The sequence below is a fragment of the Mixophyes fleayi genome, chromosome 5 (genome assembly GCF_038048845.1).
Source record: "Mixophyes fleayi isolate aMixFle1 chromosome 5, aMixFle1.hap1, whole genome shotgun sequence".
NCBI lineage: Eukaryota > Metazoa > Chordata > Amphibia > Anura > Limnodynastidae > Mixophyes > Mixophyes fleayi.
In genome coordinates this window covers 56,251,262-56,323,350 of record NC_134406.1, presented here as the reverse complement: position 1 = coordinate 56,323,350, position 72,089 = coordinate 56,251,262, and the positions used below count along the sequence as shown (strand labels likewise).

The 72,089-nt window shown below is 41.2% G+C and overlaps 2 protein-coding genes across 2 annotated transcripts; both read right to left on the bottom strand.

The window, feature by feature from the left end:
• Window positions 1-13,282: 13,282 nt before the first annotated feature.
• On the bottom strand, window positions 13,283-20,918 carry LOC142159447 (nucleoporin NUP42-like). Its single transcript, XM_075214350.1, has 6 exons — window positions 20,632-20,918; window positions 19,993-20,245; window positions 16,654-16,742; window positions 15,981-16,057; window positions 15,158-15,236; window positions 13,283-13,629 (listed from the first exon to the last, which is right to left on the bottom strand). Exons 1-6 carry the CDS (start codon window positions 20,909-20,911, stop codon window positions 13,283-13,285), a joined length of 1,125 nt encoding a protein of 374 aa, XP_075070451.1. The 5' UTR covers window positions 20,912-20,918.
• Window positions 20,919-53,418: 32,500 nt separating this feature from the next.
• On the bottom strand, window positions 53,419-63,975 carry LOC142158340 (nucleoporin NUP42-like). The gene is made up of 7 exons (XM_075212223.1): window positions 63,742-63,975; window positions 61,962-62,199; window positions 58,874-58,968; window positions 58,223-58,299; window positions 57,092-57,178; window positions 55,932-56,010; window positions 53,419-54,258 (listed from the first exon to the last, which is right to left on the bottom strand). Exons 1-7 carry the CDS (start codon window positions 63,863-63,865, stop codon window positions 53,570-53,572), a joined length of 1,389 nt encoding a protein of 462 aa, XP_075068324.1. The 5' UTR covers window positions 63,866-63,975; the 3' UTR covers window positions 53,419-53,569.
• Window positions 63,976-72,089: the final 8,114 nt, after the last annotated feature.

Here is a 72,089-nt window from a genome sequence, read left to right as displayed (position 1 = left end):
TCTTACCAATATAGTAATTTTAACTCGCTCCTGGCGAGTTATGGCGATAGCCTTAAAATTAACCCATGGATCTCTCGACCTGCACCCACCCCACCTGCTCCAGAAAGTCTGCAGGCCCTGATATGACACGAAGCTTACATCATACTCCGCAGTGTTAACAGGGTGGATGCAGGCAAAGAGATCCGCTGGGACAAACTTAAATGACTCTAGGAAAACTTTTTAAAAATCTGGTCTGTTAGGGGGGTCTTTCCCCATATATTATAGTTGTACAACGTTGCGACGCCTGAAAGGCTGAGCCGCCGTTGGGCCAGGCCCTATATTCTAGGTATTCATACTGGGCCTTAAACCTAAGTTAGATACTGCACCCGCATATGACATCAGCCCTGGGTGAATACTTGGCCCCGGGAGAGGACTCTTAGGACTTGTATTTGGCCCCAGGAGGGAACTTGGATCTACCTGGCCTGACCCCGGGAGAGAACTTGTACTTGGCCCCGGGAGAGGATCTTTTGACCTCATAATCGAGCCCTGGACAACAATATCTCCCTGTACCCTAAGACTGCTACCCCCCCACAAATTTTGACGCGATGAAGGGCCTGCCTCTTCTGAGGCTGTCATACAGACTCCAGAACTGCTCACTAGTACATCACCACCAACCAACATGTTAGGCATAGTCTTAGACGCACTTTCTATTAAAGCAGCCGCTTTCCTGGCTCTGTCTGTTATGCATAAGGGACCATATGTAGTATCAATGATTTTGGCCTGAGTCGGGCTGAGTTCACTCCTCAAATTACCCCCCCCCCCTGCTCCTTATGCTCAATCGCAACCACCCTCTCATCTGTACACACCGAGACAGCATTTTTAACTACTCCAACCGTATTAGTAGCATTAGCATTATCGGTAACATTAACATTATCTGCGACATTAGCATTATCAGCAATATTAGCATTGTCAGTAACATTAATAGTTACGTTAGCATTATCAGTAACATCAACATTATCTGCGACATTAGCATTATCAGCAATTTTAGCATTGTCAGTAACATTGATAACTACGCCAGAATTGTCAATAATATTAGCATTATCAGTAACGCAAGCATTACCAGTGACATTAGCATTGTCAGTAATATTAGCATTATCAGCTACATTAGCACAATCAATAATATTAGCATTATCAGTAGCATTAGCATTGTCAGCAACGGATGTACTGATCGGGATCGCTGGGTCAGGCCGACAGCGAGACTGCGCCACGGAGGACAGCACAGCTGCTGTGTCACAGGCTACCACCCTGGTACTCCCTGGATCAGACCCCGCCTCAGCTGCTGCCACATTACTGCTAGGTATTGCTTTTATTACATTAATCTTAACATTCTTTGAGTCCGAAGGGATCATGGAGCTTACCGGTCTCTGGGCCGATTCGTCACTTCCGGTATCTTCCGGAAAAGCCGCGGGCGGCTGGGAATACAATACGGTCACCCCTACAGAAGCCCACACTGTACACCCACCGGGGACACCTTCGGTTCCTACCTGGCCCTTCACCGACCTTTGCTCACCCTCCAACACACGGATCTCGCTGTAGAGACCGCCATCTTCGGTTACCTCCTGCGACCCGGCCGCCATGTTTGGAGGCAGCGGCGCTGAGTCTTCTAGGAGCGTTGCCTGTTTAATCACTTTTAATTTAACCAGCAATTCTTCCTTTTCTTTCAGGGTTTCGGCTAGCTCTTCAATCTCCGTCGAGTACATCGCTCTGTCGCGGCTAAAAGCGCGATTCCTTTTCTTTCTCTTTTTAGTGATAAGTCTGTCAAGACCGCTGATTTCCAGTTCCAGCATCTTGATTTGAGCACCAATCTCCATCTCATCTGGCTCACTGTCCTCCGAATCGGGCAGACACACTGTTGCCGGATCCACCGCCATATTAGGCCCGTCCTCAACCTCACCCGATCCCAACTCCTGTTGCATCACAGAGTCAGATGCCTGGATCTCCCGGGCCCCTCCAGACCCCATCCTGGGTCCCGTACGGGAGGATCCTCCCCTAGCCTGTTGTATCAGCAAAGGCTGCAGGGTTTCCAGGTCCACACACGGCTGCATGTTCAACCCCGCTGACAGTTTCACCCCGGGCCCCAGTTGCCTCACTGGAGTCAGGGTACACATCTCCACCTCCTGCCCCCCCGTATTAGACTTCATACGGGATAGCTTAGGCCTGGTAAGTTCACTAGGCCCTGGGTGTACGTCCATCTCCTTCATCATACTTAGGGAAAACACATCCACAGATCCCGGGGAAACCCCTTCAGTTGGAGGGACCAGATCCGTGGCCCGGTTGATATCAGGCCGGCTGGTAGTATTATTCTCCATACATAACTCCATAGGCCCAGAAGCCTGGGGGCTCTCCTCCACTCCCCCCCCAGGATCCTCCATCAAGGCTGGGCTAGGCACAGAACTTTACCCTGCAGGCTTCTGGAAGTCAGAGCTAAAACAAAACACCTCCTCTCTCTGTCCTGCTCAGTCCTGTGCTCTGTCCTGCTCAGTCCAGTGGTGCTGTCCTGTACTCTGTCCTGCTCAGTCCAGTGGTGGTGTCGTCCTGTGCTCTGTCCTGCTCAGTCCAGTGGTGCTGTCCTGTGCTCTGTCCTGTTCAGTCCAGTGGTGGTGCTGCCATAATTCCAGTGGTGCTGTCCTGTGTCCAGTCCAGTGGTACTGCTATATAACAAAGTTCACTGATCCTGCAGTATAAGTCCATTGGTACTGCTATATAACAAAATTCACTGATCCTGCAGTATAAGTCCAGTGGTACTGCTATATAACAAAGTTTACTGACCCTGCAGTATAAGTCCATTGGTACTGCTATATAACAAAGTTCACTGATCCTGCAGTATAAGTCCATTGGTACTGCTATATAACAAAGTTCACTGATCCTGCAGTATAAGTCCATTGGTACTGCTATATAACAAAGTTCACTGATCCTGCAGTATAAGTCCATTGGTACTGCTATATAACAAAGTTTACTGATCCTGCAGTATAAGTCCAGTGGTACTGCTATATAACAAAGTTCACTTATCCTGCAGTATAAGTCCATTGGTACTGCTATATAACAAAGTTCACTGATCCTGCAGTATAAGTCCAGTGGTACTACTATATAACAAAGTTCACTGATCCTGCAGTATAAGTCCATTGGTACTGCTATATAACAAAGTTCACTGATCCTGCAGTATAAGTCCATTGGTACTGCTATATAACAAAGTTCACTGATCCTGCAGTATAAGTCCAGTGGTACTGCTATATAACAAAGTTCACTGATCCTGCAGTATAAGTCCATTGGTACTGCTATCTAACTCCAGTCCAGTGGTACTGTCCTGTGCCGCATATAATTTTTAAAGCCTTTGCCGGGTGTGTGTGGTTTAGGGGTACGCTCTCTTGTGCTGCATATAATGGAGTACAAAAATTTGGAGGATAAAGTAGGGAAAGATCAAGAACCACTTCCTCCTAATGCTGAAGCTGCTGCCACTAGTCATGACATAGACGATGAAATGCCATCAAAGTCGTCTGCCAAGGCCGATGCCCAATGTCATAGTAGAGGGCATGTAAAATCCATAAACCCAAAGTTCACTAAAATTAGCAAATAAAGAAAATTAAAATCATCTGAGGAGAAACGTAAACTTGCCAATATGCCATTTACGACACGGAGTGGCAAGGAACGGCTTAGGCCCTGGCCTGTGTTCATGACTAGTGGTTCAGCTTCACCCAAAGATCTACGCCCTCCTCCTCCCCCCCCCTAGAAAATTTAAGAGAGTTAAGCTGTCATCAACAACACAGCAAACAACTCTGCCTTCTAAAGACATGGTATCACAAATCCCCAAGGCGAGTCCAAGGGTGTTGGTGGTTGCGAAGCCTGACCTCCCCATCACTGTATGGGAAGAGGTGGCTTCTTCCACCATTTGCAGCACGCCCTCTACATATGCTGGAAGGATCACCCACAGTGCAGTTACAGATTTGGATAATGAATGTGTCAATGTTGTACACCAGGAGGAGGATATTGATGTAGCTGGCGCTGAGGAGGGACTTGAAGAGGAGGATGCTGATGTGGTTTGCTTAAATGAGGCACCAGGGGGGGAAACAGTTGTTGTCCATGGGATGAAAAAGCCCATCGTCATGCCTGGCCAGAAGACCAATAAATCCACCTCTTCGGTCTGGAATTATTTCTATCCCAATCCGGACAACAAATGTATTGCCATATGTAGCTTATGTAAAGCTGCAATAAGCAGGGGTAAGGATCTTGGCCACCTAGGGACATCCTCCCTTATACGTCACCTGAAGACCCTTCATAATTCTGTGTTTAGTTCAGGAACTCTGGCTAGGACCATCAGCAGTCCAGGGACACCTAAATCCCTTGGTGCCGTTGTATCCACACCAGCAACACCCTCCTCGTCAATTTCCTCCTCAATAACGATGGGGGGGGGGGGGGGGGGACAGGAGAACATATGGACCAGGGGATTGTTTGAAGGGGTAATGGAAGTTTTTTTTGCAGCTATAGTCATGGCCAAAAGTTTTGAGAATGACACAAATATTATTTTTCACAAAGTCTGCTGCCTCAGTTTTTATGATGGCAAATTGCATATACTCCAGGATGTCATGAAGAGTCATCAGATGAATTACAATTAATTTCAAAGTCCCACTTTGCCATGACAATGAACTTTATCCCAAAAACAAAATTTCCACTGCATTTCAGCCCTGCCACAAAAGGACGAGCTGTCATCAGGTCAGTGATTCTCTTGTTAACACAGGTTGCGTGATCGGGCCACCACCAGTGCAGAGCTTGCTCAGGAATGGCAGCAGGCAGGTGTGAGTGCATCTGCATGCACAGTGAGGTGAACACTTTTGGAGTATGGCCTGGTGTCCAGAAGGCCAGCAAATAAGCCACTTCTCTCCAAGAAAAACATCAGGGACAGACTGATATTCTGCAAAAGGTACAGGGATTGGACTGCTGAGAACTGGGGTAAAGTAATTTTCTCTGATGAATCCCCTTTCAGATTGTTTGGGGCATCTGGAAAAACGCTTGTACGGAGAAGGAAAGGTGAGCGCTACCATTAGTCTTGTGTTATGCTAACAGTAAAGCATCCTGCGACCATTCATGTGTGGGGTTGCTTCTCAGCCAAGGGAGTGGGCTCACTCACAATTTTGCCTAAGAACACAGCCATGAATAAATAAGGGTATTAAAACATCCTCATTGATTAGGCAAGAATTGGCGGCCATCGGTCAGTATGTGGCCCAGAAGTCATTGACAGCATGTCAGGTCAAATTGCAGAGGTCTTCAAAAAGAAGGGTCAACACTGCAAATATTGACTCTTTGCATAAACTTAATGTAATTGTCAATGAAAGCCTTTGATACTTATGAAATGCTTGTAATTTTCCTTCAGTATACCATAGCAACATCTGATAAAAAGGTCTAAAAATACTGAAGCAGCAAACTCTGTGAAAACCAATACTTGTGTCATTCTCAAAACTTTTGGCCATGACTGTAGATTCAAGCAATCCCCTGGTTCACATCTTCTCCTGCTCAATATCAATGCCATTAACTACTAATTAGATGAGTTTGTTATCTCTGGAATACAGATTAGACCCCTTAAAACAATCTGCTGGCCTGTGTCTCCTCCTGCTCAATCTTCAGGCCATTAATTATTAATTAGAGGAGTTAACAAACCTACATAAACACAGACACTCTGAGGAAGTCAGACCAATTGTTCGTCACATTTAAGGACTCACATTTGGAATATTCAGCATCTAAAAGATTAATCACTTAATGGATTCCATCATGTAAAAAGAAGACTTATCAGCAGAGAGCAGTATCAGAACCCTCAATGGTTAAGGCTCTTTCAACCAAGACGGGAGCAGCATCTTAGGCAGCCGTAGCTAATGCATTAGCTGAAAATTGTTTGCACACTTGCACTTTTTTCAAATAAATCACAATTTCCTCTAAAACACATGTTGAAACTAAAAAAAAAACTATTTGGTCTCCACAATTCTTTCTGTTATTATTCCAGAACTTTTGTTTTTATTTTGAATTTAATACTGTAACATCCTTTTAAAACACAACATGAAAAGAGATGGCAATGACACAATTATTGACACCCTAGATATAATATTTTGGCAGCACAGCCTTAGGTCAAAATAGCTGCAATCAACAGTTTTCTATAGCCATGGATGAGCTTTCTGCGCCTCTCTACTGGCAGTTTGGTCCACTCTTCTTGTGCAGAATGCTCCAGTTATCCCAGTTTTGAAGGGTGTCTTCTCCCAAATGCTGTTTTCAGATCGTTTCACAGGTGTTCTATGAGATGTAGATCTGGACTCATTACTGACCACTTCAGAACAGTCCAACATCTTGTATTGAGCCATTCATGGGTGCATTTTGAAGTGTGCTTGAGGTCAATATCCTGGATCTATCAGGGCCCTCTTAAGAACCTCTTGGGCCCCCGGGCACAGCAGGGCCCCTATATATACAACAAAATTTAAAAATGATTATATATATGGGCCCTGCAGCCCAGGGGGGCCCGTCGGAGGAAGGAAAAAAAAAAAACCTGAAAAAAAAGAAGAAAATACCTTCCTCCGACTGGCCCCCCTGGGCTGCAGGGCCCCCGGGCACCTGCCCATTGTGCCCAATGGGTAAGACGGCCCTGGGATCTATATCGAGCTCCAACATTAGCTGGTAATTTCCAGATTTCATTATGCCACATTGATGGCACCCAGGCCTCTGGCAGTTCAGCAACCCCAAAACATCACTGAACCTCCTCCATGTTTGAATGTGAATGCATCATTTTGCTTTCTGTAAACAAAAGAATGATGTACTTCACCCAAAAAACTCTAATTTGGCGTCATCTGTCCACAGGACATTCTCCCAGAATGAATTTGGTTTGTTTAGGTGTGATTTGGCAAATTCCCTTTTGGTATTCTTATGTCTCTATCTCAGCAGTGGGGTCCTCCTTGACCTCCATATAACTCCCTTTCATTGAGCTAGCGATTGTTGATGCGAGTTGAAACTGTCTTACCTTGTGTCTGATGGTCTTGAATCTGTTTGGTGATTAAGGATTTCAGCGTGGAATAATCTAAGACTTAATATTTTTATTTTGCTTTTTGTGCTATTATACTGCAAACCTAAAACAATACATATGTGGATACCTGAATATTTTTTAATGTCAACAATTTGTTTAAAGAAATGGTGCATTATTAGCAAAAAACTACAAGGGTGCCAACATTTTGGCCACAACTGTAGATGGGATAATTACCAAATCAATGAATTCACATGTGCATGATTAAAGAAATTCCCGAAACATGACCTCTTGGGCTATTTGAAGACCAAAACTGAGGTCAAATCACATTAGGGGGTAAATGTATCAAGCTGAGAGTTTTCCGGCGGGTTTGAAAAACCAATCAAATTCTAGCTGTCATTTATTTAGTACATTCTACAAAATGATAGCTAGAATCTGATTGGTTGCTATAGGCAACATCTCCACTTTTCAAACCCGCTGGAAAACTCTCAGCTTGATACATTTACCCCTAGGGGTGGGGAAACATTACTAAACATAAGAACATTTTCTACAACAGACCAGCACTAACACTTGGTGAAAGGTAAGTGACTCAAGATAATTAGGACTATTAACATAATGTATATTTAGATTGGAATTTAGCTCCTTTTTAATCACAGAGATCGGCAATCCCTGGATTAAAGAGACCTCCAGTATATAGGGATTCTTTTTTAAGAATATGATTTATATATCAATGAGATGTGTTGTATGTTTCATTTATGAGAGCAGAAGAGGGGACATTATTGCATTATAGAACAAGGGTAATATTATAGTAGTTACAATTAGACATAAGTGTATCTAAAGGATTAAATAAAACATGTGACATATGGATAGGATAGTACATATTGTAATCAGTTATAGCTTGGTGTTTTCAGCATTGTTTTTAAAGCTTACAGAAAACTTTTTCCCACAATTTTGATACAGAAAATATAAGCTGGTTAGGTAATAAGTGTTTATGTGAATTGTCTATCAGCCTTTCGGAGAGAATCAGTGTAAGACTTTAAAACTGTTAGGTGACCTTTCACCTCTACCCATATTGATCCTATGTGTGATATTAAGTTTTAGATATAAATAAATTTTTGGATTGTCTGCCATATATGAGAATATTGTGCACCTATAGACAATTACAGATACATGTATATTCTCAGGTCCTCTGCAGTACACAAAGATAGAATTGACGCGTTTTGTGCCCTTAAAGTACGCATAAAAATGCTATCACTAAAATTGTGGACGTGCGTGTGTATTTTGGGTCACACGTATCTTATATGCGTCCAATTCAAAACACAGTTATAGTTCTACATCAGACATACACATGTGTTCTTATGCCTAATGATAGCATAGAAATGTGGCTTGACAGTGTTATCTTTAAATGCAATAGTTGCATTACCCTATTTGTATGCAATATAACGTAATGAAGTGTCATACACCAGAGGGAATAGTGTCTTGACAATGTTGTAATGTAATGTAATGAAATACAAACACACTCACATCCATCGCTTACCAATTTATAAATCCAATGGAATTCTCCTTTCCTGCAGTAGTCCAAATGGAAATAACAAAGAAACCTGAATACACAGCTGGAAAATGACATAATATAGCTGTAACATTACAGCCAGTCATAGGTGGCTAGATAGTGCTGCTGGTGTCATCCTCATCACTATTATGTATCTCATTACTAGGCCTGTACCCACAAAAATTACATCTCCTAAGAAGAGTATATGGGGTGCATGAAAGTCTCGTTAAGTGGGATCTCAGGTATGTGCGCATAGTTATTAGACTCATTTTCTTTCCTCGGTATGTGCTCCATTCACTGAGGGGTGGTTTAAGCACTAGAAATGGCATGGCATGGCTAAATACTAATTAACCATTGACATATGATTAATTAGAACCTGGCTTTCCTCATGTCTCCAGTGCACTACCACTGTATTTTACTAGGTGCTATTACTACTGCCGAGAGAATTACTGCTTTCCTCATTGCACTATATTCTTTCCCTGAACAGGCCCCAGCATTATTGGGGGAAACGCGTTGGTATTTATACTTACATTTACCACTACCTATGGACTTACATCTACTGTGGCACCAGAGGTGATTACATCATCTATTTGGAACACTCTACAGATCGCGCATGTAACTGCATGCAGTGAAAGTAAGTGAAAGCTAGAAGCCATCTGAAGCCGAACTTGTAACTGCGTTTGTGCAAGCTCAGGCTGTACACAGAGTCTAACTTTCTTAGTATTGAACCTAGGATTTAATTTACCACCCGGATTATGGGGAGGTAACTAAAGGACCATAACTGGAAGAAATGGTTTTTCTCCGAAGGCTACACTTTCCCACAGCGGGGATCGGGAAACGGGAGTTGGAGCTGTTTTCTATATAATGGGTTCAGTGACTCATATTGAAAGTTCCTTTGACTATTCTAATGGAAGTTTGTGGTGGCATTTGTCTTTTGAATTCCGTAGACATACCATTGGTGCACATTTTAATATATTACTGAACCATTGTCCTATTGGTAAGGACCATTTCTCGCTTCATATGAACTTTGCTTTTGGCCAGGATTAACCATATAGGGTGATCACCTTTTGAATGTATGTATGTTATTTTGATGTTGATGATTTTATTATAGAGAATATTCATATTACTATTTTTATCAACCTATAAATACCATTTGCATCCATAACTATAATTTGCATTATTGTGTCTCTTGCGCCTTGGGGATATTGGATTTTGTTTGTATTTATTTAGGGGTTTTCTGGAATTCACTTTCTTGCTTTTCCCGTATGGCAGCATTTTATCTAACATTGCACAGAGCTGCGCTGATCGTTTATCCACTTCTACTGCTGTCCAGATCACATAATATTACTGCTGGTAATATATGAAGCTTTTATTTTACAGTCAGTAGATCCATTGTCACCATAACACACATGATCTATAACTTATTTTTACTATACCTTGTGCCATACTAGGCATTATGTATCCTCTTTGGTCATTTACATTTTCACACTGTGTTTATTAATGCATTAATTGTGCATCACTTTATGCTTAGAGCTTACACCAACTAGGTTTTTGTTTAAGATGCATATGACATGCATACTGTTCCCTGACATGTATTTTTATTAAATGTTCAAAACACCAATAAAGTGTCAGTGCATATGAGGCCTCATCCATGCAGGGATCTCGCAATGTAAAAAAAATTAAACTAATAAAGGTTATGAGCCTTGTGTACAGATTCCTAAGTTATGTTTCATTAAACGTTTCACTCTACAACTCTATTTACTTCAATGTTTTCAACCTCCGTGATCAAAGTGCTGTACACACCTTTGGGATACACGAGGGATAACTGGATTCTGGAAAGTAAATATACATAAAAAAAAAGTTTAGACCAATGTGTTTATACAGAAATTGTTTCTTAGATAGGAAATGTGAAGATGCAGCTAATTAGACACGTTACCATTGTGATTTCACACTTTATATACAGTTTCCGCTTTTGCTTGTGCTTAGAGCCAGCTGAAACCACACAGTGTGGCTGTCACCAGATATATTCTGCACATGGTTCAGTGTGGTACAAGAGGGAAACTTAGAAACCGCATGATACATTCAGAGCCGGATTAACCTAACGGTCTTTGTGGGCTATAACCAAGAGGCCTCGGACAGCTGGGGGCTCTAAGAAATATTTTTATGTATTACTGCCGGCGATTAGGTCGGGGGCAGCCTCCCATTCATTCTAGGCAGGCGCAGCTAACAGCAAATCTGATGCTGGTAGCTGCCCTGCTGTCAGTGCGGCCGCGGTGCACATTGCGCTGCTAGAGAGAAGGTCTTGTGAAACTATGACTCATAGTCACGCGAGATTTCCTCACTAAGCAGCACGTTGCCCACCATGCCCGCACGGACAGCAATACAAGAAGAGGAGCCTGCCTGCAGCAAGAGAAGAGGACCAGGTAAGTGCTGTATATATATCGGGGGCCTCACAGTACCCTTAGCTCGGGGGCCTCCATTGCCTTAATCTGGCCCTAGTCACATTTAAGAAAACATAAGAATTCCACAATACATAGGTCTTCCATCATTGCACTATGCAAAGGAAGATGCCAACTTGTACATATCTTAAAAGAAATTAAATTATGTTCTGTGTTTGTAAAGCAATTTTGTGACTAGCATTAAGTGTTACAGGACACTTACATACGTCTGTACTGGTACTGAATACTTTCAATGTTCAGCACTCATTTTGCAGTCTTGGGACCCACAAGAAGAGAGGAATCGCAATCATGTGATTATATTATCTCCCTTTGGTGAGTTATTATACTATCTGTTAATCTCTGGGAATCTAAACTGTTGCTCTCGATATGTGTCATATATGCTGCAAGTCACTGTGCACTTTGTATGGAGTTACACGAGGATATGGACACATGCATACACAGTACACATAATCAGAATCTTAAAAGCACAAAAAGTGAATATTTGGCTACTAAACAGCCAGGTCCATTGCTGAAGGGACATGAGAACTCTTTATTACATGTGTCACTTGTGTTTAAAATGTTTTTATTACATTTGTCGTAGTTCGCATGGAAATTCTCTTCCCCACAAAAGTGCAACTAGAAGGGGGCAAAATGGGCTCCATTAAAAGTATAACCAATCTCTGCCATCACAAAGGTGTTGGAATAATAAAGACCTTGTGCAGGCCGTGCTCCCTTCTGCAGAGCTGGGAACACCTCATCTTGTTAATCTTCTCCAGCACTTATCTTACACTGTACAAAGAACGTCGTGGACCCACCAAATCTCCCATCAGACAGTGAAACCTTTGCACCTTCCACATACACTGCCACATTAACATTTGCATAAAAGTAGGCGTGTGTCATCACAAAGTAGCATTTGCACTGTGCTTTTGCAAATAAGCCTTAGGGGTAGATTCAGTTCAACGCGATGTGTCTCCCCATAGAAGTGTGAGGAAAAATGAGCGGAGATTCCCTACTGTAATTACCACATCACCGGTAATTCAATTCCCCCCTTAGTGTTGCATAAATTCAGATGACAGAAGAAAACCCAGAAAATAAAGAACTGAAGATGTTCCTTGCCACATCCATCTAAACATCTTGGGTGTGGGTGGGAGTGCCAGTAGAGCAACAAAAGCCTTATATTTTGCAGAACTAGAGTAATATAAAAATATTCATGTCAATGACAATAATCTGGAATCCTTCAGTTGAAATATACCCCAGACATAGTATAAGTCTTACCACAAGAAAATTAGGCCTGTTGTATGGAATTACCGATAACTAAATAACAGTAAAAAAAACACATGACAGGAAGAGCAGCCAATTCATCATATGACTGAATCCAGAAGAAGTCAGATAAGATGCATTATATATATATCGCTTTCGAAACTGCTGTATCACTCTTATAGGACATCTAGTGAAGTGTCTATAGTGCACAACAGTAATAGTGTATTGTTTGTATGAGCTATGGGCAACTACTTCTGTGCTCTTTACCCTGCGTAATACTTTATCACACAGAAAGCCTTCACACTCCTTCACCTACATTCATATTCCAGCTCCTGATAAGTTCTTTCATTCCAATGATCACCCCCTCCATTGCCTGACACCGGCTAACACAACATCCAGCTTTTTAGACGACTACTGAGATCTATCCAGACCCGTCCCAGAAAGGAGAGAATTACAGTGTAGGGATTTCATTGGTGGAAATACAAGTCCTTTTTCCCAGTCACTAAAAATCCCCAAATTATGTACCTGATATTATGTACATACCGGCTATTTAGCTGCAAGTTTATCTACTGATTTTTTTTTACTGACAACTAGAACAGAGATACTCTCACTACAAGGAAATAAAAAGAACTTAATTAGTCAAACTTGTGAAACTATTATTTACAATATTCTTATTTAGAGACCCACAAACTTCAGTACATCCAATATAAAAGCAAAATATCTAAAAATAGGCAAAATATTGCCAAAATTATAAGATACGCCCAAAAACTCCTGGTGCAAAACTTTATAGGTTATACAATTTATCTATGTGTAAAACTGTTTTGGGAGCTTCTCTCTCAACTTCGTGTTCAAGTTTGAAACTGCACCTACATTGCATGAAAAAGGTTCAATTTACACACTGTATTACAACTGTTGAGTAAAAATGTAACATTTATTTTGATTGGAGGTTTAGGTAAAATTGGTAATTAATCAATTAAAAGTTCTGCAGATGAGGCAGCAAATATATCATTCCCAGTTTAAATTTCTTGCATACAAATTGCATGAGGTCTTCGGCAGAGACACTGACAGTCCCTCAAAACCAGAAGGTGAACTAGAAGATGCTCCCATGCTTTGAGCAGTAGGTGTTGAACCAAACCCTGAGAAAGCTGATGTCCCAACACCTGAAGATGACGTTTTTGCAAAAGAAAATGAAGCTGGTGTCATTGTTTTGCCAAAGTCCAACGTGGGCTTAGTACCGAATGCTGCTGCACTGGGAACACTAGAGCTGGTCTCTGCATTTGGTGCAGTGTTCACGGAGTCTGGTTTGAAGCTGAAGGCTGCAGCTGACGGTACTGCACTGTTGGTAGGAAAGTCTGCAGGAAAAGAAGAGTTATTACTATTAGAAATAAACAAATTCTATATTTTACACTATACAATAAAACATTGGTGCATTTTAATTAGTTTAAAAAAACCAAAACGTGTAAAATATAAAAATTTTTTTAGCTCCAAACAGAAGGTTTTGCAAGTTACAGAAATACAAAAACAATGTCCTACATAACTTGTGCTAAAAACTCCTCCCAACACCAAAAATGACAGTCTGATAAATTCCCTGAATCAGTTACCACCTATGTCCTTTACTAAATATATTTACAGATAGGGCCATAGCTAGGGCACAAACTCTGGGGGGTGGGGACGCTGGCTCAGATGTGAGTGAGGAGTGACTCAGCCGCAGTGAGTACTGACTATGACAGTCAGTGTAGCTCTGAGACACTCAAGTCACTTACATTATCCGAGTGCCTCAGGGCGCCTAAATATAGGGGTCAGCGTCTGGCAGCCACCTGTGTATATAATATTTGTCTCCCCCATCCCTACAGCCATCGCTGTGCTTCTGGTGGCTAGTTCCTCTCCCAGGACATTATTATATGTGCTGCGGATCAGAGCTCAGTTTATCTCCTTCCTTCTCTCCTCCTGTCCCACGACAGAAACTAAAATGAGCTGGTGAGGGAAGGACTTTTTTTTTTTTTTTTTACATGTTATGTGGGTTCTATTAATATATTGTTGGGGTAGGAGCTAATATTGCACTGTGGGGCCTATTAAAGGTTAGGGCTCATCAGGAGAAATCTGATGCTGTGATATTGGGGCTGTTTGGGGGAATATGGATATTTATTAAATGGGAATGCTATTATTTTAATGTCGTGGATGTCGTTCGATTGGGAATAGATCTGTTTATTAAATTGGAATGCTATTTATTTCATTTTGGGGCTGAAGGAGGGAAAGGAGGCCTATTAATTAAACATAAACACTTCATTTACTGTCGGGCTGGTTGGGGGAAGGAGGCCTAATTATTAAACTTGGGTGCTATTGATTTAATTTCAGGCAGGTTGGCGGAGGGAGGACTAGAGCATTCACTCATTGCCCGGCTTTCCAGGATTTGAATAGTACCTATCCCTTTCCAAAACAGAGCTCCAACAATCCACAATCCGGGCAAGCAGAAACGGAGCTTAATGCACTTTGCAGCAGCAGGGACTCAAAGGGGTCAGCCTGGCAGAGAGATCAATAAAAAGTCACAAGAAAATGGACATGATCTGGGGAGGGAGGTGGTTGATGGGCAGCATAGCACTTAGTATGCGCCCAAAAAAGGTTGGCCGCTTCTCCGGCACCACACCACTTCAAGACGGGATTTACTGTCACTGACAAAGATCTGGGGGCGCCAGTGTTCTCTCTCATCCAGGAAACTAAAATGTGTAGTTACAGCTCTAGCTACAGATATTATTTCTCTACAGTAATGAATCCAAACATGCTGTTTGGAAGATTAACACCTCTTTAAATAGCAGAAACCAGTTTTTTTAATTGAAGAAGAAAGTGTTTTGTACACAATGTACGATAGCTGTGAAAACTTACTGGAAGAACCAAAGTCAGATTTCTGCAGTCCTCCAAACGTTGGTGTTGGGTCAGTAGATGGCCTGGTGAGCTCCTTAAGCTGAGGAACAGAAGTACAGACTATATTGTATTTTAAGCAAAACAAAGTTATAAAGTACTTAACAAGTAGATCTGTTTTTAATAAATCAGCAAGTAAAACATGAGCTCAATCGTATTTAAAACTGAAATATATGCAGGTATATATCCACAGTTATTAGTAGCCATCATATATAAGCTAACTTGTGTTTTAGGTTTAGTTCTGTGGTGCACAACTGTTTTGGTTAGAAGGCCACATTGGGAGATTGTAGTTATTTGAAGGGGCTGAAATAAAACTTAACTTTAAAAATGCAAAATATGTAGAATTTACTACAGTAAAAGGGGAACTGATAGGTGTGCATTTCAAGCCTTCATCACTAGGCTCAGACAACTACTGTCCGGAGTTTCTATGCTGCATCAGACACTTCATGCTGGCGCGGGGGGCAGGCACAGAGAGCAGCACAGAGAGTTGTCAAAGCTGAAGTGTTGGGAACTGGTAACAGTCACCAGTACGTCAGAGAGTCTCAGTGAAATTGAGGACTGGTGCGGATATGAAATAAGTGGTAGGACATAAGATGATGCTCACACAATAGGAATTTAAAAAAAAATAAAGAATGCTTGGGTGGGATTATCCTTTTAACTAAAGGGGTGCAAAATAATAAAACATACAATGACAGCCACCCTGGCTAAGCCACACTTCTGTTTGGATCAATTATTGCTTTGAATTGCCATTACACACATTTAGAACAGTATTTTTGGTTTTACTTACATAGTTTTGAATATTCCCTTCTTTCTGAGACGTGGTACATTCCAGATGCATCTCTTCAGACGCGATGTCTGTAAAACCTATGAAAAACACAATATAACAAGCTAATTTATCAAACGGACCATATAATAGAAATATAATTCCCTCCACATATATATAACCTTCCGGAAATGTTGTGTTCTAAAAGGAGAACAGAGGTTTCCCTAAGACTTGGTAACCCTAGAGACATCTTGTTGATCCTATAGATTATAAGCTCTCACAAGCAGGGTCCTCTCTAACCTCTGTCTAATGACAACACTTTCTTTCTCAACGTTGCATGTCCTGGTCCTGTTTCTGTGTATGAACTTGCTTGTGTATGATTTGTTGTATTCACTATCCGGTGCTGCAGATTTTTATGGCACCTTATACATAAATTCTGATAATAAACAATGTAGTAGTGTTTGAGGAACTGAAAATTTCCATAATAATAATAATAATGATATTAATATATAGCCAATTAGTCAAATCTAATAGCTAACACAAATGTTAAAGGCGCAAAAAAAGACATGCTTCTATTGGCATCAATAGCAATTATATATAAAAGTTAGACAACTATATTTTTTTAACCTGGAAGGTCCCCAGATAGATAGACAACATATGACTTGAATAAAACTTTGCTTTACTTTAGTATGATTACCTGATGAATGACATGTTTTCTTTAAGACTGCATGAACAGAGAACTGCCCAGAAGATTTTCGGATGTCCAAATCTAGGAAGATTTCATCTCTATGTGGAGAGAATAAAGACTGGTTAGCACGTATTTTACCCAATTTAACATCTAAGGGACTCAGTTGTAAAAAATGACAGGTCCTGCAGAACTTAGAGCCCTGTGGATTCCCGGCACAAAGCAATCAGGACTGCGGTGCGGCTTCCTTACCCAGAATAAATGCTCTCCCCTGATCGTTCGCTCCTGTAACCTAATTCTCGCTGTTAACTAGTGACCCTCACCTGTAAACAGGCTTGGAGCCCTACAGCTGCCACACCACAGGGAATAGCAAAGCTCCCAACACTAACAGCAGGAGTCCCAGACATACAGCGCACCCAACTGCACCACAAGAGAGACGATCTCAGTCTGTTTCAGGCCCCAACAACTGTACCTGCAGACTTCCTCATCCACTTGGTACCAGGATCTTCAATGACACATATAACAAGTGAGCACCTGTAACGGCCTAGTCTCACCTTGCTTTATCTCTGCTTACCATTAAGCTTGGCTTCATGACATTTATGTTCACCCAACAGTCAATTATGAAGGGTCCCAGAAATAGTTAAGTAGGACCCCAAATATTTTAAATGAAGGGTTCTGGAACCCACAAAATTGTGAACTGAAAATGTCAATTTGAAACCATTATATTTTGTACAAGTTCTCATGTCTAACCAACAAGCCTTATGTCAGTAGACAGTAAAGTGCCAGCTTTACTTCTGCCAACGTCAGCTCCTCGCGCCTGTACATGTACCAGCTTTACTCTCCGCAGGAAGAAGGAACCCTGACACATGCAACAAGAAGAAATGAAAAACAAGTGGTCTCTGATAAGGGACTAAGATCTTCCTGATATAACTGCAAGAAATATGAAACAGATTAGATTCCTCTATAGCAAATAAACAAAATGTAGTCTATTGTTATAAAGGATATAGTAACCCTCTCAGTATGACTATTGTATATCTCAACCACATTAAGTATATGATGTTTAAAAAATGGTCAATGTGAATTTATTTTATTCTACTTGGACAGCACTGATAATTATCTCTATGGTGACAATGGCTCTATAATAATATTCCTTCTCATTGCAGCTTGGAACAAACAGACAGACAGACAGGAATCAGCTGGCACAGATTTCCAGCATGTTTAGCAATGTCACATGTTTATAGGTTATAACAATGAGTGCGCAGTCAACCACTGAAAATAGAGAAGTCACTGTAAAGGTTTCATTGTGGGACAGTGTAAGTGACCCAATTAGTAGTCATGTGTCTAACAAGGATAAATTGCATCAGACATAGAACCATATGCACAACAGACCGTTTATTTTCTATTAACCATGCTCTCTACTGAAATCACCGGGATATTCCTTGCTACATGCATTGCTGTTCTCTACCCAATTTTCCACCCATTTTCCCAGCAAAACTACCTGTATCTGTTAGTAATAATAGAATGGGATCCAGGTGGAAAAATCTCAAGTAGTGCACAGTACAAAAGTATCAAAATCCAACTTAGTAGCACTTTAGAACCACCACATCCATTAAATTAAATGTTTCTATTTTTATTATATAATACTGCTCATTTTTGCTTCATTCGTAATTAAAATTAATCATGAGACCAAGGAGACATCATGGCGTCTTTATTACACGTGGCACTTTTGTGTATTTGAAGATTTTTTTACATTGAGCAGATGGTGTAACATGCACCTCATTAGAAGTATAGCACAAGACCTGATCTCAACCAGCTCAGAGCTGGTGTAGAAGTAAAGTTATTTTGCGGAGTGGAAATGGCTGGGTGTCTTATTGCAAAGAACACACTAAAAAAACACACCCTCCCCACCCCTTTATTTTATTTCAATAACTTCGCTCCCCAAAATGAAATGTTTTGCATGCTCTGCAACACTGTCCCAACATGAGCGCCTACATTGCACTTAGCAAGGAAAGCTCTCACTTGGCCAAACTCCTGTTTCTACGCAAACATCTTGCTACACAAACCCATGTACTCTGGGATATCTACTGCACCACCAGAAACGAGTTAACGCTGCAGCTTGGCTAATTTGCAGATCATCAATGAAAGGGTCTCTACAGGAGCTCTTTACATCACTTAGTTCTCCCTTGGGGATACTGTTTGCTCTATTAACTCAATGGGGGACATTCAAGGAGCCGTGTTACTGCCAAAAGTATTTTATAGGACTCTAAAATGTGACAAGTCATTGGGGGAGATTTACTGATGATTCCAGGTCACATGCAATTTTTCTCTCCAAGTCGTTGAATTTACTATCCCGCAGTTTTGAGGCTGCCAACTCAAATTTCTAAGATAGTGGCAGTTTTTATAAACCGACCTTTAGTATATTTCCTCCATTGAGCCCAAACGAGAAAAGCTTTATAGAACTACAACACTACAACATAAGGACATTTTGTGTCGATAGACCATTATGTGTTCCTTAAAATTACATTTATGCATAAAGTGTACACAATTCTCATGTTCCTTTATGGCAACCTGTGACTCTTCAGCTTTTAGACAAGTTCCAGCATATCCATGACACACATCTGTTAAGCTGGGTACACACCAATGCAATTATGGTGCAGATCACACGATTCACGACCATTTGGTGAGATATTTCACGAGTCTGTACGCCCCCACGATCATGTTTTATCTTACCAAACCACATCGTATCTGTTGACCTGGTTTTGTAAACTTCATGATCAATGATGGAACGATGTTGGGCAAATGTGGGAGTGTGTACGCACTCACGACCGGCAGATCTCTGTAGAGTGTGTACAGAGTCAGGATCTTATCAGCAGATGGTTATGAGAGAAGATCAGATTACAGATCTGAAGGTAAACCGTGTAGGTGTGTACACATGAATTGGTATGCTCATCGGGAATTTCAATCGTTGGTGAAACCGTTGCAGAAATTGTATCTGAAGTAAGATTGCATAGGTGTATACCCAGCTTTACACCCCATGCAAGGTTGTACGTTATTTTGTTATCCATTAATATCAGTTCTTATTGGTGTGACAAAAAAACATAAAAATGGAATTGGTAAGTAGGATACTGTAAACAAAGTCATCTTATACTGACAAACATATTTTTTATTATTTCTCAAAGTAAGCAGCGGTCATGTTATTTAGTTAAAGGTACAGAACAGTGCACCCTCTTACAACATAACATCCTAAAAAGGTTGAGTGTGTTCAGGTGAAGTTTCACACACATGTCTCCATAGACATTACACAGTACCACAAAATATAGGGAAACTAGATTAAAAGCTTTCAATACTCACAAGAGGCTTTCATCACTGTCTGACTCAATATCCTCATCATAATCCTGGAACACAGAATATTCTGCTGAATAGTACTGGGATGAGAACAATCCTGAAGAAGAGTTTGGTTTAAAGTTTCTGCTTCTATCACCAGAACCAGAAAAGGACCCAAATGAAGTCTTGTCATTATCTCTGTTGGTCCACGTTGTTGACTTGAAGAAACTTGAAGTCTGCACATATCTCTGGCCTGGTGCAGTCCATGTCGTTGAGCCAGCTTAAAAACAATTGTATAATAAAGTGCACATGTAAATACTTGCTCAACATACACCATCAAACAAGAAATATACACGTGTAATTCAACCACCATGGTCACAATTTAGAGGTAAATTCAGAATGATACAAGTTACCACTAGTAGGGTCAATATTTGTAAATATTGTGTAGAGTGGCAACATTGATGATTATAAGAGGTGAGCCAGTGAAAAGTTGGCTGAGTGATCCTGAGAATTACACATTTGCCAAGATAAACTTGGATACTTATGAGAGATCTTGGCTTCATTAGTTAATTCAGATGCATTCTGCATGCCTACATCGTTATTAGGTATCACACTGTAGTTCCCCCAAACCCGACACTGCCCTCCTCTGGTATGATCGCACTATACCTGTGTGGTGTGGCTGCTGCTGGTACCGGTTCTGGGCATGTTGCCGTCCATCTCTCGGGTGCTCGTTCCAGCATTTATCTCCAAAACGGCAGCGGCCCTGTAAAAAGAACTTACATATCGCATGTTGCTGTCCATCTCTCGGGTGCTCGTTCCAACATTTATCTCCAAAACGGCAGCGACCCTGTAAAAAGAACTTACATATCGCCATAACTCCGTTTTCATGTAACTGCGCTACACAAATATTTGAAACTAAATACACATTGTGACGTAGAAGCTGCATAACTGCCACCCGCGTTCCGTTGTCAGCAACGACCCTCATACTGTTCACTGTCTGCCCGTGTGACACTATGCCCGGGAGGAGATGGTTATTGGTATAAAAATTTCGTCCTGTAGGGGGCGCACTTTGATAAGAAAGTGTGTAAATGTCACAGCAGCCACTGGTCTGATTGTCGGATTTGTTAAAAAAAAAGAAAACTCTGGCATGTAAATTGCTCTGCGTTATGGAATGACAGGTGTCCCTTTACATTTTTGAACTTCAATTTGTCATTGGTTACCTTACAAAGGCTAACACATTGGCTGTTAAGCCTACTGCTTAATAAATGCCCTAATGTAGCTTATTTTATTTTTTGTGTATTAACCTCCTGTGTACATCTGACACTTGCTCCTTAGGACTGGAGAGGTGGAATGGGGGAGGAAAGATGTGGTCTAACTAGGCCAAGTACAGTTCACACATATGCGGCTAAGGCTGACCAGCATGGAAACATATTATATATATATCGAATTTTCGCACGGGAGTCGCGGGGGGTGCCGTGACTTTCGCAGGGGGTATGCCGATTTTCGCACGGGGGTGCCGCGATTCTCGCGGGGGGGGGGGGGGGGGGGGGGGGCGGGCGGGCGGGCGGGCAGGGTTTTCACCAGTGTGAAAGAACCAGGGGGGAGCTGGTGCTGGAATGGAAAAGGGTGAGAACCATGGAGGAAGGGGGTGCTAGAAGAGGGTGAGAGCCAGGGGGGAAGGTAGAGGGTGAGAACCATGGAGGAAGGGGTGCTGGAAGAGGGTAAGAACAAGGGGGGAAGGAAGAGGGTGAGAACCATGGAGGAAGGGGGTGCTGGAAGAGGGTGAGAGCAAGGGGGGAAGGAAGAGGGTGAGAACCATGGAGGAAGAGGGTGCTGGAAGAGGGTGAGAGCCAGGTGGGAAGGGGTTGCTGGAAGAGGGGTGAGAGCCAGGAGGGAAGGGGGTACTGGAATAGGGGTGAGAGCCAGGAGTGAAGGGGGTGCTGGAATAGGGGTGAGAGAGCCAGAGGTAAAGGGGGTGCAGGAAGAGGGGTGATAGCCAGGGGGGAAGGTATAGGGTGAGAACCATGGTCTAAGGGGGTGCTGGAAGAGGGTGAGAGCCAGGTGGGAAGGGGTTGCTGGAAGAGGGGTGAGAGCCAGGAGGGAAGGGGGTACTGGAATAGGGGTGAGAGAGCCAGAGGTAAAGGGGGTGCTGGAAGAGGGGTGAGAGCCAGGAGGGAAGGGGGTGCTGGAATAGGGGTGAGAGAGCCAGAGGTAAAGGGGGTGCAGGAAGAGGGGTGATAGCCAGGGGGGAAGGGGGTGCAGGGAGTAAAGTGAGAGGGACAAAGGAGAAGATGTTGCAGGGGCATAGGTAAAAGAAAGTGTAAAGGGAGAGACATCTTAAGAATGGGAATGTCAGGCAAGCAGCCTTCATAAAACACAAGTAGTAATGAAGAATGGGAATGCACAGAGGGGGCTAGAAAAAGAAAATAAAATAAAATAAAAAATCAAGCCTTCATACTCCATTCACTTATATTTTCCATACCCCCACTTCTTAATTTCCACTTTGACCACTGCCCTCGGTCCCTGCTCCCGACAGGCTGTGTGAGCTGACAGCTGCAGATCCCTCATTGCCCAGCGTGCCCAGTAGGAATACAGAACACAGGATGCCATAATCAGGTAAGTTCATATATTTTCTCATGTGCAATGTGTTTTAACCATCCTTTGTTGAACTGGGGGCACTACTGTGTATCCAATGATGTTTAAAACACTATGGGGGGTATTCAATTGTTAGCGTTAACGAAAAAAACGAGCGTTCAAAAAATCGCCGCTCTGAAATTCCGCGAGTAAACTACCGTATTAACGCTTTTCGAGCGCAATATTACTGTATAAACGGTAATATTTTTTGAACGCTCGTTTTTTTCCGTTAACGCTAACAATTGAATACCCCCCTATGCATTGCTCATTATTGCGCTGTAATTTTCTTGCATATTTATCTGTACAGAGACTTTTAATTAAGAGGAAAAAACACTGCTTGTCATAAATTTTATCTGTGATTGTGTCAATATATCTATTTTTGTTTGCATTGTAAATGGTGTATTAAGCTGCTCCTGGGACTCACACTCTAGTATCTGATATGCTGTACCATTTTTTATTTGTAAATGAGTTTTTTGTCTGGGCAATACTGTATGGCATAATGTTATTTGGGGGCACTATTGTGGCATAATACTGTATGGTATATGATTTGTGGGCACTACTGCATGGCTAAATATGAATTGAGGGTAATATTATGTGGCATAATATGACCTGGGGGCACTTCGGTGTGGCATAATATGAACTTCTGCCAAAGGCAAGTCTCTCATTGTTGAATATGACGGGGGCCCAAAGAAGTTGCTGTACTGGGTCCCAAAATTCCTCTTTTCAGCCCTGCCTGTGAGTCAAGGGGGTAGATGTCTCCAGGTAAATAATCTAAATGTTTCCTATCTAATCAAACTGATGGATCACATCCAATTATCTCTCACCCACCTCCTCTATCCCCCTTAATTAATATACTGTGTTATTTAAAATGAATAGAAAGGACGCATAACCAGTTACAGTAGTATAAAAAAATATTTTTCTCTGACATTTTTCTGTAGTTGGAAATACTTTTAATGCAGCCGCGTGGGTTTAAATGATCATTCAATAGTTATGTTTTTTCTGATATATTTGTTAGAGTTTTATTTCATGTGGAATGATTCATGAAAATTCTGCCATTACTATTTAATTGAGGGAAAAGGATACCTGTTACCTATATGTGTGTAAGTATTCGGTTGTTGCTATTTTGTGGGAGATTTGAAAAAAGCAAAACATTGGTTTCCTACAGTGGCGCCTGTATAATTGGTGGTATTGCTGCAGTATGGGGTGGCGTGGTGGTGGCAATGTTGTAGTGTGTTTGGTGCTTAGTATTGCTAATAAGTATGATAGGGTATTGCTATAATGTGGGGGGTGATGCTGGTTGCTGTAATGTGGGCGGTGATGCTGGTTGCTGGAATGTGGGGGTGATGCTGGTTGCTGTAATGTGTGTGTGGGGGTGGGGGGGGGAGGGGGGTAATGCTGGTTGCTGTAATGTGGGGGATGATGCTGATTGCTGTAATGTGTGTGTGGGGGTGGGGGGGAAGGGGGGTAATGCTGGTTGCTGTGATGTGGGTGGGTATCGATGTAGTAGGAGTGTGTGTGGGGGGTTATTTATTACTGTAATTTGGGTACTAATAATATAATGTCATGGTATTTATTGATGTAATAATGTAATATGGGTGCTAATAATTTAATGTTGAGGGTCATTTGGAGAAATAAATCCCCCCCCCACACACACACACTCATACTACATCATGTTGTACTGCACCAGCAACGCACACTGCGCCAGCATCAGTGTGCAACAATATAGTGCATGGAGCCCACAAGAGGTGGGCCTGTGTGCTTTAAATGCCAGGGCTGATTTTTAGTCCCAGTTTAGTTTCAACCTTTAGAAGTGATGCAGAGAAACCAAATTCCAAAGAAGAAAAGAAACCAAAGGGAAATGCCAAGGCTAAAAACTTATATAGTCCAAAGACCATAGGGGTCTCCTATATGTAACAGGATTGTACTCACATGGAGGGCCGGACTGGGACTAAAAATCAGCCCTGGCATTTAAGGTACACAGGCCCACCCAAATTCCAGCAGGAAAGAAAACGTGCCGCCGCACAGCAGCGGCGCCGAACAGGGCGTGACCTCATTGTGTTTTGGGTGTGGCCAGCATGGGGCATTGATACATACATTATAAAGATACATTACATTTATCATTTTAGACAAATACACAGGCACTACTGTTAGAAGCACACAGCTTTGTGTTCACAAGCAGTACGTTGTGAAGCGGGACATACCTCCCAACTGTCCTTGCAGTCGGACCAAATCCTGACTAAGGGAGACATTCACCCAAATTCAGGACTGCCCCATCAGATTCAGGACAGTTGGCAGACTGTCCTGCTTTCTCCTACCTGTCTTGGTCACTTTCACCACTTGTAGCAGCTGGTTTCTTTAGCTCAGTCTTGATCCTGGAATATTGGATGCCCTATTTTGAAAAAAAAATGGGTACATGAGATTTAGAAAACTCCCCGGTGTTAAAACAATAGCACTCACGTTTTATAATTAGGCCTCCCTCCAGTCCCCACAATAATAATATTCACATTTAATAAGTAGACCTATTTCCCTCCAACCAGCCCCAACATTAAATTAACAGTATACCCATTTACTCAAAACATATTTCCCTCCCTCCAAACAGTCCCAGCAATAAATTAAATGGCATTAAAGTTTAATAAATATAGCCATTTTCCACAACCATCCCCGACAATAAATAATTCATATTCATATTTAATAAATAGCCCTCCTACCCAAAATCAGCCCCTTATTTAACTGATAGCCCTAAACCACCCCAGCACTAAATTAAAGTCTCCTTCACCTCACCTTAAATAATTAGCCCCCACCTACACTCCACCATTAAATAGCATACCTCCCACACTATATTAAGATCCTCCCTTCCCTCACATATTATATGAAAATACTGCACGCGCGCACACAAACGCACACTATATGAATATGGCCAAAAACACACTATTAGCCACACTATTACCCACACAGACACGCTATTACCCACACAGATACGCTATTAGCCACACACTATTTGCCACACAGCCACACTTTTAGCCACACAGACACGCTATTAGCCACACACACTATTAGCCACACAATTTGCCACACAGACACACTATTAGCCACACACACTATTTGCCACACAGCCACACTATTAGCCACACAGACACGCTATTAGCCACACACACAATTTACTACACAGACACACTATTAGCCACACACACTATTTGCCACACAAACACACTATTAGCCACACAATTACAAACACTATTTGCTATACAGCCACACTAATAGCCCCAAACACACTATTTTCCACACAGACACACTAATAGCCCCACACACACTATTTGCCACACAAACACACTATTAGCACACAATAGCCACACAGCCACAAACACTATTTGCTACACAGTCACACTAATAGCCCCAACACACACTATTTTCCACACAGACATATTACACAAACACACACAGACACTTATCTTACTTCCAGCAGCAGCACTCAGCGCGCTGCCTGGCAGAAGGAGAATCAGTGACAGCCGCCTATGCGAGCAATTACATGGGACAGCACCACGTGACAGGTGCCGTTCCATGTGATTTCTCACATAGGCGGCTGTTACGGATTCTCCATCCGCCGAGCAGCGCGCAGATTGTTGCTGCTCGGCGGACATGGGGACCGGCCCCTCTGGCCATCGGCCCTTCTGACATTTGCCAGAAGTGCCAGATGGCCAGTCCGGCCCTGCTCACATGAACATTCATGAAACAAAGGTCGTAAGAAAATGTCAGCAGCTTCCAGATGGCTCAGAAATGCCACTTACTTTTTGTCTCCAAAGTATCTAAAATGTTTCCAAGTGGTGAAGTGGTGTGCATATAGGACATATAATATGGAAAGAATACAGGGATATAATGTAATACCCTTTATTTATAATACAAACCAATTTCACATAAAAACTATTCAAATCCACTCATATAATACAAATAGTACACTTTCTGCTGGGGAATAGCAATTATTCCTACCAGAGTAACAAAATCCTGCAGGTAAGTACTCGTCCACCTCCTCGTGTTGGTATAATGGATATCTCCCTTGTAAGGTCCTTGGTGCTCCCCAAATTCCACCAACGCGTTTTGACCTTGCTTTTATGGTCGTCATCAAGGCTCACATGCCTACTTGAGCCCGAGCCCCCTATATCCAAGGTAGCAGTGTACCCTAAATGGGAAATGGAATTAAAGCAAGTATAAAAATCCAGTTTTCTTTTTTACGATCCCTACCACCCAAATATTTACTACGTCCCCTCACCCCGTTTGAGAACCCTTGCAAACACCACCCCATGGATAAGTGTATGATATCACAACTTTATAATATCTTCATTGAATCCACTCTCCACCTGCAGCTCTCACATGAGGTTGACTGGGAGAGGGATCTTGCACCCCCCCCAGATGAGGAAGCCTGGGAGGACATGAGACTGGGCATAGCCAAAAGCTCCATATCGACCAGACTAAAAGAAACATCCTATAAAATTTATTATCACTGGCATTATACCCCTACCCGACTTGACTTCACGTGATGTTCCCCTCCTCGTCGCCTGACTGTTGGCGGGGTTGTGGCCACAGGGGATCAATGCTACACATCTGGTGGACTTGTCCAGTTATCTATTTTTTCTGGGACACGATCCATGGCTTTATCAACACTCTATTTGAGGTTCCTGTCGTGAAGGACCCTTGGATTTTTCTCCTTTGTTACCCCCCCCAGAACTTGATACATTTTATAGAAAACTGACTGCACACATCCTCACGGCTGCCAAATCCCTTATAGCCCTTCATTGGAAATGCAGCTCTTCTCCATCTCTCTTTGCCCTTAAAAAGCAAATTTGGCATGTGGCAGCCATAGAGGTCACGCTTTTAACCAAGTTTGGGCTCCTTGGCAGTTCGCAGAACGCTCGTTCCCCTCTGACCCTTAACGACCTTGTCATGACCCATGTGCGGAGATCAGGACTCTGCTCCTGTTCCGCCAACCTTTGACCTTCTTACATATACATACTACCTTCTTTCCGATCACACCCCTGCATCAACCTTTGTGGGCTTCCCCTCTCTTTCCCTTCTAATTTTCCTTCATCCCTCCCCCCGATTTTACTTTATGTAGTATTATTATTATTATTATTATTATTATTATTTTTTATTTATAGGGCGCCACTAGGTATCAGAAACACGAAACAGGGTGAGACAGCACGGTACAGTTAACAAAAAGCACAGTAACTCAGAAGCTCAATGTACAGCTAGATGAGAGGTGAGAGTCCCCAGCGGGGTAGAGAGGGGGGGTAGAAGGGCAGGAGGACCTCACGGAAGAGACATGGAGCTGGAGAGCAGAGTTAAGGTGGTGGAGAACAGAAGGCGAGGAGGCCCTGCTCAAAGGAGCGTACAATTTAAGGGGAGGGTAGGACGGACAGAGATGCAATGGTGGGAGGAGAGAATGGGGAGAACGGAGGCAGAGACGGAGAGGGGGGGAGAGGAGAATGAAAAGGAGGGAGGTAAGAGTGGGACAGAAGTGGGAGAGGGGTATAGGGGAGACTGGGAGGAGGTTAATTAGGTGGGGGACTGGAGGGCTTTAAGGAAGAGGTGGGTTTTTAAGGCCCGTTTGAAGCTGGACAAGTTGGGGGAAGTTCTGATGGAGCGGAGGAGCTGGTTTCAGTGGGAGGGGGGCAGCGCGGGAGAAGTCTTGGATGCGAGCATGGGAGGAGGTAATCAGGGGGTAAGAGAGGCGGCGCTCGTTAGCCGAACGCAGAGGACGGGATGGAGCGTGAATGGAGATTAGGTTGGAGATGTAGGGAGCAGTGGAGTTGGAGAGGGCCTTGAAAGTAAGAGTGAGGAGCTTGAACACGATTCTGTAGGGGATGGGGAGCCAGAGGAGGGATTGGTAGAGGGGGGAGACAGAAGAGGAGCGGCGAGAAAGGAAAATGAGCCAAGCGGCAGCATTGAGTACGGAGCGAAGGGGAGCGAGATGAGAGCGGGGGAGGCCAGTAAGGAGGAGGTTACAGTAGTCCAAGCGGGAGATAATAAGAGAGTGGACAAGAGCTTTAGTGGCATCTTGGGAGAGGAAGGGCCGAATGCATGCGATGTTGCGCAGCTGGAAGCAGCAAGACTTAGCAAGAGAGAGGATATGAGGGGCAAAGGAGAGAGAGGAGTCCAGGGTGACGCCGAGGCAGCGAAGTTGAGAGACGGGAAATAGAGGAGTTGAGATCGGTGATAGAAAGGTCAGAAGGGGAGGGGGAGTGAGTGGGGGGAAAGACAATAAGTTCGATTTTAGTGAGATTAAGTTTGAGGAATCTAGAGGACATCCAGGAGGAGATGGCGGAGAGGCAGGCGGACACCCTGGAGAGGAGGGAGGGAGAGAGATCGGGAGAGGAAAGGTAGAGTTGGGTGTCATCCGCATAAAGGTGGTACTTGAGACCAAAGGAGCTGATGAGTTCACCCAGGGAAGAGGTGTAAAGAGAGAACAGTAGGGGTCCGAGAACAGAGCCTTGGGGGACCCCTACTGGAAGGCAGGAGGGGGAGATAGATCCAGAGGTGGTGACGGAGAAGGTACGGTCAGCAAGGTAAGAGGTGAGCCAGGACAGGGCAGAGCCGGAGAGGCCAAAGGATTGAAGGGTGTGGAGCAAGAGCGGGTGGTCAACGGTGTCGAAGGCCGCTGAGAGATCCAAGAGAATGAGAAGGGAGAAGTGGCCCCTAGCTTTGGCAGAGAGGAGATCTTATTGTCTCTTATACTTAAACAATAGCAAAAATAATGAAAATATGGTCAATTTATGTCTCAAGTTAATGTTAATGTCCTTCTATGTATACATTGTAAACTCTATACGTTGTATTGTATATGCCTTTTATTGTCTGACCATTCAAAATAAAGAATTTATTTTAAAAAAAAATCCAGTTTTCTATATCAAAGTAAATGTCACCAAACCTTTTGTCACTCACCAGACTGTGAGTGCTTCTTCCCGTGTGTTTAGGAACCGTGGCCGTCCACCATCCTGAGGGTCTGCGCATGCGCAGCCCTTTCAAACCTTCAGTACCTGTTCCCTTTAGTTAATTGGCTGATCAGGCAACACTCCCTATTTAAAGCACCTGAGTTCCATATCTCGTTGCCTGATCTTGGAGTCTCATTCCCCATGAGCCTCTGAAGGTGTTCCTGTGTTTCCTCGTGTATTCAGCGCTGCTGATTCCTGTGGTTTCCAGACCACTTCAACTCTCCTGTGGTTACCAGACCACTTCAACTCTCCTGTGGTTTCCAGACCACTTCAACTCTCCTGTGTTTCATCGTGACTGTTTAGCTGATTCCTATCCGCTGCCTCCGTGCACTACAGTCTTCAGACCACTTCAACTCTCCTGTGTTTCATCGTGACTGTTTAGCTGATTCCTATCCGCTGCCTCCGTGCACTACAGTCTTCAGCTCACTTCAACTCTCCTGTGTTTCATCGTGACTGTATTAGCTGATTCCTATCCGCTGCCTCCGTGCACTACAGTCTTCAGCTCACCTCAACTCTCCTGTGTTTCCTCGTGACTGCACCTGCTGATTTCTACCCGCTACCTCCGTGTACCTGCAGAGTCCTGCTGGCTGCTACTCCTCAGTTCTACTCGTGTCTGCAGCAGCTGATCCGCTCTCCGTGCTTCTCAGTGTTCCTGCCAGTGTCTACTCGCCAGTCTGCATCGGATCTACGCCTCGCTGCTTTCATCTCGTCTAGACCATCGCTACTCTTCAGGGTTCCCCAGGAGTCCAGTTCTACATACTACTGCTTCCTGAGTATTTGTTGCTATCCCTGTTGGTCTACCTACCTGTGCGCTGCACCTACTTGATTACCGCTTCACCCTCCAGGGACTTCGCATCCTGCCGGCCTCCAGCCGTTCAGGTATCTCTGCACTCCTGTCTGACAGCCTGCTCCTGAACCACGGTATGCATACTTCTCATTGACTGTGCTGGTGTATTGCATATCTTGCTGGACTGAGTTGTTCTCCTCTGGAGCTTACTCTCCGCTGAGACTATTGCCATCATTGACTGTGTTATCTTTTGCCCGGATAGTTCCTGTGACTTTGTATTATTGTGCAGTGCTGTTCAGTCATTACTATATTGTGCATGTCATCATGGATCAAGTTCAGGGTGCCCGTGTATCCTCTGTATTGCAGTCTCTCCCCGTGCTCCTCCTCACATATATATTCTCAGTGGTACAACTTGCTAGAGGCAGACCACTGATCCCTGTTTCCTGTGTCACCTGTTCCAGTGTCCTCTCACATAGCAGTGGTACAACTTGCTAACGCAGACCACTGACTCCCCGGATACCTCCACCTGGATTCCATTCCTTCACCTAGACAGCGGTACAACTTGCTAAACGCAGACCGCTGACTCTCATCACCTCCTCGTTGCTGTTGGACATTCCTCCTCACTATAGCAGTGGTACAACTTGCTACCGCAGACCACTGACTACCCTCACGTTTCCTTTGTCCATTCAGTTCCTCGTGTACTACTACATATATATTACCAGTGCTGCTAGTCATAGACTTTCACGAGCATCTCTATCATCTGCTGTCTCCTGTTCCGTGATCACCCCACTCCTAGAGTACCATATTACCATCTATACTGCTCTGGTAAGCCCATCACCTGGTGATCCCTGGGTAAAGACTCCTAGTGCCCGTGACACCTTTCTTGTGTTTATGATCTAGTTGTTTGTACAGTAATGGCCAAAAGTTTTGAGAATGACACAAGTATTGGTTTTAAAAAAGTTTGCTGCTTCAGTGGTTTTAGACTTTCTTGTTAGATGTTGCTATGATATAATGAAATAAAATTACAAGTATTTCATAAGTGTCAAAGGCTTTTATTGACAATTACATTAAGTTTTAATATTTGCAGTGTTGACCCTCCTTTTTAAAGACCCCTGCAATTCGCCCTGGCATGCTGTCAATCAACTTCTGGGCCACATACTGACTGACGGCCGCCTGTTCTTGCCTAATGAATGTTTGGAGTTTGTCAGAATTTGTGTATGTTTGTTTGTCGACCCGCCTCTTGAGTATTGACCACAAGTTCTCAATGGGAGTAAGATCTGGGGAGTTTCCTGGCCATAGACCCAAAATTTCAATGTTTTCATCCCCGAGCCACTTATTTATCACTTTTGCTTTTGGCAAGGTGCTCCATCATGCTGGAAAAGGCATTGTTCGGCACCAAACTGTTCTTAGATGGTTTGGAGAAGTTGCTCTTGGAGGATGTTTTGGTACCATTCTTTATTCATGACTGTGTTCGTAGGCAAAATTTTGAGTGAGCCCAGTCCCTTGTCTGAGAAGCAACCCCACACATGAATGGTCTCAGAATGCATGACACAGGACTGATGGTAGCACTCACCTTTCCTTCTCCAGACAAGTGTTTTTCAAGATGACCCAAACAAACTGAAAGGGGATTTATCAGAGAAAATAACTTTACCCCAGTCCTCAGCAGTACCTTTTACAGAATATCAGTCTGTCCCTGATGTTTTTTCTGAAGAGAAGTGGCTTCTTTCCTGGCCTTCTTGACACCAGGCCATTCTCCAAAAGTCTTCGCCTCACTGTGAGTGCACATGCACTCACACCTGCCTGCTGCCATTCCTGAGCAAGCTCTGCATTGGTGGTTCCCCAATTCCGCAACTGAATCAACTTTAGGAGAAGGTCCTGGTGCTTGCTCTATGTTCTTGGGCACCCTGACGCCTTCTTCACAACTATTGAACCTCTCTCCTTGAAGTTCTTGATGATCCGATAAATTGTTGATTTAGGTGCAACCTTACTAGCAGCAATATCGTTGCCTGTGAAACCCTTTTTGTGCAAAGCAATGATGACTGCACATGTTTCCTTGCAGATAACCATGGTTTACAGGGGGAAGAACAATGATTTCAAGCAGTGCAGTAGAAATGTTGTTTTGGAATCAAGTTTATTGTCATGGCAAAGAGGGACTTTGAAATTAATTGCAATTCATCTGATGACTCTTCATGCAATTCTAGAGTATATTCAATTTGCCATCATAACAACTGAGGCAGCAGACTTTGTGCAAAATAGTATTTGTGTTATTCTCAAAACTTTTGGCCATGACTGTATGCATCTATGGGTTTATGTACGCCTGGCATAAACTTAGCACATATGCTACAGGTGCAGAGCTGGATGCATCTTGTGATGTGTGCAACTCAGCATATGGTGTAAATGCGCTATTTGTAGGGATGGCTGTTTGAGTGTAATCTACGTCCAATATGTGTCCAATTCAGCATCAGGCCCTATATATAATAAATCGACCTGTAGTAAAACAGTGTGTCATTAGAGGCATTACTTACATGCAGCAAGTTCATCAAGCAATAGAGACAATTGTTTATGTATTTAGTATTCATAAAATAAATGTTTCATCTGGTCACTCATAGGGGTGATCGGGCTCGGATTTCAGTAATTAGAACACCCCCGAACAGTGCCGATCCGAGCCTAATCCGAGCACTGTTTGGGTATTCCCGCCGATTGCAAAACTTTAAAACGAGGCAAAACGTTCTTAATCCCGCCGTCGGATCTCGCGAGATCCGGATTCATATTAGTCCCCGCTTGCCGCCGCCATCTTCACTCGGGCATTGATCAGGGAAGAGGGAGGGTGTGTTAGTGGTGTACTCTGTTCTGCTCATTCCAGTGGTGCTGTGCTGTGCTCTGTCCTGCTCAGTCCAGTGGTGGTGTCCTGTGCTCTGTCCTGCTCAGTCCAGTGGTGCTGTCCTGTACTCTGTCCTGCTCAGTCCAGTGGTGGTGTCCTGTGCTCTGTCCTGCTCAGTCCAGTGGTGCTGTCCTGTGCTCTGTCCTGCTCAGTCCAGTGGTGCTGTCCTGTGCTCTGTCCTGTGTCCAGTCCAGTGGTACTGCTATATAACAAAGTTCACTGATCCTGCAGTATAAGTCCATTGGTACTGCTATATAACAAAGTTTACTGATCCTGCAGTATAAGTCCATTGGTACTGCTATCTAACTCCAGTCCAGTGGTACTGTCCTGTGCCGGATATAATTTTTAAAGCCTTTGCCGGGAGTACAAAAATTTGGAGGATAAAGTAGGGAAAGATCAAGAACCACTTCCTCCTAATGCTGAAGCTGCTGCCACTAGTCATGACATAGACGATGAAATGCCATCAAAGTCGTCTGCCAAGGCCGATGCCCAATGTCATAGTAGAGGGCATGTAAAATCCATAAACCCAAAGTTCACTAAAATTAGCAAAAAAAAAGAAAATTAAAATCATCTGAGGAGAAACGTAAACTTGCCAATATGCCATTTACGACACGGAGTGGCAAGGAACGGCTTAGGCCCTGGCCCGTGTTCATGACTAGTGGTTCAGCTTCACCCAAAGATCTAAGCCCTCCTCCTCCCCCCCCTCTAGAAAATTTAAGAGAGTTAAGCTGTCATCAACAACACAGCAAACAACTCTGCCTTCTAAAGACATGGTATCACAAATCCCCAAGGTGAGTCCAAGGGTGTTGGTGGTTGCGAAGCCTGACCTTCCCATCACTGTACGGGAATAGGTGGCTTCTTCCACCATTTGCAGCATGCCCTCTGCATATGCTGGAAGGATCACCCACAGTGCAGTTACAGATTTGGATAATGAAGGTGTCAATGTTGTACACCAGGAAGAGGATATTGATGTAGCTGGCGCTGAGGAGGGACTTGAGGAGGAGGATGCTGATGTGGTTTTCTTAAATGAGGCACCAGGGGGGAAACAGTTGTTGTCCATGGGATGAAAAAGCCCATCGTCATGCCTGGCCAGAAGACCAATAAATCCACCTCTTCGGTCTGGAATTATTTCTATCCCAATCTGGACAACAAATGTATTGCCATATGTACCTTATGTAAAGCTGCAATAAGCAGGGGTAAGGATCTTGGCCACCTAGGGACATTCTCCCTTATACGTCACCTGAAGAACATTCATAAATCTGTGTTTAGTTCAGGAACTGTGGCTAGGACCATCAGCAGTCCAGGGACACCTAAATCCCTTGGTGCCATTGTATCCACACCAGCAACACCCTCCTCGTCAATTTCCTCCTCGATAACGATGGGAGATAGTCCTGCAGGCCATGTCACCGGCATGACTGAGTCCTCTTCAATCCGTGATTCTTCCAGAGGATCCTACAGTGGAACGCCTACTACTGCCGCTGCTGCTGTTGCTGCTGGGAGTCGGTCATCATCCCAGAGGGGAAGTCGTAAAACCGCTACGTCTTTCACTAAGCAATTGACCGTACAACAGTCATTTGCCATGAGCATGAAGTACGACAGCAGTCATCTTATAGCAAAGCGGATAACTGCAGCCTTGACAGCTATGTTAGTGTTAGACGTGCGTCCGGTGTCCACCATCAGTGGAGTGGGATTTAGAAGGTTGATGGAGATTGTGTCCCCGGTACCAAATCCCGTCTAGATTCCACTTCACTAGGCAGGCGATACCCGTGATGTACGAAAAAGTGTCCTCAGTGCTCTGAAAAATGCGGTTGTACCCACTGTCCACTTAACCACGGACATGTGGACAAGTGGTTCAGGGCAAACTAAGGATTATATGACTGTGACAGCCCACTGGGTAGATGCATCGCCTTCCGCAGCAACAGCAGCAGCAGCATCAGTAGCAGCATCTCCGAAACGCCTGCTCGTTACAAGGCAGGCAATGTTGTGTATCACTGGTTTCAGTAAGAGGCACAACGCTGACAACCTCTTAGAGAAACTGAGGGAAATCATCTTGCAGTGGCTTACCCCACTTACACTCTCCTGGGAATTTGTGGTGTCGGACAACGCCAGTAACATTGTGCGGGCATTACATATGGGCAATTTCCAACACGTGCCATGTTTTGCCCACACAATAAATTTGGTGGTGCTGCATTATCTGAAAAGTGACAGGGGTGTGCAGGATATGCTTGCGGTGGCCCGCAAAATTGCGGGACACATTCGCCAATCAGCCACTGCTTACCGAAGACTGGAGCACCATCAAAAAGCCTGAACCTGCCCTGCCATCACCTCAAACAAGAGGTTGTGACGTGCTGGAACTCCACCCTCTATATGCTGCAGAGGATGGAGGAGCAGCAAAAGGCCATTCAAGCCTACACAGCCACCTACGACATAAGCAAAGGAGTGGGGATGCGCCTGAGTCAAGCGCAGTGGAGACTGATTTCCGTGTTGTGCAAGGTTCTCCAGCCGTTTGAACTTGCCACACGATAAGTCAGTACCGACACTGCCAGCTTGAGTCAGGTGATTCCCCTGATCAGACTGTTGCAGAAGCAGCTGGAGAAAGTGAGGGAGGAGCTGGTAAAGCATTGCGATTCCACAAAGCATGTAGCTCTTGTGGATGAAGCCCTTCATACGCTTTGCCAGGATCCGAGGGTGGTCAGTCTTTTAAAGGAGGAATACATTCTGGCCACTGTGCTCGATCCTCGGTTTAAAGCGTATGTTGTGTCTCTGTTTCCGGCGGACGCAAGTCTACAGCGGTGCAAAGACCTTCTGATCAGGAGATTGTCCTCTGAAGAGGACCGTGACATTCCAACAGCTCCTCCTTCATTTTCTTCCACACCAGTGGCTGTGAGGAAACAGCTGAGATTTTCTAAACGACCCACTGGCGGGGATGCAGAGAACATCTGGTCCGGACTGAAGGACCTGCCAACCATTGCTGACATGTCTACTGTCGCTGCATTGGGTTCTGTCACCATTGAAAAAATGGTGGAGGATAACGTTGCTGACAGCATCCAAGTAGACATGTCAGACAGTCCTTACTTGTACTGGCAGGAAAAAAAGGCAGTTTGGAAGCCCCTGTACAAACTGGCTCTATTTTACCTGAGTTGTCCCCCCTCCAGTGTGTACTCCGAAAGAGTTTTTAGTGCAGCGGGGAACCTGGTCAGTGAGCAGCGAAGGAGGTTGCTTCCGCAAAACGTTGAGAAGATGTTCATCAAAATGAATTATCAATTCTTCAATGAAGACCAGCAATGGCCTCCAGAGACTACAGAGGGACCTGTGATTGTGGAGTCCATCTAGGACGAATTGATAATGTGTGAGGATGAGGAAGTACACACTGAAGGGGGCGAGGAATCAGAGGATGAGGACGACATCTTGCCTCAGTAGAGCCAGTTTACTTTGTACAGGGAGAGATGAATAGCTTTTTTTGTGTGGGGGCCCAAACAAACCAATCATCTCAGCCACAGTAGTTTGGTAGGCCCTGTCGCTGAAATGATTGGTTTGTTAAAGTGTGCATGTCCTTTTTCCGCAACATAAGGGTGGGTGGGAGGGCCCAAGGATAATTCCATCTTACACCTCTTTTTTTTCTTTGCCAGCTCGTTTTGTGGGGGTCCAAACAAACCAATAATTTCAGCCAGAGTTTTGTAGGCCCTGTCGCTGAAATGATTGGTTTGTTAAAGTGCGCATGTGTTATTTCACCAACATAAGGGTGGGTGGGAGGGCCCAAGGACAATTCCATCTTGCACCTCTTTTTTTGGCATTATGTGCTCTTTTAGGCCTAGCTTTTCAAACTGCCATCCTGTCTGCCACTGCAGTGCCACTCCTAGATGGGCCACGTGTTTGTGCCGCCCACTGTCGCTTAGCTTAGTCATCCAGCTACCTCGGTGCAACCTTTTGGCCTAAAAACAATATTGTGAGGTGTGAGGTGTTCAGAATAGACTGGAAATGAGTGGAAATGAATGTTATTGAGGTTAATAATGTTAACGCATAAATGATTCAAAAAAAATATAAGTATTTGAAAAAGCAAAGGTTATCTTTATTCTTACAAATTGCATATGCAATGGTCTGTATTCATCATAAAACAAGACAATATCCTCCATGTAAGACACAAGTTATATAGAAGTAACACCACCCCTCTTACATACGTCACTAACAACATCACATACTAAAGAATATACCTCAAAAGGACAAAGTTGGTTATATATAATCTCTTCATAGTACACAGATTTCTATGCCTAAGCAGGTCAAAGGGCATATGTGACCTCTTACACTCTTCTCTCTATATAGCATGACAGCTGCTGACCATTTTAACATCCTATGAATAGATGCCCTATTGTAGAGTATAACATAGAAAAACAATTTAACCATTTCACAGAATACAGAAAGAAATAATTTGACCAACAGATTTTATACACATCAATATTGTTTTATCCAACATATATTTGTACCATAATTTTTCTATTACATTTCCCCTCTTTGTGAAAACTATTCACACACTATAATCTTTAACTAAAAAAACATATCAACTACAAAAAAATATAAAAAGAGATATTAATATCTTTTATAAAACTAACTATCAAAGAGAAATGTTTATTTAAGTTGTGGTACAAATATCCTATTCTCCTTGATATTCTTCAATGCAATAGAAACATTCCTTTGTGAATCCGAGACTACATTTTAAAAGAAGATAAATTAATGCACATATTATTAGAAAAATAATAGCATATTTTTTTAATGTCCAAAATAGTCCTTTCCACTACCCTAATATTCCTGAGAATATACCTGTAAATCAAGTAGAAGGAATCCACTATCAAATTCTCTCACCAATTATCATCTTCTGTATCAATGTTATTATGACTTATTCTGAATTTATTTTTTTAATTTTGAAATATGTAACATATATTTATCTATTTCTTCTTCTCGGTTTGTCTTATTATTCAAAATGTACATACACTAATACACATTATAAACCGTTTCTAAAATGTGACAATATCCACTACTTTGTGCAGTTAAATAATCTAATATTAATCTATGTTGGATTAATTTAGTTTTATACGATCTAAACTCTTTGGAAACATATCTAAAAGTGTCATCATAAATTTCTGTAATGTTATCCAACAAATCAGCTAATTATTCAATTGCTTTAATATTATTTAAATATCCCACATGTCCATGAGTGAAAACATTTTCAAAACCTACCCCTACTTTGACTGAATGTTCTGTTTTAAAAAGATGATTATATTTAGTACTTACAGTTTTTACAGATCTCCTCTTTCTGCGTTTTAAGTCCTGAGCGACCATGTCAACCAGATCTTGATGTCATATTATAATTGTGCTAGGAATTAATTCTCCAATATAACATATACCTTCAGAATTTGGAGGTAGCCATTTATATGCTCGCCTTCCACATATGAAATGCAAATTCTCAGGAAGTGTATATAGTATATCAGATATTAAACTATGAGCTGCCTCATAGTCCAATTCACAAGTGGTCCGATTAGCAGAATGTATCATCCACCTAATTATATTCCCACTCAATGTTATATTAATCAATTTTTCAATTATTGTTAAAGAATTAAACTATACAATCCTCAAACGTTCCTTTATTATTCCTAAACATATTTTTGATACTTTATAATTCACTCCTTTCTGTTGAATCGTAGGTTTTGTAGTTTTATTATAACATGTTATATTTTCATGTATCACATTATAATACTTTAGCAATTTTATATGTGATGGCATTGTAGTACTATACTCTTCTTTTGTTTTATTACCACATTTCTTTTCACCTAATTTTACTTTCATTTATAGGAAATGGTATAAGACCAACATTATAATGTCCATGAGGTACTTGTGTATAAACATAACACTCACTAGTATTAAGTTTTTTCCTATTAACTAATGAAATACATTTATTGGATGTCGATCACTAAAATAAATTGGATCATCTAAGCACCATTGAACGCAGTTTTTCCATATGATGCTCACAATATTTACAAATACATGCTTATGTTGGAGATAAATCTCCACAATGGTTCTGTGATGCATCTCATTTAACTCTCCTTTCCAAAACTGTTACATTATAGTTCTCTTGTCCATTTACATGGCTGTAAACATACAGATCAAGAAAAAATACCAATTGCCAACATGATTAATGTTAAAACAAATAGCAATGTCCATAATTTCAAATTTGGCTGTGGACCAATTAACTCTGAATACCAGTTTCTTTCCGTTTCTTGTCTCTTCCTCTTCACAAGATTTTCATCCCCTGACTTCGTCAAGTGGAGAGCATCTTGCCTTTGTAAGTGCTGAGACATTATTATGGTCTCAGAAATATCCCTTACTTGTAGAATAAAGGTGATAATTATCTTCTCACTTGTTCAGGATCGACTGCTTTCTTTCAATGGGAAGCGTGTATCCAAGTGCTTTTTTCTTTGACCTTTAATGCTGTTGGCGTCGTTAATAGCACGAGATATGGACCTCCCCACCGATCAGTCAACGATCCGGATCTTAAGAAACTTCTTATCATCATCCAATTTCTCGAATTCAAATTATGACAGGCTCCGTCAATCGGAATCGGTTGTGTGCCTATCACAGCAGCTTGAATCTGTCTCAACTGTTTAGTAAACGATAGAATGTAGTTAACAGTCACATCATTAACTTGGCTTTGACTGGTATTGCAATTCAGAGTTAAATTGGGAATTCTTCCAAACAGAATCTCATACGGTGATAAATTGAGAGGACCTCGAGGGGTTAATCTGATAGCATGTAAAACTATTGGTAATGCATCAGGCCATAGCATCCTTGTTTCCTTGAATACTTTAGACAGTTTATTTTTAATAATCTCGTCGTATCTTTCAACTTTCCCCCTACTTTGTGGATGGTACGGTACATGAAGCTGTTTTATAACTAACAATTCACACATTTGCTTAAAAATAGATCCAATAAAATGATGACCTTGATCAGAAGAAAGTACCTGTGGTATGCCATATCTACATACAAATTCTTGTACATTTTTTCTTAGCTGTAACATTAGCGGTGGCTTTTGCAACTGCGTAACCTTCAACCCAACCACAAAATTTATCAACACATATTAATACATATTCTAACATCCTACACTTAGGAAGTTGGATAAAATCAATTTGAATTATTTGAAATGGGCCGTCAGTTGGTGGCAGGTAATTAGGTATTGTTTTTACTGCCTTCCCTGCATTACTCTGTAGACAGATAATACATCAAGCACAGTACCTGGCAGCTATGGCTGAAAATCCAGGTGCATACCAATACATATGGACTATATTCTTCATAGCAGCCTTACCTGCATGGGTTAATCCATGACTCATTTGTGCCAATGCTGGTAAGAGTGCTCTGAGAATTACAGGCTTACCTCCCTTTCCATGCCACAGTCCATCTTTTTTTTTTTTAAATCCAGTATTTTTATTGAAATTTTTTAAGATATAAACATACTAAACAACAAAAAGAAAAGAAAAACAATCGCATACATATCGGAATTAAATGACGGAATTTACAAGATTACATTAAAGCATAATAATAATAATAATAAATGTGCTATATTCATTCAGGATCATACATCGTAAATGCTTATACATAAGTATGTTACACATGCAGGGTTTAGAGCATCTGTACTAGATGACATAGGATAGAATGGAGACTCTAACCATCTGTACCATATATTCTCAAATTCCTTCAGAGCCTGTCTGCTAGTATAAACAAATCTCTCGTGCCTTATGGTGGTATTGACCAGTGCCTTCCAATTTTTAACCATGGGACTCGTCGGGGCCAACCACAGCCTCGCTATACAGACCTTAGCCAACATCAATAACTGTGAAATGTACATTTTTGTCAGTTTATTAACTTTCCCCTTCAATCGGAGCCCAAAGAGACAAGTGGCCGGTGCACTAAGAGACACTTCAATTCCAGTAACCTGAATACATCTCCTGATCCTTCGCCAGAAGATTTGTATACATGAACATTCCCATAGAAGGTGCCAAAAAGTAGCATTGATCGAATTGCATTTCGGACAGTTAGGGGTAGCATCCGGGCGAAATTTTGCCAATCTAATAGGGGTAAAGTAGGCCCTGTGTAAGATAAACACCTGTATTTGTTGAAATTTTAATGATAAAGTATAACCTTTAGTACTGTCTGTAACCATTTCCCACTCCTTGTCTGATAAAGGGCCAATATCTATTTCCCACTGATTCCACAGTCCATCTTTACCAATTTGACATCCTGCCATTTCCCATCGGGCCTTTCCCTGTGAAACACAACCTTTTTTCATCTCAATTAGTTCAGTTTAATCAGGTATTACAACATTTAGAATTTTAGTATTTTCAACAATCTGTGCAATGTCTCTTTCTGCTGCTCTCTTAGCAGTTAAGTTAGCTCTATGATTTCCTTTTGTTACTTCATCATGTCCTGTCATATGCGCTTGGCATTTAATAACTGCTACCTCTTTTGGTAACTGAATAGCATTCAATAATTCATTTACAATTTCATGATAAGCGACTGTTGTACCATCAGCTGTAATTACATTTCTTTGTCGCCATATTTCAGTATAATCATGAACAACACCGAACCCATATTTACTATCAGTGTAAATATTTACTGTTTTATCCTCTGCCAATTGACAAGCTTTAATTAATACTTTTAATTCAGCATCTGAGCAAAGTGTGGAACTGATAAGCTTTCAGAATATATAGTCACATTATCATCCACTATTGCAAATCCTGACTTCAATGCTCCTGTATCATTTCTCCTATGACAACTACCATCTACATAGAAAATTAAATCAGGATTTTACAATGGTATTTCTTAAATCTGATCATGATGCAGTAGTTTGCTGCATGTATACAACACAATCATGTGGTTCATGAACAAAATATTCAAAATTCTGACGTTCACTTTTGTTTGCATTCTCCTCATCTGATTCACTGGATGCCAAATCATTATCTGGTGTATTCAAATATACCTTCCTCTCCCTTTTTAATCTTATCAGATTCAATATCAGAAGTAATAAACAATTGTAGCAGAATATTTAAAACGTTACATCTGACAAGTGTAATATTTGCAGCCATTAGAAGAATCAATTCCCATTTTGTTAGTCTGCAATTTGTAACATATCTAATCATATGACATTTTAAAAGCGTTAATACAACATGTGACACTTGAACAGTAAGTGGATTTCCCAAAACTGTATTGGCACATTTGTCTACCAATATAGCTGTGGCTGCAACATATTTTAATACAATTTGGAAACCCTCTAGCCACGGGATCAAGTTTCTTACAGTAGTATGCAACAGGTCTGGGGATATTCCCATGGGGCTATGTCAAAACACCAGCTGCATGACCTGAATATTCATGACAAAACAAAATAAGTGACAACTCATAATTTGATACATTTGGTTTCAATTTAACAGAGATCGGGCTAATCTTCATTTTCCCAGTCTCATTTAAATCTATAGTCCACAACTGACTAGCTACATTTTCTAGCATGTCATCTACCATTTTATTTAGCCCTGGTTGTTAACACCATACAAGCTGAATTCCATATGTGTCGTGATAAGACATATTAGTATCTATATCAAAAGCTATCTGCATGTCTATTTCTCTCAGGTATGTCTAAAAACACTCCATCTGGAGTACAATATATTGAACATCCTAATTTACACAACAAGTCTCTACCTAACAAATTAGAAGGAGCATTTGCTGCCAATAAAAAAATGTTTATCTGTGATAGGACCTAAAGTGACCCTTTTTCTGGCTCTGTTTCTTTTAAAGAAATTACATGATCAGCGACTCCTATGGGCATTTACAATTCTATCAGTAATTGGTAATAAAAAAAAAAATTTTTTTTTTTTTTTTTTAGTACTGATCCTGCAGTTCCCGTATCAATCAGAAATTCATGCTTATTACCATTAACTGTCATATTCACAATGGGGCCTATACATTGGTTTTTTTTTAATACTGGACACGTGTACAAAAGTTGCTGGAGACCGTCAATTTGATCTGGTCTTACCAGATTGTCTGTTTCCTAGGCTTTCTGCAATACTTGGCACAATGCCCCCTCTCCTGGCAGTTATAACATATCACTTGTGATCTGTTACTTCTGTCAGGATTTTTAACCCTTGCATTAGTTTCAACCTTTTTAATTACCATATTATCCTCATGATGTGCAGCAATAGCGGCTAAGGCATCAATATCCTTCATAACCCAGAGATGGTCATGAATTTGCACTCTGACTTTTAAATTATTTTTCAACCCCTCCACGAAAGCACTAGTCAAAATACTTTTAAAATCCGCTTTTGCAAACACATCAGAAACACCCAAATGATTTACAACTTCTCTTCTGAATCTAGCATTATATTCTCTAACCCTTTCAATTGTACCCTGTTTAATAAAAAAAAAACTTTAGAACAATCTAAAAATTTAGCCATAGCAAAATTCCACTGTACATAAATTTCAACTCTTGCACTATTGCTAGGGGTTTGAAAATTAACCTCATTTAACCAAAATTGCAAAGCTTGCGTTTTTTTACTTTTAAAAACACCCTTTCCTATTTCTCCTAGGACATTTATATCGAAATTTCCTTTTTCTGTAAATTCAGGACACCTTGTTAACCATTTATGCACATATTGAACAGACTATTTTTCATATTTATGGAACATAACAGCCACTGGAGAACCAGGGGGAAATTATCAACCTATCATTAGGCTTTTCCAGTGTGGTTGCATATGCTCTCATGGCGCAGCTTATCTTTTTTATACTCCAGTCAGTCTGCGCTATGGTAATAGTGCTACAACCACTATTAATATGCAACTCCCTGCTTACAGGCTCCAACCGTTATAAGCGACATCACACTTTATCTCGTCAGATAAATCCTGGACTTATCATACACACATATTACACGCGCTGCTATCTAAGGCCTTCTAGTGTATTTTTATGTTTCACCGTAAGTGACTTGGGACTATGCTTTGCCTCCTTCAAACGTTAACCTGAGTGATATTTGAATTTGGCAACTGACCTGGATTCTGGCCTCGTAAAGAAAGCCCAATCACACTCACATATATTCACTTATTCATTCCATGGCTAACAAGATATAACAGTCTCTGAGTAATAAACAGAAAATAGAAATTCTAATTAGTACCAAATCTATGCTTATACTTCTATTCAAAAATATAAAGCATATAGACAAACAATTTTAGATACGTTTGCAATTTCACACTTACAGAGATAACTATAAATACCTTTTCAGCAAACCCAGAGAGTGGGAGACAGAAATATATAATCATAAGATAAAAATATATTACCTTTTGTGGCCACTATTGAGTATATATTTTCCTCTCCCCTCTTCCAGAAGTGTTGGCTGATCGATAATTATAGATATTTCTCGGTGGGACCTCCATAATGTTAACGCATAAATGATTCAAAAAAAATATAAGTACCGTATATACTCGTGTATAAGCCGAGTTTTTCAGCACATTTTTGTATGCTGAAAAAGCCTTCTCGGCTTATACACGGGTGAACTAACCTGGTGTCCGGTCCCTGAGCTCCTATCTTCCGCAGTGGAACGCATGTGAAATCCACTGACAGGAAGTTCGGCATTTGGAACGCAAATGCCGAACTTCCTGTCAGTGGAACGCAGAGCGGGGTAAGTGAAAGGCTGTCTCGCTGTCTCTCTCGCTGTCTCGCTGTTTTGCTGTCTCTCTCGCTGTCTCGCTGTCTCGCTGTCTCCTTGTAAAGTATATTTGTTGCGCTGGTCAGGAAACAGTGTAGCTTTATATTAAGTTGGTGCACATTGTAAAATAGGGCAGCTAATAGGTCCATGAAAATATTGTGCCAAATATACAGCGCTGGTAAAGTAAAAGGTTAAAGTGTGGACTATTTGCAAGCCATCACATCTCTATTAAAATATATGGAAGACATGTAGTGCATGTTCATTTAAGATAAATAGACTAATGCATACAAGACCATTCACAATTATCCTTGGAATGCCTGGTTTTTGGGAGTGTGAGTAAAACGAGAATGAATGGCACATAAACATTTAAAGTCCTCTAATATGGACTTTAATAGACCTACGAAAGATCTGGTGAGAATCCCTATAAAAATGTTTGAGTTATGACATCATTTTTTAAGACTGTGATTATCCTGAGTGTTTAAAACTCTGACTAAAATTACAGTAATTAAACAGAAGTGAGCTTTTGAAGAAAAAAAAATTACCAGTAGCTGCTGCATTTCCCACCCTAGGCTTATACTCGAGTCAATAAGTTTTCCCAGTTTTTGGTGGTAAAATTAGGTGCCTCGGCTTATATTCGGGTCGACTTATACTCGAGTATATACGGTATTTGAAAAAGCAAAGGTTATCTTTATTCTTACAAATTGCATATGCAATGGTCTGTATTCATAATGAAACAAGACAATATCCTCCATGTAAGACACAAGTTATATAGAAGTAACACCACCCCTCTTACATACGTCACTAACCACATCACATACTAAAGAATATACCTCAAAAGAACAAAGTTGGTTATATATAATCTCTTCATAGTACACAGATTTCTATGCCTAAGCAGGTCAAAGGGCATATGTGACCTCTTACACTCTTCTCTCTATATAGCATGACAGCTGCTGACCATTTTAACATCCTATGAATAGATGCCCTATTGTAGAGTATAACATAGAAAAACAATTTAACCATTTCACAGAATACAGAAAGAAATCATTTGACCAACAGATTTTATACACATCAATATTGTTTTATCTAACATACATTTGTACCATAATTTTTCTATTACAAATAATAGCGTAGGAGTGAAAAAAAAAACAAAATCTGGATTTTAGCAGTTTTTATGCTTTTTTAAAAAAAAATCAGAACCCAAAACCTTGATGGGGTGGTGTTTTGGCAAAACCCATTAGAACCCAAAACACCAAAAGTGGCCGGTGCACATCCCTAGTTGGGAATGGGAGGGGAATGGGCAGAGATCCGAAAGAAGGTAAGAAAAGTAGGCATTATTTGTACTGACTTAAGAGTAGGCGTTACCTCTGGGTTCGTAGAATAGTTAAGAAAAAAACCTGTGAGTTTTATCTTAACTTCTTTTGCTGAAATTTAAGGAAGCTCAAGGTCATGTTTAAAACCAAAGCAGCTACAGCAGCAGCGCTGAGTGACTACAATAAATTGTTCTAAAAGCATCGTTCGTTTAAAACAATCACAATTAAATATGCACAAAAAACATCTTAATACACTTCACCAGAAAAATATTTTTATTTTTTTTTACAAAAATATATTATAAGTAGCTCAAACATTAAACATTGTGTATTTTATTTAAAAGCAACCTCTTTTTAATTACAACCAAAATTGTAATAAATCGCAATGTAAAGAGGCTGGTGAGTCAATAGTTAGTTGCTAGTGTTTGTTACAAAACAGCTAACAATACGCTAGTAATAATAAAAAAAAAAAATTATTAAAATTGAATGGATAATTTGTGCAAACTTAAACAAAGCGTACTCTTACATCAGGGACACTTTGGACATCAACACAAATATGGGAAGGATATTATTGATCCCACAGAGACAAGAGTGTTTGTGAGGATTTGAACTCAGGATTCCACTGTTGAAAGGTGGATTGTCTAACTGGTACGCCAATGTGCAAATGGTGAAAACAGTATGTGAATGAAATAGAATAGAAGGAAAAGCTGAGCAACTTCTTTTTTAATTTTAATTAATGTCAATAATTATACTTTGAAATATTATAGATATAAATCATTGGTACATGCACAGTTTAAATATTTGGATATGGAAAATCAGTCATATATACTAATAACAACAACAATTATATTAATAATAATAAGACTTCAAATTGATTGTCTTTTTTTTTGTTTCTTGGGCACTTTTTTAGCTTTCATCTGTGGATATGTCTTTGCAATCAAGTCATTTTTAACAGCTGCTTCTCTGTGTTGTAGCTGCACACAATTTTCAACACGCCATTTAGCCATATTTCACAAAATGTAGCAGGAATCAAACTCATGAACCCACTGATGAAAAGTGGATTGTCTAACCACTACGCCACTACGCCAACGTGCAAATGGAAACAGTGTGTGCATGAAATAGACTAGAAGGAAAAGCTGAGCATCAACGTCTCTCATAACAAACAGTTTAACATGAATAATTTTAATTAATTTAATAATCAATCAATTACATGATTATTTCATTAATCTACAATGAAATTTTCGAGCCCTCAATCCTTGGTACATGCACAGTTTACATTTTTGCATATGGTAATTCCAACACAACACATGCATTACTGCCAACTTGAAGGTTTAAGGATAAACACTACAGTATTACACACAGACACATTGTCTTGTTCTCCATCACGAAAAGGAAATTTATAAGTGTAAATAAACGTGGATGTGGATATAACGGCTAACAATTCGCAATCATAAATAAATATGCATGACAATAGCCATAGTAAAAGGCGAAACATATACTAGCGTATTCTTCTATAAGTGACACATTCAATCAGACAAAAAAATCCAAATAGCCAGGCAGAGATCAAGCGAATAAGCGAGGTCCAGAAGTCAGGCCAAAAGGTCAGGGCAACAGGCAAAACAGCGTGGTCCAAGGTACAGGCAAACGAATCAGGGTCACAGGCAAGGTCCAAGGTACAGGCAGGGGTCATACACAGAAGTTCAATTCAGAAGGTATATTCCAAACAGCACAGGAGCAGGTTAGCAGCAGCCAGGAACAAACGGGATGAACTGCACAGAGCACAGCTTGAGGCAGGTATCTGAAGCAGTGCAACAGGTGCAGTTCTAATTAGCATTAGACAAGGAGATTAACTCCTTCAGGCATGTTGCAGAGTTCAGGAGCAGGACAGCAGCACCTCTGGTGGATTATAGGTACTGCTGCCAGATACAAAACATAGGCAGTCATACCAAAGACACTCAATTATCTATTTTGCTAAATGTATGTTTCACAATGTCAGCGCACATTATTATATGGCTACATGTAGATAACTGTGAACAGGGAGAACATTTTTAAATAAACTAAAGTGTTATACTTAATCTGACAGGCCGTCAGAGACGTGGCACCACAGAGTTCAGGAGGAGGAGGGTTCAGGAGGAGGAGCAGTCAGAGGAGGTGCAGGAGGAGCCGGAGCAGGTTGAGGAGGCATACAAGGTGGCTTAGGAGGCGCCAGGGGAGGTTGTAGGCTGCCACACAGGGGTTGTTGGAGGTGGCAATGGGTGAATGTAAGTATTTAAATTAAACCCTTTCCCTAATTGTATTGCTTTAGAGGAACATTGTAGCTGCTCAAAAATCATGATTATCCACATGCCCTTTTCCAAATAGCTAGCTATCCATTCGACAGTTGGCAACCATGATGTTGAATTTTTTTTTTTGGGTGGATTCAAGTAAAACCCATTCCCCCGGCCACCACACAAATGTGTGTGTGTGTATATATATATATATATATATATATATATATATATATATATATATATATATAATCTCTGTCAACCAAAAGTATTAATCCTCTGCCCAGGGCCGGATTTACTGCTAGGCAACTTAGGCACATGTCGGTGGCCCAGTGGCCCCGCTGTGAGCAGGGTAAGAAAGGCGGGGGAGCACCAAGCCGGAGATGCTCTCCCCTCCACCTGGCCTCCTCGCTGCCACTTGTCCGCCGGCCCAGGATAATAAAGTGTGACTGAAGAAAAAAAGAAATCACCTGACTTGGAAGTCAAATGGCCCAGCAGCCTCCTCCCCTTCTCTCAGCTCCTCACTGAATATGTCGTCGGGCGTGATGACATCAAGCCCGACATTCAGTGGAAAGGAGCAGAGAGGAGGGGAGATGGAAGTCACATGGCCCGGCAGCCAAGTCAGGTGATTTTTTTTCTTTTTCTTTGGCCGCACTTTATTATCCTGGGCCAGCTGACAAGTCACACCATGGAGAAGAAAGAAGACAGAACAGAAGAAAACAGAAGAGAATAGAAAAGAAGAAGGCAATAGAAAGGTAAGTAAATTAACAGAGCTGGAGGCACAATGGCATACACTCTGAGGGAAGTAAAGAAGAGTGTGAGGGAACTGTTGTTCCTATCAATGAAAATACAAAAATAAAGGAGACAGAGATAGTATATGTGTTTGTGTACCTTAAGCGCTCATTCTCCCAAAAGGCAGTTCAACTGAGGTACTTCCTCATACCATGTATATATAAATCTTCCACGTCTAGGAACGTCCTAGTGTTGTATGACGTGTAATATTTATATATATACATGCTATGAGAAACTACCTCGGTTGAACTGCCTTTTGGGAGAATGAGCGCTTAAGGTACACTATTTCATGCATATGTTTGGTTTCTTTAGGAATTTGGTGGCTTCGGAACACAGCTTACCCATTTGCTCTGCTATGCTAAAAAAATGTAGTGCTATGGATTGTTTCAGGGAGGGGGCACCAAACCAGTATCTTGCCTAAGGCCCCATGAGGTGTAAATCTGGCTCTGCCTCTGCCTAGTACTGTGTTTAGCATACCATTAACGGTTTCAAACAATGTTGTTATGTAACACTTCATGCCTCTGCTTATCCCATCAAATAGGTTAAACAAAGTACATCCTTTTGCAGTAATATATGTTGTAACCAGTGTCAGACTGGGGCATGAAGGGCCCACCAGAGGGGTGTGTCTAGCTATCAAAGAGGCGAGACCAGACACTAGAGGGGGAGTGGTCATCACAAGTAAGAAGAATACAATCTTCTTCCCATTTCAGGTCATTCAAAGTTCTAAGTGTGTCAGTAGTGTCCATTAAAATAGCTGCATTGCTTGATAACAAGGGGCTGAAGGAATCGATCAATATATTGCGAAAGATTGGAAGTTAATGACCCAATAGCTGAAATAATGGGTCTGCCAGGGATTTTTTTCAATGCTTTATGAATCTTCGGTAGTACATAAATCACAGGAATTCTCGGATATATATTATATAAAAAATCTAATTCCTGTTTGTTCAGAATGCCTTCTGTAAAGGCTCTCAGGAGTAGTTTCTGTAACTCTTTATTATAGGCAACAGTAGGGTCATCACTCAAAAGTTCATACGTCAAGGGGTCACCAATCTTAGATAATAAGCTCATATGGGTAGGGCCATTTTTACCTTCTGTTTCTGGTCATTGCATATAATTTGTTTACACCATGATTCACTCCATGGACCGCACTGTGTATTATGTAATCACTTGTCTGGGAGACTCCCAAATTCCGGGTAGGTGGCCTTTCACCTCTACCTATATTGTTCCCTATGTGTGATATTACGTTTTAGATGTAAATAAATTTTTGGATTTAGTCTGCCATATACGAGAATATTGTGAACCTCTAAACAAATTACAGATACATATATGTTCTCAAATCCTCTGCAGTACACAAAGATTTATTAAATTCAGAATGGGCCTCATTTAGATTTGATGCGTTCTGTACCCTGAAAGTACGCATAAAAATGCTGTCACTAAAATTGTGGACTTGCGTGTGTATGTTGGGTCACACGTATCTTATATGTGTCCAACTTTAAACACAGTAATATTTCTACATCAGACATACACGTGTGTGCTTATGCCTAACGATAGCATAGAGATGTGGCTTGACAATGTTAGTTATAAGTGCAAAAATCACATTACCCTATTTGTATGTAAGATAATGTAATGAAGTGTCATACACCAGAGGAAAGTGTCTTGACATTGTTGTAATGTAATGTATTTATATAGCGCCACTAATTCTGCAGCGCTGTACAAAGAACTCATTCACATCAGATCCTGCCCCATTGGAGCTTACAATCTAAATTCCCTAACAGACACACACACACACAGACACAGACAGAGAGGCTAAGGGCAATTTAATAGCAGCCAATTTACCTACAAGTATGTTTTTGGAGTGTGGAGGAAACCCATGCTAACACGGGGAGAACATACAAACTCCACATAGATAAGGCTATGGTCGGGAATCGAACTCATGACCCCAGTGTTAACCACTAAGCCACCATGCTGCCCACTCACACTCATTGTTTACCGATTTATAAATCCAATGGAATTCTCCTTTCCTGCAGTAGTTCAAATGTAAGTGACAAAGAAATCTAAAAAGAGAATCTGCAAATTCACATTGTGCTTTTGGAAATAAGCCTTAGGGGTAGATTCAATTCAGCACGATGTGTCTCCCCATAGAGGTGTGAGGAAAAATTAGGCAACTACAGTAGGGAATATCTGCTCATCACCGATAATTCAATTGCCCCCTTAGTGTTGCATAAATTCAGATGACAGAAGAAAACCCAGAAAATAAAGAACTGAAGATGTTCCTTGCCACATCCATCTAAACATCTTGGGTGTGGGTGGCAGTGCCAGTAGAGCAACAAAAGCCTTATCCTTTGCAGAACTAGAGTAATATAAAAATATTCATGTCAAGGATAATAATCTGGAATCCTTCAGTTGAAATAGGCCCCATAGTATAAGTCTTACCACAAGAAAATTAGGCATGTTGTATGGAATTACCGATAACTAAATAACAGTAAAAACAACAAAAACCACATGACAGGAAGAGCAGCAAATTCATCATATGACTGAATCCAGAAGAAGTCAGATAAGATGCATTATCTCTAAAAATATATCGCTTTCGAAAAACTGCTGTATCACTCTTAAAGGACCTCTAGTATGAGTGTCTATAGTGTACACAACAGTAATAGTGTATTTTTTGCTCACCTTTAATTTTTTTGTATGGTCCATGGGCAACTACTTCTGTGCTCTTTACCCTACGTAATACTTTATCACACAGAAAGCCTTCACACTCCTTCACCTACAGTCGTATTCCAGCTCCTGACAAGTTCTTTCATTCTAATGAACGCCCCCTCCATTGCCTGACACCGGCTAACAACATCCAGGATGCAGCCTTTTAGACGACTACTGAGATTTACACTGACCCGTCCCAGAAAGGAGAGAATTACAGACTGAAGTGTAGGGATTTCATTGGTGGAAATACAAGTCCTTTTTCCAGTCACTAAAAATCCCAAAAAGGGTCAATGCAAACTAAAATGACTTATGTCCCTGATATTATGTACATACCGGCTATTTAGCGGCGTAGGAAAAAGTGTTTGTAAAGATTTTTTTATGACAACTAAAACAGAGATACTCTCACTACAAGGAAATACATTAAAACTTATTATTCTTATTTAGCGATCCACAAATTTCAGTACAGCCAATATAAAAGCAGAATATCTAAAATTGACAATAAATTATCAAAATGATACTAAACACCCAAAACCTCCTGGTACATTTTATAGGTTAAAATTCTCCAAGAACAGAGTCCATGCAAATGCGTATCCGAGCACCAAGCCGAGCCAGCTCGGTACTTTTGTGCACCCTCGTAAGTGAAAACAAGTCAAAACGTCATTGTTGCGCCATCGGATCTCGCGAGTTCTGGATTCTATAGCGCCATTTCAGAGGGATACAGAAGGGGTAGCAGGGATATTGGCAGTCTCCAGTGCAGTTGGACAGTGCCATTAATGAAAGAGAAAGAGGGCTGGCAGTGCTCTTGGCAGTCTCCAGTGACATTGTTCTGTGTCATAGCTCAAACAGAAACAGAAGAGGTGGCAGTTTTCAGTGCTGAAAGACAAATTATAGGGCTGGCAGTGTTCTTCAAAGGCTCCAGTGACATTGTACTGTGCCATAGGACAATTCCATCTTGCACCACTTTTCTTTTTGTTCTGCCACTGCTGTGTGGCAATGTTTCCTAGATATCCTGTGAACTGCTATGTGTCTATGCTTGCTGCAGTCTTTGTCCTAAAAAGTGTATGAAAATAATATTGTGACCTGTGAGGTGGTCGAAATTGACTGGAAATTAGTGTTAGAGGTTAATAATATGTAGGAACAAGAAAAAGAGCAAAATTATGTAATTTTTGCATATTTTAGCAATTCAGATCCAAAACCAAAACACACGAGGGCGGTTTTGCCAAAACCAAAACACAAAGTTAATCCATAACCAAAACCAAAACTCGGGTGTCAGTGAGCATCTCTAGTAAAGATGTTTTTGGGAGTTTTGCTCTCAACTTCTTGTTCATGTTTGAAACTGCACCTACATTGCATGAAATATGTTCAATTCACACTGTATTACTGTTGAGTAAAAACATAACATTTATTTTGATGGGAAGCTTAAGTAAAACATATAAAATTGGCAGCAAATCTATTTACAGCAACAAGCAAAGAAATTCAGGATACCCAGACAATATAAATACTGCAATTACTATTGTATTATTGGTTATTAAACAAATAAAAGATCTGCAGGCGGCGGTAGCAAAGGAATCTTTCCCAGTGTAAATTTCTTCGATGAAAACTGCATGAGATCTTCGGCAGAGAGTTCAGCCTGAGGTGTAAACAAAGCAGAGCTGGTGTCTGATGTAGAGGTAGTGACTGCGGTATTGCTTGGTGTACTGCTTACTGAAACGCCTGGCCCTTGTCCAAATAATGACACACTAGGAGCTGAACTCATAGCCCCAGCCTTAAACAGATCGGAAACTGCTGTGGTCTTTAGCCCAAAAGCAGATGTCGTTGAAGTACCAGCAAGACCCCCAAAGACAGAAGAATTTGATGCACCACCAAAAGCTGATGTAGCACTTGCACTACTCCCAAATCCAGTAGTTCCTGTGGTGCCAGTAGACATTGACAGTCCCCCAAAACCAGAAGGTGCACTAGAAGATGCTTCCATGCCTTGAGCAGTGGGTGTTGAACCAAACCCTGAGAAAGCCGATGCTCCAAAACTTGAAGATGACGTTTTTGCAAAAGAAAACGAAGCAGCTGTCATTGTATTGCCAAAACCCGATGTGGGCTTATTACCGAATGCTGCTGCACTGGGAACACTAGAGCTGGTCTCTGCATTTGGTGCAGTATTCACGGAGTCTGGTTTGAAGCTGAAGGCTGCAGCTGATGGCACCGCACTGTTGGTAGGAAAGTCTGCAGGAAAAGAAGAGTTATTACTATTAGAAATAACCAATTCTATATTTTACACTTTTTAATAAAACATGGATTGGTGCTTTTTAATTCCTTTTGAAAAAAACAACTTTAAAATATAAATGGATTTTAGCTCGAAACAAAGTTTTGCAACTTATGGAAATACAAGTAAAAGTCCTACATAACTTGTGCTAAAGCTCCTCCCAACACCAAAAATTACAATCTGATAAATTCCCTGAATCAGTTAGCACCTATGTCCTTTACTAATAATAATTACGGACAGGGCCATGTAAGTAGTGACTCAGCCGCAGTGAGTACTGACAATCGGTCAACAGTCAGTGTAGCTCAGATACTCAAGTCACTCAAATTATCACAGTGCCTCAGGGCGCCTAAATATAGGGGTCTGGCAGTTACCCATATCTTTTATTTTTGTTGTCTCCCCCATCCCTACAGCCACTGTGGTGCCTCCCTCTCCCAGGACCTTATTGTGAGTGCTGCGGATCAGAGCTCAGTTTATCCCCTTCCCACTTTCCACCCACTTCAGAAACCAAAATGAGCTGGTGGGGAAAGGGCTTGTTCTTCACTAGATCCATCATCCTAACTGGGAAGTAGGTAAGTTTAAAAAAAAAAAAAAAAAAAAAATAATAATAAAAAAAAAAATATATGTTATGTTATATTAAAATATTGTTGGGGTAGGGGCTATTATTGCACTGTGGGCCCTAATTAAAGGTCAGGGCTCATTTGAAGAAATTTGATGCTATGACAGTGGGGCTGCTTGGGAGAATATGTCTATTTATTAAATGCTATTTTAATGTCGTGGGTGGTGTTAGGGTGAAAATAGGTCTGTTTATTAAATGGAGATGCGATGTATTTAATTTTGGGGCTTAAGGATCGAAAGGATACCTATTAAACAAACATAAACACTTCATTGTCAGGCTGGTTTGGGAAAGGATGCCTAATTATTAAACTTGGGTGCTATTGATTTAATTTCAGGCAGGTTGGGGGGAGGGAGGACTAGAGCATTCACTCATTGCCCGGCTTTCCAGGATTTGAATAGTACCTATCCCTTTCCAAAACAGAGCTCCAACATTCCACAATCCAGGCAAGCAGAAACGGAGCTTAAAGCACTCGCAGTAGCAGCAGGTAGTCAAAGCTGCAAGAACAAGTAGGAGAGAGCTGCACAGTCTGCCATATGTTGCAATCCTGATTTTGATGGATTATCCTACACTCTGAGGACTGTTTCTCTGCTTGGGAAGGGGTAGCCATGTAAACCTAACAGTGGTGCATGCTGCATTTCTGTTTTGTTTTAAGAGGAACAGTAGGGAGAAGGGAATAGAGCGCAGCCTGGCAGAGAGATCAATAAAAAGTCACATGAAAATAGATGTGATCTGGGGAGGGAGGTGGCTGATGGGCATCATAGCACTTAATATGCGCCCAAAAAAGATTGGCTACTTCTCCAGCAGGACACCCCTTGAAGACAGGATTTAATGTCACTTCTCTCTCTCATTCAGGAAACTAAAATGTGTAGTTACAGCTCTAGCTACAGATATTATTTCCCCACAGTAATGAATCCAAACATGCTGTTTGGAAGATTAACACCTCTTTGAAGAGCAATCAGGGTTTTTTGTTTTTTTTAAGTGGTTTGTACACAATGCACGATAGCTGTGAAAACTTACTGGAAGCACCAAAGCCAGATTTCTGCAGTCCTCCAAACGTTGGTGTTGGGTCACTAGATGGCCTGGTGAGTTCCTTAAGCTGAGGAACAGAAGTACAGACTATATTGTATTTTAAGCAAAACAAAGTAAAAAAGTACTTAACAAGTAGATCTGTTTTTAATAAATCAGCAAGTAAAACATGAGCTCAATTGTATTCAAAAGTAAAACCCAAAAACGGTAATATATGCAGGAATGTGTATTGCATACACAAAGGTGTAATCAATCTTAAAAAATATGCATGTCAGGACCAATAAATAATAAAAGGACCAATCAATGTATACTACAAGTTATAATTAATCATAATAAATTTATTTATATATCACCTTTGACCCCAATTCTGTGAGGCAGCAATACTAACCACTGTGTCACAGTTCTGTCCAGTTATCTTATATACAAGTGTTACGATCAACATTCACATATATATATGCAAGTGTTCGTATACCTTCAGATATATAACGCTGTAGTTACATTGCTTTGCAACAATGGGCATATAATTTACCCAGATATCAGTCATTGACTGTACAAGTAGACAAAGTATGACTGCAGAGACCTTCAATGGATTACTGACAAAAAGTCTGACATAAATAGGAAAATCTCTTCTGTTCAGACAACCTTCTGAAACTGTTGGATATATATCCACAGTTATTAGTAGCTATCGCATATAAATTTTTATTTTAGGTTTAGTTTAGGGCTGCACAACTTTTTTTGGTTTGAGGGCCACATTGGGAGATTGTAGTCATTTGAAGGGGCTGGAATAAAACTTAACTTGTGTAAAAATGCTACATACATATAATTTAATACAGTAAAAGGGGAAACACCTTGCTGTCATTCCATAACTATTGGTGCTAAAAAGTCCTACAGGTATAGGCACATCCGCAGTGAAAGTGTGATGCCCAGTACAATGGGGAACAGACACACGGAAACCCAGGACTGCAGCGGTATTTCTCTCCCCAGTCTCCCTGTATCTGTTCTGTTGACCACGAGACACAAGAAAGGCCTTGCTGGCCCTGTGTTGGCACCACCGCTTTAATCTGGTTTACAGAAGTCACATATACGTCACACATAAGTAATATGTACAGACAGGAACGCCACTTTAACCCATCTAAGCTGTATTGTCTCACCAATGACGATTTAGAGGCAGGATTTATGTTCCTAATTTCATGTATCCGCCGCTTCCACTGGCTTACCAGTTGCTGTACTGAATTCACCTGGTAAAAGGAAAACATAGCACGCAATGAGAAGGTTTTAATTTAAAATAAAATATGATATTGGCAAGTATCAAAACTATAAACCAAGAATATGTTCAACGAGCTGGATGACAGTTCATGAAACCATATTTTACTGAAAAATAAAAACTGAAAATCATACACAAGGGATGGTGTTGAGTTAGGAGCAAACCTGGCTGCCTGGTGCAATACTTGGAAAAACTATTTTGAGCTGAAAGGGAAGAAATACAAAATGCACAACCAAACTTAGATTTGTGAGGGGTGTGTGGCCAAGCCCAACTCTATAATGCAATTTAAAAGAGCTAGTCAGTATGTGGGCAGCATGCAGTATACGCCCTGCATACACACCTGCTGCATTCTGCACCTGACTGCACAGAGTGCAATGACAGCATGTGTACTCACACCCAAGTACAAGCTTCCTCTATTCAGAGTGCATCATATACCAGCTAAGTCCCTCAAATGAGAACTCCAGCCAAGACTAGTATTTCAGAAAAGCTTTTCCCCCTAGCTGCTTGTGTGCTGCTTTTATTTCTTATCTTGGACTATGCAAAATAGGTTTTCAAAGGGTTTATATTCCATGTATAACAGTTCTAGTACCACATTTTTCATCTGAAACTGGTAGGTGTGCATTTCAAGCCTTCATCACTAGGCTCAGACAACTACTGTCCGGAGTTTCTATGCTGCATCAGACACTTCATGCTGGCGCGGGGGGCAGGCACAGAGAGTTGTCAAAGCTGAAGTGCTGGGAACTGGTAACAGTTGTCAGTATGTCAGAGAGTCTCAGTGAAATGGAGGACTGGTGCGGATATGAAATAAGTGGTAGGACATAACATAATTGCTCACACAATAGGAATTTAGAAAAAAATAAAGAATGCTTGGGTGGAATTATCCTTTTAAATAAAGGGGTACAAAATAAAAAACATACAATGACAGCCACCCTGGCTAAGCCACACTTCTGTTTGGATCAATTATTGCTTTGAATTGCCATTACACACATCAAGAAAAGTATTTTGTGCTTTACTTTACATAGTTTTGAATATTCCCTTCTTTCTGAGAGGTGTAACATTCCAGACGCATCTCTTCAGGCGAGACGTCTGTAAAACCTATGAAAAAAACAATATAACAAGCTAATTTAGCAAACGGACCATATAATAGAAATATAATTCCCTCCACATACGTATAACCTTTTGGAAATGTTATGTTCTAAAAGGAGAATCTTCATGGACAGAGGTTTCCCCAAGACTCCTATAGATTATAAGCTCTAACAAGCAGGGTCCTCTTTAACCTCTGTCTAATGGCAACATTTCTTTGTCAACTTTGTATGTCCTGGTCCTGTTTCTGAACTTGCTTTTGAACAATTTGTTGTAAGGACTGTCTGGTGCTGCAAATTTTTGTGGCGCCTTATAAATAAATAAATGATGATGAACCATGTTCTTGTGATTAAGGAACTGAATAATTTCCAGTAATCTTCATACAATAATATACATGTTTATAAGTGTTTAAGAAGCAAAGGAAGACATGCATCCATTGGCAACAATAGTAATTATATATAAAAGTTAGACAACTGTCCTTTTTTCCCCCCTTTTCTTTTTAAAGCTCATTGGCTCCAATAATTTCTCCAGCCAGTTCCACAACATATGACTTGAATAAATCTTTGCTTTACTTTAGTATGATTACCTGATAAAAGACACTTTTCCTTTAAGACCGAATAAACAGAGAACTGCCACTGCCCAGAAGATACCCAGATCTCCAAATCAAGTAAGATTTCATCTCTATGTGGAGAGCATAAAGACTGGTTAAAGCAGAAAAAAACATTGCCCATGGTGTATATTTTGAAATACATGTATATCTAGATCAGTAAGACAAGTGTATCGGTGTACCAAGTTAGTGCAACTGGAGGACTGTGGGTCTTCAACCCATATTTCCATGGACTCCAAATGTATGACTTTGGAGTTCATTTAAAAAAAAAATAATGACAGGTCCTGCAGAACTTAGAGCTTTGTGGATTCCCGGCACAAAGCAATCAGGACTGCGGTGCGGCTTCCTTACCCACAGTAACTGCTCTCCCCTGATCGTTCATTCATGTGCCCTAATTCTCGCTCACCTGTAAACAGGCTTGGAGCCATACAGCTGCCACATCACAGGGAATAGCAAAGCTCCCAACACTAACAGCAGGAGTCCCAGACATACAGCGCACCCAACTGCACCACAAGAGAGACGATCTCAGTCTGTTTCAGGCCCCAACAACTGTACCTGCAGACTTCCCCATCCACTTGGTACCAGGATCTTCAATGACACACATAACAAGTGACCACCTGTAACGGCCTAGTCTCACCTTGCTTTATCTCTGCTTACCATTAAGCTTGGCTTTATGACATTTATGTTCACCCAGCAGTCAAATTATGAAGGGTCCCAAAAATAGTTAAGTAGGACACCAAATATTTTAAATGAAGGGTTCTGAGACCCACAAAATGATGAACTAAAGACACTGGAATGTCAATTTTGTGCAAATCATCATGTCAAACCAATAAGCCTTATGTTGATAGAAGTAAATAGTAAGGTGCCAGTTCTACTTCTGGCAACTTCAGCTCCTCGCGCCTGTAAGTGTTTACCAGAAAAAGGAACCCCGACAAATACACAAACATAAAATATCATTTCAAAGATGTTCTTTGAAAAAGTTAGCTCTCTGCTAACGAAACGTGTTAGATCTGTTTCTCCTTTCATCTGGAGTTTGCTCTTGAAGGAGAGAAGAACGCTATTATCTTTAAGGAGACTGTTTCACACTGCAAAGAAGGATCGTGACTATATCACTACTCTAAGCGTGAATGCCGAGCTGTCAATATAATACGAGACAGCTGACTATTGGGACATCTGTTCCTCGGTACATTCAGAATAACATCTAGCGCTTGAGAATTACTACTTCATCCGGCAAAATTGATTTGGATGCAAATATCTCTTATCCATCAGCCGTGATTTAGCATTATATACCTCTACTTTGTCGATTGGCTCCTTTATAGTGGAACATTCATGTTTTAGTGCTCCCATTGCCTATAAGGATCTCTGAAGAGACCCATTACCACTATCATCTCGGGCGCTGTATCAAGTGACATTTTCATTATTATATTCTGGACAACGCTTTACTTCCTTTATACGGATTATGAGACATTATACCTTCACGTTACAGACGTATTTTACATATGGGTGAGATCTTTCCCATTTAATATTACCTGTTTACACAGGACTTGTACTCTGAATAACAGATCCACACTGTGGTTTATGGTGTACTGGCCAGACACCCAAATTGACTATATTCTATAGAGATATTTGAACTTAGTGTTGCGTTTTCCATGCCATATATTGAAACTTTTCATACTCGTTATATATGTTTATATACTATATCCTACACATGTTGCACATGTGAGATCTGCTGCTTTTTATATTGTATTTTTCATTATTAAATTACTTTTATCCTTTTTGGACGCACCCTGTACATCTATTTTATTTATATTTGGTGATTGGCAATCTCATACAGGAGATGCGACAAGAGGATAAGTCCTTTACATTTTTTGATAATTTCACGAGTATATACACGGTTGTAGCAAAGTAAGCCTATTTGTCTCTTAGGGCTAGATTTACTAACCTGCGGGTTTGAAAAAGTGGGGATGTTGCCTATAGCAACCAATCAGATTCTAGCTTTCATTTATTTAATACCTTCTACAAAATGACAGCTAGACTCTGATTGGTTGCTATAGGCAACATCCACTTTTTCAAACCCGCAGCTTAGTAAATCTAGCCCTTAGTCTTGCTACACAAACCCATGTACTTTGGCAAAAATCTAGGTGAACAGCACCACCAGAAACGAGTTGATGCTGCAGCTTGGCTAATTTGCAGATTATCAATGAAACAGTCCCTACAAGAGCACTTTACATAGATCTCCCTTGGAAAAATTGTTTGCTTCAATAACTCAATTTAATCTGGTTCAGACTAGAAAGAACATGATCAGTTAGTTAGTGATAATCTATTTACAGTACATGTTATTTTATAGGACTCCAAAATGTGACAAGTCATTGGGGGAGATTTACTGATGATTTCACATCACAGGCAATTTTGCCCTCCAAGCCGCTAAAGTTATTAGTGAGCATTTTTGAGGCCGATAACTCAAATCGCTAAGATAGTGGCAGTTTTTATAAACCGACCTTTAGCATATTTCCTCCATTGAGCCCAAAGGAGAAAAGCTACATAGAACTACAACATAAGGACATTGTGTCAATACAACATTATGCGCTCCTTAAAATTACATTTATACACACAGTGTACACAATTCTCATGTTCTGTTATGGCAACCTGTGACTCTTCAGCTTTTAAACAAGTTCCAGCATATCCATAGTACATATCTATCAAGCTGGGTACACACCTAACGAACATTTGGTCAAAAATTGCACGAGAGTGTACGCTCCCATGAACATGTTTTATCTTACCAACATTGCATGTTGATTTACTGTTCTAAACTTCCTAAAATTCATGATCAATTATGGATCGATGTCGGGCAAAAGACATTTTACACTGAGAAATATCTTTAAAATTATTTTTCAAAGTAAACAACTGTTATGTTATTTAGTTAAAGGTACAGAACAGTGCATCTTCTTACAAAAATACATCCTAAAAAGGTTTAGTGTGTTTAGGTGAAGTTTCACACACGTCTCCATAGATATTACACGGTACCACAAAATATAGGGAAACTAGATTAAAAGCTTTCAATACTCACAAGAGGCTTCCTTCTTTGTCTGTTTGAATATCCTTGGCATTATCCTGGTTGGCCAACACAGAATATTGGTTCTGAGATGAGAAGAATCCTGAAGAAGAGTTTGGTTTAAAATTTCTGCTTCTATCACTAGAACCAGAAAAGGACCCAAATGAAGTCTTGTCATTATCCCTGTTGGTCCACGTTGTTGACTTGGAGAAACTTGAAGGCTGCACATATCTCTGGCCTGTCGATGAGCCAGCTTAAAAACAATTGCATAACAAAGTGCACATGTAATACTTGCTCAACATAAACCATCAAACAAGAAATGTACATATGTGCAATTCAACCACCATGGTCACAATTTAGAGGTAAATTCAGAATGAGAAAAGTTACCACTAATAGGGTCAGTATTTGTAAAGATTGTGTAGAGTGGCAACCGTGATGGAAAATATTAAACGCTGACAGCACGAAAGGAAACCGGGGAAAGAGTTGAGTTCATTACCCGTCTCACTTTCATTAACAGTGATGACAATTTAGTTTGCAACTATAAATTTCTTTGCAATGGATAATTTGTATTTTAGCTTTGTCTAAACACAAACAACACCCACACTAGAATTACTGCTTCCAAATCATATCTGAAAGATCTGGAGGAGATGGCCAGAAGACACTTTACAATATGACTGCTTTAAAAGCAACAGGGCTGGATTAACATTTCTGGGGTCTTCTGTCACTAAAAGTTTATTGTCTGAGGGGTTTGTCCAACCTGCGCATGTCTGGGGTTAGTAGGGAGAGGGGCAGCCTAGCACTTCAAAAAGTGCAACACTTAGCACCATCACAACATGGTCATGGCCTCCTGTCACCTCCCTGGCTCTAAAATTAGGATGTATGGAATGGCAATAATATATATACAATTCATCATCACCATTTATTTATATAGCGCCACTAATTCCGCAGCGCTGTACAGAGAACTCATTCACATCAGTCCCTGCCACCATTGAAGCTTACAGTCTAAATTTCCTAACATACATATATACACAGACAGAGAGAGACTAGGGTCAATTTGATAGCAGCCAATTAACCCATTAGTATGTTTTGGTGTGGGAGGAAACCCATGCAAACACAGGGAGAACATACAAACTCCACACATGTAAGGCCATGGTCTGGAATTGAACTCATGACCCCAGTTCTGTGAGGCAGAAGTGCTAGTCACTAAGCCGCCAATCTTAGAATGTAATAGTAAGCTTGAATTAAATGTATAAAGAAAAAAATATGAATAATTTTTTTATTTGTAATCATGCTGCATATAATGGTGACTTCACAGCACTGAGTTTGATTCCCAACCATGACCTTATCTGCGTGGAGTTTATATGTTCTCCCCGTGTTAGCATGGGCTTCCTCCAGGTGCTCAGGTTTCCTCCCACACTCCAAAAACATAATAGTAGGTTAATTGACTGTTATTAAATTAGTGTGAGTGTGTGTGTGTGTGTGTGTGTGTGTGTAGTTAGACTGTAAGCTCCAATGGGGCAGGGACTGATGTGAGTTCTCTGTACAGCGCTGCGAATTAGTCACACTATATAAATAGATAAAGATAATAACTCTCACCATAGACGGATTATAACAGCAGTGCCAGTGAAAAGTTGGCTGAATGATACTGAGAATTAACCGCTACTTATGAGACGCATGCTGCTTGGCTTCATTAGTTACTTTAGATGCATTCTCCATGTCTGCAGTATTTATTAGTTATCACTCTGCAGTGCCCCCAAACCCGACACTGCCCTCCTCTGGTATGATCGCACTGTACCTGCGTGGTGCGGCTGCTGCTGGTACCGGTTCTGGGCATGTTGCCGTCCATCCCTCGGGTGCTCATTCCAACACTTATCTCCAAACCTGCAGCGGCCCTGTAAGAAGAAGTTACATATCGTCATAATTTCGATTTCTTGTAACTGCGATACACAAATATTGTAAAGTAAAGGGCACGATGTGACGTAGTAACTGCGCGACAGCAGCAACCGTCATACTGCCCACAGTCCGCCCATGTGACTCTGCTAGGAAAGAGATGTGTATTGCTATTAAAAAACAAAAAAAAAACAAACCCCTTGTCCGGTAGGTGGCGCACTTTATAGGGATGTGTGTACACGCAGAGCAGACACTGGTCTGAACGTCTGATTAGTTAAAACAAACAACGTTGACATGTACATGGTTCTGTTATGGAATGACAGGTGTCACTCTGCATTATAAAACATTCATTTGTTATGAGTTAACTTTCACAGGTTTACAACTAGGCTTTCAAGTTTGCTTCTTAATAAAATGCCAAAATGTAGCTTTTTTTGTTTGTTTTGTCTCTCGTTTTTTTGTAATATACTACGTGGGGTGTACGGTGCACTGTTAGGGAACTTTTATTGTGCCTCCCTTCCTAATTACAGAGCGCCACAGTTTTCCACCGTGTTCCAGCCTATAAAATAGCAATTAAACATTATCGTTTTTTGTTTGTTTTTTTAACTTGACAGCAATAAAGACCACAGAGTACATCCTAACCTCAGCAAAAGTAAAATATATGTGAAATAATGGCGGATGTAGAGTAAGTACTACACCATTTTGCACAGGGTAAATTGTGTGAAATCTCTGCACATATGAAGCTTGTGCAGCCCTGTGCATATTTGACATTTGCTCCTTACCACTAGAGGTGTGGAATTGGGGAGGGAAGGGGTTGTCTAACTAGGTCCAATACATTTTAATTCACACATATGTGACTGAGGCAGAAAAGCATGGGACGTATATATATCTTTTTGCACCTGTTAGAGGGCAGGTAACACGCTGATAATGCTCAGGATCGTTGGCACTAGCAAGCTGCTTCTGATTATGAATTCACCTCTGAAGTTGATAGGAGCCTTCTTCATTGATCGTGCATTTATTATTGGATTTTGTAAGCCCGTTTTAAAAATATTTTTTTCACTACTTTTATTTGTACACGAGAATGATTATTAGATATGTTGTATTATAGCAAGCCTAATAGCAAATATGTTACTCTCTTTGATACAATTTGGGGGGACCATTCTAACTTGGGTATATAGCACTTGTGCTGGAGTAGGCACTTAGTTTGCATTTTGTTCAAATCTGAAGCACTGCACCTTATATATGCTATACCCCTCTGCAATCAGTTTGTAAACATTTGTGCAAAGGGCACTTATACACTGTGCTGCAAGGCATGCAGTACAAATGTATTTTTTTTTTTATGTTATGACTATCAGCAGTACTGTAGTACACCACTGCTTATAGGAGCAGAATGTCAGGTTTTTTTTACTAGAAAAATGTAATTCCCTCCAGCCAGTGCCGTAACTAGACATTTTAGCGCCCTATTAGACATGTTTGCAAATGCAGGATGTATATAATTATATACACACACACACGATTCAAATAAATTGCCAACCGGTTCTCGGCCAGGGCACTAAAATGTGTTGTTACGGCACTGTAGGTCTAGACATCAGAGACGTCGCTGGCTGTATGAGTAACCCTTGTAATAAACAAAAGGGGCCTTTTTCTAAGGTCCGTAAGAGTGCGCAACCAAGCTAAAGTAAAAGGATAGAACAGTATGGAAAAGACAATATATTTTCTAAAGTCTCCATCAACCTTTGAAAGCATAAGGAATTACCCTGCCATTAATACACATCAGCTAATATTTATAAATGGCACTCTAGTTTGTGACAAGCAACGAGAGAGAGAGAAATAGAAATAAATAAATATACTGATTTATACACATATACTACATGGTTGTCCTAATTCCCGGAGAGTCACGGTTTTTAAAGATTTTTTTTCCATAAAATTGCCTAGCTGCCCTAATAACTTTTACCTTGGTATGAAAGCTGCTGTGTGTTTTTTTTTTTGCATAGGATTATATATGTATATATTGATTTACACTTCCACAATGAAATGCACTTAGATGGCGCAAAAGGAAAGGTTTGCTTTGAAAGTAGTTCTGAAACCTCAGAGATGGTGGAAAACTGTACCTATTTTGATCGAGTATAAAGGCTCTGCGCAAACAGGAACAAAAGACACCGTCACCCAATAATTCTTTATCCTTTTTCCTTTCGCAGTGGAACGCACGTGCGTTCCACTGCGGAAGGAAAAAGGATAAAGAATTATTGAGTGACGGTGTCTGTAGTACAAAGAGAGGAAAAGGCTGAATGTACAGAGGGGAAGGTAGCGGGCGGCTTCTGCGCCTCCTTGGGCTTGCGCCCTGGGCAACGGCACCGCCCGCACCACCCTAGTTACGGCTCTGCCTCCAGCTATACCCTCAACAAGAGTTTCAGAATTGGTGGCTCTGTCTCACAGGCTACCTTTCCTTGTTTTCCATGATGACAAGGCTGTCCTGTGTTCCAAACAATCCTTCCAGCCCAAGGTGGTATCAAAGTTTCAACTGTACCAATATATTATAATCCCTGCTGGAGGACAGCATGTCACCATGGAGTGAAGAGTCTTTTCATTTGTTAGACGTGTTCAGAGCCTGAAGATCTATCTTGAGAACCTTGTGTAGAACTGATAGTCTTCTGGTTATTCACAATGCTCAGAAAAGAGGCTGGTTAGCGACACAACAGACCATGGTCGTATGGATTAGGGATATGATGCCACAAGTTTATATTACTGCTGGGAAGCGGTTGTGGAAAATATCACGGCTCACTCTGCCCGATGGGTAAACGGTTCTGGGGCATCATGGGTTAGAGTCTAAGGCGAGCTGATGCGTTGGGTGGCTACCTGATCCTAAGTCCATACCTTCTCAAAATGTTACTGTTTTCATGTATTTGCCTCCAAAGTAGCTAGCTTTGAATGGAAGGTTTTGTGCACGGTTGTATCTGAGCATACTGTTATGCACATTTTGTCGCTATCCAATAACGATTGTCGAATCTCGATTTGTGTTTCCAAATATTTATTATCCAAAAGTAGCAGAATAATTCAAGCAAAATAATAATAAGTACAGCCGTTAGTTATCGCAGGTGCCCTGGATCCAGTGAACAGTCATTCAGGTCTGAAGTCTGTGGTCAAAGAAGACTGGTCACTAGATTAAGAGCTCCTGCTTATATGCAGTCAGAAATACAGTAAAACAATGCAGATGATGTGGCTTGCTTATATTGGTCCAGGTTTCGGGAAGGTCCAGGATGTTGCAGATCATAGGCCAGTTCAAACCAAAATATCCAAAGGTGGGGGTCATCTCTCCAGGGGATGTGCTCCGACTTTCCCGCCAAGAATCCAGTTTCAACTAGTCTATTAGCATTTTATAGTCAGTATTACTTTAAACATTTATTCCCTAACATCGCTAACTAGAGTATGCAATGTGCGATCTCTTCGGCGAAGGAACCGGACAACTGCTGATGAATAGTGAATTAAAATTATACCAGACATGACACATTTCCTATAACCTGAACCATATGTTTTACTAACATGCATATAACTTATAATATTAAACATAAATACTACTATTTTTCGACATAAATAACTATGTGTTGCAACTACAATTAATGTGTACTAATTACAAATGTGTGTGTTTGTGCGAATGTGTGTAAAAACTGTTATTGCCACGCGTTGTGGCTGGATACGCCCTTCCACGCCGTAGCGCGCTTTACGCATCTTTTCAGACAAAGACAACCAAGTTTGCTCGATATTAATTGAAATGACTTTATCCAACTTGGTGACTTCAACAATACCCTTCCCTTTGGGCAGCTTTGGAACATCCGTAAGGTAGCAGTGTCCCCCAAATTGGATGAAAGAGAGAACAGGATTTTTATACATGTATATAAATCCATTTCTCTGATTTCATTTGGGGGCATTGTGTTCCCACCCCTTTTTACACTCTGATTGAATGTTGTGTTCTTTATGGAGTATTGATCATTTCTATCCTATCCCCATGGGACTTTATTAGCAACCCCCCCCCCCCCCCCCACTGATTGTTGGATGATAGAAGAGGAGGAGCTTCAGATTCAAACAGATTTGAGCAAAATGCAAACTAAGGGCCTAACCACTGTACCCTAAATGAGAAATGGATTTAACACAAGTAAAGAAATCCAGTTTTCTATAGCAAAAGAAATGTTAACAAACCTTTCTTGTGGTTATGATCTGGTTGTCTGTATGCATATATGGGTTTATGTATATCTGGCATAAACTTAGCACATATGCTACAGGTGGAGAGCTGGATGCATCTTGTGATATGTGCAACTCAGCATATGGGTGTAAATACGCTATTTTTACGGATGGCTGTTTTGAGTGTGATCTACGTCCAATATGTGTCCAACTCAGTTTCAGGCCCTATATAGGTGGTGTGGGCCTCCTCTTATCCCTTACTGTACATTTTGGCTCATTCCCACTGTGCCTTCCCTCTCTTTCTCCTCCTTCGAAGTCCACACTATCCGTCTCTTCTCCCCCAACTATCTCTGTGTCGCTGTCTTCTGTTGCCCTTCTGCCCCCACTTTCCATTTTCTTGACATCTTTGCTGCGTAGCTTCCCCACTAGCTCTCCTCTGACCTCCCCTCCATCTTACTAGCTGATTTTAACATCCTTATTGACAACCCCACTGAACCTGCCTCCATAAAACTTCTTGCCCCTTCATCCTCCTTCTCTCAGCCAAATCCAGGGGTCACTTCTCCCTGCTCATCCTCCAGGACCTTTCTACGACCTTTGACACCGTTGACCACACCCTGCTATTGCAGACCCTTCTTTCTCTTGGCCGCTCTGGCTCCACCCTCCCTGTTGGAATCCCTCAGGACTCTGTTCTTGGCCCTCTACACTTTTCACTCTACACTACCTCCCTGGGTGATCTTATCACTTTCTTTGGCCTCCAATATCACATTTACTCGGATGGCATTCAACATCTCTTTCCTTGATCTCCCTTTCCACCATCTCCTCTTCAATGTCCTCATGCTTTCTTAAAATTAACAGTGCCAAAACCGAACTCATTGTCTTCCCTCCCTCTAAATCTTCATCCCACCATGATCTCTCTATCATTGTTTACACCACCACCATTTCTTGTGTTCCCCAACTCTGCTGCATAGGTGTTACCCTTGACTCCTCCCTCTGTTTTACCCCCATCTAATTTCTTGCTCAATCCTGTCGTTTCCAACTATGCAACATCAACAAATTATATTGCCCTCTCTGTTAACCCAGCATCAGTTAGGCTTCGTCCATGAACGCCACTCGGTGCGTGGTATTCACACTGCAATAGCCTCGATAAATGTTTCTTCCCAGAAGCCACCACTCATCTAATATGCTTCTTAGTCTGGATGCTCATAAAGCATTCAATACAGTATCTTGGTCCTTTTTATTGGATGTGTGGAGTAGGAGGGAATTTGGTCCAGATTTCATAGCCAAGATAGGCTATTTTTATGATAACCCATCAACATCCCTAATCATAAATACATTACTAGGAGAGCCATTGGTGATGACAAATAGCACTAGACAGGGATGCCCGATGTCCCCATTGTTGTTTAATTTATCGTTAGACTCGATGTTGAGAATTATTCAACAATGGCCCCAGTTGAAGGGCATTTCCATTGGCACTGAATGCACCAAAATCACAGCGTTTGCCGATGATATTTTACTCCATATCTGAAACCCAGGATCCTGCCTGAGCACATTAATGGAGAAAATTTGGGAAATTGGATTGGTATCAGGATTTGAAGTCAATCTTGAAAAATCAACGGCTATCTTTCTAGGTAGAGGCCCAGCAGAACCTCCATGGGCCCAGTCTCTTGGGTTGCAGTGGGCTGATAGATCAATACCATACCTGGGGGTGCAGCTTCCGAAGAACATGGCCACTCTATACAATATTAATATAAGCAAAGATATAACTGATATGCAAAGGGAATTGGATGGTTGGGAAAGACTTAATCTTTCTTACCTGGGCAGGGCATACTTCCTGAAGATGATATTGTTTCCTCGCTTATTATACCCTTTACAAACATTGCCACTCCTTCTAACACAAAAAGATACACAGCAAATTAATTATTTGTTTCGCAAATTTATATTGAAAAAGAAGCGTCCGAGGATTAGTCTTAAACTCCAACAACCTAAGACGAATGGGGGTATTAATTTCCCTGACATAGTTCAATACAGTCATGCAGCTCATTTGCGATATTTGAAAGATTGAATAATGGGTCAGAGCACTTATAATAATCTAGCAGTAGAGAAACTGTTTTTCCCTGATATTAATCTAAAAGCCTTTCTTCATTTGCATGATTAGCAATCACCTTTCCATACTCTTGAAAATCCCCTAGTTCTTTCTGTTAGGAAGGTTTGGCATATACTACGTCATAAGCTCTATCTTAACCCTTATAAATCCATACATTTACCGTTTATCAAAACCCCCGCACTTCAAAATGGCATGGCGGCTCACCACTTTACTGCATGGGAGAGGGAGGGTCTGCAGACAGTTGAGCAGTTGTTGGACAGAACTGGGAGAAGTCCACTTCTCCATGGTGGGGCGCTGGAATTATTCCCCTTTTTGGGTCCATGTGATCTTTCTTTCATTCAGGCCCAGCATTATGCCCGAGTGGTGATTTCGCTCTTTACAGCAGTTCATTGGGATAATCCTCTTGATAATTTATTACTAGTTCCTCCCTCCAAGAAAGGAGCAATTTCATCTAATTATGCTTTCCTGAGAACCATAATAGATTACACTAAAATTAATTCGGGCCTGAGTGGGTGGTTACGCCATTTCCCTCAACTATCAGAACAGATGTTGAAGGAACTGGTTACATCGATAATATTTTTCCCAGCATCCACATATGCAGAAATGTTCCTCAACATATTTCATAGAGGTTATCTCTCACCACATCGTCGAAATATCATTGGTCTTTCAGATGACCCTAGGTGCCCCAAATGTGGTGATCTTCAGGCAGATTTATATCATTGTCTATGGGCTTGTCTTGTGATTAAGGCCTTCTGCAACCAGGTATGGAGATTTGCAACTGCAGAATTAGTAAATTATCTACCATATACTCCTGATTGGGTAATTTTGGGCATCCTAACCCCTGGCATGCGGACTACCGCAGGGGGGAGAAAGTTGCTTTTGGCAATATCGGCCGCGGCTAGAAAATCGGTCCTCCATATGTGGATCCAGAATTCCCCCCAACGCTTGATTTGTTCAAGGAAAATATGTATTTTCTTTTGAGGATGGATTGGTTAGAGGCATTCCTCCAGAAGGGCACTTTAAACTTGGGAAAGTTATATTAATATTCTACCAACTCCGTTGCAAGTACTGCTCCATGATTGCTTCTACCAGACACTTTGGTTTAAAACGAAACTATTCTTTCAGGACCCTCCAATCCTAATATAGGGCAGTAGAGCAGGTCCTTCCTCCCCTTCTGGTCTCCCTGCACCTTGATGTTTTCTTGACAGTAATGAGATGCGGGATAAGGAAATGAAGTGCGCCGACTGCGCTAGGCTATCCCTTGGGGGATGTTGCAATGACTTTGATTATGCTGAGAACCTATAACCTGTCTATGTTGGGAACATGTGTGTTTGTGACAGCCTTGATATTTTATTGCCATCTCCTTCTCTTATATGTAGATAAAAATGTGGCTTAACAGAGGGGGTCTCCCTAATTTCGCTCACATAACATGTATATCGATTGTACTTGCAATTGCTTTTCAATATGTAATAAGTGTCATTGCATTGTATTTGTCTGGACACCTGCAATAAAGTTTGTTTTGTTGTTTGTTTTTTTTTCATAAAAAAAAAAAAGAGGAGATAAACTGCAACACCATTGATGGGATGTGTTCACAGGTAATTCCCCCACTGCAACAGATATTTTTAAGGTAATGCTCCATCCAATACTGGTAATAGTGGTTTTGATCCTGTTGATTTTGTGTAATTGTTACTTATCCTGTAAGTTTAGAAAAATGGTTAACCAGGCCATGACTCCAGTACCAACATATTTTAATCAAACTCAAAAAGTATGTACCTCATGTAAACGGAATAACCCCTATCAAGCAAAAATGACATGTGTTTACGGCAGTGAAATACTGCTAGGGAAAGAATAAATGATGCAAGAATACCTTCTCTAGTGAATTATTGATTCTCTATCCACATCAAGACTTTAGGTCCAAATCTGGGTAAAAGTAGCTGGAGAAATAGAAAGGTAACCCTGTATCATGACATGAAAGG

Bases quoted from the DNA above. Each gene is read 5' to 3' on its own strand.
- LOC142159447 (XM_075214350.1), bottom strand. From the start codon at position 20,911: ATGCAGCTTCTACGTCACAATGTGTATTTAGTTTCAAATATTTGTGTA. The intron at 20,246-20,631 runs GTATAGTGCGAT...ATTGTTTTTAAG, and splicing joins GCAGCAGCCACACCACACAG to CTGGCTCAACGACATGGACT. The intron at 16,743-19,992 runs GTGAGTATTGAA...CTCTCCACATAG, and splicing joins GACAGTGATGAAAGCCTCTT to AGATGAAATCTTCCTAGATT.
- LOC142158340 (XM_075212223.1), bottom strand. From the start codon at position 63,865: ATGACGATATGTAACTTCTTCTTACAGGGCCGCTGCAGGTTTGGAGAT. The intron at 62,200-63,741 runs GTACAGTGCGAT...ATTGTTTTTAAG, and splicing joins GCAGCAGCCGCACCACGCAG to CTGGCTCATCGACAGGCCAG. The intron at 56,011-57,091 runs GTGAGACAATAC...TCTGTTCCTCAG, and splicing joins CTGCCTCTAAATCGTCATTG to CTTAAGGAACTCACCAGGCC.